The following is a 67739-nucleotide window of genomic DNA, read 5'->3' as shown; positions in this document are numbered from 1 at the left end:
ATTGGTTTGGAAGGGACAGCCACTGATTTCAGGTGTTGTCAGAAACAGGCTCACCACTTCCTTGGAAAACGTATAGCAGGGAATCAGTGCGCACAGAAGGAAATGTCTTTAAATATGTTAGCTATTTGGACAAGACAATTCACTCCTTAGAAAATGAAGTAAGATTAAAAAGTCCCAGCTGGCAAAGTATGCAGCACAGCACCAGTTTCACAGAGGGATTACAAGATCTTGGGTTCAGCAGCTGTTAGCTTATGGCACACAAAATAAGAGCAGTCACTGGAAGTGGAAGGAAAATGACGATGAGCAGGGCATCTCTCACAGTCTCATTCAGCCTTTTAACTTGTTAAATGGATATGCTATGTTCTGTAGCATCTTTGAGAATACATCTGAGACAGTTCAAAAACAACAGCAACAGAAGCCATTCAGTATTATTCCCCAGAAAGTCCATATTTGAAAAGGAGGAGGGACCTATTCAGGGATCCCATGGAGGACTGTGCCTCCCATCCACTTCTGTCTCCAGGAGATACAAGACATCAGCCAGTAGTGTGCTCTACCACAGCGTCCCAGCCCATGTCACTCATACGGGAGTAAGTGAGATCCTTTGGAAGACACTTGCAGCACAGTCCAAAGTTAATGCAAACCATGCAGTTGTTTTCCAGTGAGACGGCTGGAAATCAATCACCCTCAAAATAACTTTTAAGCAACATCTAAACTGACACAATTTTATAAAATATTATTTTATTATGCAGAATCTCTTTAGGCTCTTCTACGCTTTATCCAAAATGTCTTTTTCCTCAAAATGCAAATAATTATTGTACTTTATCAAACCCTTATCTTTGAAAGTATCAGGCAATAATTAAGCTGTCTTTGTGTCTTCAGGAAGATTAATAGAAATCCCATGATATCTCCTTGTCCATAGATAGAAGGGTATATTTGTCTGTGGACTGGTGGAACTTGGTTCCTTCTTGCTCTGCCAAAAAATACCTAAATTTATCATAACCTAAGGGAGATTGATGTTTACCTCAGGGCTGAGACCAACCCAGTCTGGCAGCGGTGTCTGGTGACAACTCATTTATGTTGATTTCAAAGTACCAGGTCCATTTCTATGTCCCATGAGAGGCCTGCATCCTAGAGTAGCCCTTCTTTCCAACCACAGTCAGCCAGCTGGCCATTGAAGATCTTTACCTGGGGAGCTGAATCATGTTAGGCTAATAAAGCTGGGTCATGGAAGCGGTCACTATAGAGGTCTCCAGGAATAAGTTCTCCTGCCTGGAAGTCTTCAACCTTCTGAGGACCAAGGGTGTGTAGATCAGACTCAGTTAGAATATACCAGTAGCCATCTTTGTTAAATGGGTGTTCTAAAAGGTATAAGGGGGAAGGCACTGAGCAGAAAGCCAAAGGGTCCCTCTGGGCCTTCTTGGTGTTCTCTGAGATCTCATCCTGCTGTTAGCACTAAGCTCCTCTTCCTCTTTTCTGCTGCTTCCTGTTGAGTTCCTCCATTCCAGTTCCCAGTCATAGACAGGACACTGCTTTGCTTTTGGTTGCCGTAAACAGGATCAGTGTTACCAAGGTCCTGACCCAAAAGTCCACATCTTGGGCAATCATCTTTCAGGTCTTTACGCCCTGGATCCAGGTGTTTCTTTACCAAGAATAAATCTCCTTCGTTACTCATTGCTTTAACAATGTTAGTCAGCCTAGTCATTTTCCAGGTGTCTGAATGCTCATCATGCACTTCCAGTATTTATCAACAAATGGTATAATATTCATCCTGTGTTGGAGACTGCCATTCCAGGTTGACTAAAGCACTGAGGGACATTTCTTTCATGTTTCCTTGCTTCTGGATGAAATACGCCACTATGATGACATACATTACAATGAAAACTGTAGCATACATTGCAATGAAAACCATGGTTGGTCATGAAAGGTAGAGAGGATGATGTATATTTGTCAGATATATCAACTATGAACCATTTTCATAGGATAGCAGATGCCCCTCTCCAGCTGGAGAGGCTGCTACCACTGCCACCAGCTTCATCTCCCCTTCTTTGGCCATTGTTGCACTAGTGGCTGCTCCTGGACTGGCTCAGGCACCCACCACTACCATTATGGTCACTCCCAGACTTTATTATGTTATTTTGTGTCACCTGTAATGAGGCACCTCCAACTCTATTGATCCGTTAGGGTGCTGTGGGGCTGGCACAAAAGGAAGGGTGCCCTGGATTCTCAGGCACACTCTCCCATTCCTGTATGTTTTTATTGTTCTTGGAAGTAGAGAAACTGCACCGAATATAAATCTTTTCTTTTGACTGTGGCAAATTATTTAAACACAATATACATGATTTTAATCATTTTCAAGTGTATGCCTCAGTGTCATTAAGTAAATTAACATTGTTGTATAAGCACAGTACCACCATTCATCTCCAGGAATTTTTCATCTTCCCAAACCAAAACTTCACACCTGGAAAACAGCATTCTACTTCTTGTCTCTATGGATTTCACTAAATTAGATACCCCATATAAGGGCAAGCAAACAACTTTTGTCCTTTTGAAGCCAGCTTATTTCTGCTGGACTGATGTCTTTAGGGTTTATCTATGCCATTGCATGGGTCAGAACTCTCTTTTTAAGGCTGAATAATAGTCCCCTGTGTGTGTATACTATATCCCGTTTATCCATTAGATGACACTTGGGCTGCCTCCACCTTTTAGCTATTGTGAATGATGCTGCTATGAACAAGGGTGTGCAATTTTACTATTGTATGGTTTGAATTTTAGATCTTTTGATAGTGTCCTCTGATACAAATAACTTTTAAAATTTGATAAAATCCAATCTATCTATATTCTTCTTTTTCTATTTTTTCTGTGCTTCTAAAGTCATATTTAATAAATTATTTACAAACCCTATATTCTGAAGCTTCTCCCTAAGGTTTTCTTTTCAGATTTTGATAGTTTTGGTTCTTCCATTGGGTCTTTGATCCATTTCCAAATTCCAGGTGGATATCCATTTTTCTCAAGCACATTTGTGAAAAGACTGTCCTTTTCCGCTGAATGGTCTTGACAACCTTGCTTAAAATTATTTGACCATGTAACTAAGAGTTTCTTTATAGCCACTCAGTTCTTTTTTATTTGTTGGTGTGTCTGCTTATATGTACCACTCTGTTTTGATTAGTGTAGCTTTGTGCTATGTTTTGACATCAGTAAGTGTGAGACCTCCAACACTGTTCCTTTATAAGATGATTTTGAATATTTAGGTTCTCTTCATATACTATATAAATCTTAGAATTGATTTTTTTCTATTCTTCCAAAAATATTGGAATTTTGATAAAGATTGCAAAGAATCTGCAGAATCCTTCTAGTTTGTATTGCTAGCTTAAGAATATTGAGTTTTCCAATACATAAACAAAAGATTTTTTCCATTTATTTATATATTCTTTAATTTCTTTTAGCAATGTTATGTGCTTTTCAATGTAAAGTCTTTCACCTCTTTGATCAACTTTATTGTTAAGTATTTTACCCTTTTATTTTCATTTATTTGTTTATTTGAGGTAGTGTCTCACTCTGTTGTCCAGGCTGGTGTACAGAGGCAGGATCTTGGCTCATTGTAACATCTGCCTCCCAATCTCAAGTGATTCTTGTGCCTCAGACTCCTGAGTAGGTGGGATTGCAGGCATGTGCCACCACACGTAGCTTTTTATTTTTAATTTAATTTTTTTTAGTAAAGACTGGTTTTCACCATATTGGCTAGGCTGGACTTGAACTTCTAACCTCAAGTGATCCCTCCAAATCGGCCTCCCAAAGTTCTGGTATCACAGGCATGAGCCACTGTGCCCAGCTGTATTTTCCTCTTTCCAATGGTGGTGTAATTTCACTTGTTTCCTTAATTTTGTCGGGTTGTTTCCAGTTTGCTTAAGTATTGAAATATATTTCTTTCTTTCTCTTTCTTTCCTTTTTTTTCTTTCTTTCTTCTTTCTCTCTCTCTCTCTCTTTCTTTCTTTCTTTCTTTCTTTCTTTCTTTCTTTCTTTCTTTCTTTCTTTCTTTCTTTCTTTCTTTCCTCTCTCTCTTTCTTTCTTTTTGTAGAGATAGGGTCTTGCTTTGTTGCCTAGACTGCTCTTGAACTCCTGACCCCAAGCAAACCTCCCACCTCAGCCTCTCAAAGTGCTAAGATTATATGCGTGTGTCACCATTCCCTGTCATGAGATAATTTTACATGGTGATTTTTGTATTCTGAAACATTACCGAATACATTCAATCATTCTGACAAAGTTTTCTTTTGTGGGACTTTTAAGGTTACTCTACATATGACATTAAATTAAATGAAAGCACAGATAATTTTACTTTTTTTTTTTTTTTTTTTTTTTTTGAGACGGAGTCTCACTCTGTCGCCCAGGCTGGAGTGCAGTGGCCAGATCTCAGCTCACTGCAAGCTCTGCCTCCCGGGTTCACGCCATTCTCCTGCCTCAGCCTCCGGGTAGCTGAGACTACAGGTGCCCACCACCGCGCCCGGCTAGGTTTTTGTATTTTTTTAGTAGAGACGGGGTTTCACCGTGTTAGCCAGGATGGTCTCGATCTCCTGACCTTGTGATCCACCTGTCTCGGCCTCCCAAAGTGCTGGGATTACAGGCTTGAGCCACCGCGCCCGGCGATAATTTTACTTTTTATTTCTAATTTTTTATTCTGTTTATTTCTTTCTCTTGCCTAATTACTCTGCCTTTCTTCCAATACTGTTTTTAATAGAAGCTGTGAAAATGTGCATTGTTGCTTTCCTGCTGATATAGATATTACAGAAATATATCTTCGATTTTTCAGATTGCATATGATGTTAGTTGTAGGATTTTCATAGTTGGTCTTTACTATGTTGAGGTAGTTTCCTACTACTCATAGATTGTTGAGTGTTTTTACCATGAAAGGGTGTGGAGTTTTGTGAAATGATTTTCTGTAGCCAGGGTCTTATTGCATTACACCTGGAAAAGCCACTCTGCTTCACACCTACCCCTACCCCCTCCACTATATGCCTGGTGTTAGAGAGGAATAAATACGTTGTGTTTTCCAGGGAAAAAGAGTCAGTCCATCAGAAATACAGCAGTGGTCACCTGTGTAAGGGGATGGGGGAGGAGGAGAGGCCCTCATAGGTAGAACTGTGGACACTGCTCAAAGCCGTAATAGTTGTTACACCTCTATAGATGTTGACGGAGATGGAGCTATCCCTGCCACCCTGGACCCAGACATGGGCGGAGGGTCCAGGGAAAACAGAGGCATGGACCAGAATCAGAAGCAGTAAGGTGAGAGGACTAGGATCAGACTCCTGTGAGTAGCTTGGGGTGACTGTTATAGCAAGCGCCCCATTTGTCCCAGAGTTGGTGGCAGTGTTGATGAGTCTCTCAAAGAAGCCAGTTTCTCCCTCAGTCTGACCCTCTACTGCTGATGGCCCCTCTTCCTACAAATTGATCATGAATGACTCCTCCATAACTCCCAAATTTAGGAGACCAGCTAGACTTCTATGGGTGGCCCCAGAGTATCCATTAATGGGTTTTAGTTGAAAAGAAAAAGTGTGCAATGGTTTCTTCATACAAATCAGCCCCCTCTGCTTGTCTGCCAGCCCCTTCATAGAACCTCAGTCCAGACAGTCACTGGAATACATTTCCCAGGTGTGGTGAAGAAGGCCAGGTTGACTGAATCTGGTTCCCTGTGAGGATACAGCTGCTGAGTCCAGTGAGCAGATGATACAGGGTCACAGGAGGGTGATTTCCCAGTTGCTCTTACCTGTAGATGCCTCAAGGACAAGCCTACAGCACCCAGTGCTGCCCCAGTCCTAGACCTACTGAGCCCTTCAGTTTGTCTCTGCCTTTATCTTTTTCTTCTGCACCAAAGATATGACTGTGAGGGCCCTTGTTAAGCTGCATTTGTACTTGTTGCTCTGCACAGAATTCCTGTACCATTTCATATCTGTCTGGTCCATGCTGCTATTTTTAGTAAAGTCCTGGGCTCTTAGTCTAACTGAAGGAGATTCTCTGATAGATATCAGAGCAGAGAGCCCAGTGTGGTGAAGGGAAGTCACCAGAAATGCAGGCCTGTGGCCAGAGATGCCTCCTTCTTCCCCACTCAAGAGTGTGGCCCCTTTTCAGACTCCCAAGTCCTGTCCTGGAAGATCTGGACTCTCAGGGTGGATCTCTGCCTGCTCTCAGCCCACCCACCTTCGGCATCGAAAGGACCCTGGAGTTTAGTGTGTCACTGGACAGAGGGAGAACTAGGCTGAGCTCTTCTATTTCTTACTTATTTGCACCTGGCTTAACCCACACTGTATGGGAACCTGGCATCTGGTTTTGAAAGGCTTATGAGGTCCCTCCTCCAGAACTCTGGCTGCAGCAACCCCAGCAGAAGTCCTGAGTCTGCACACTTGAAGAATAATAGAAAGAAGAATTAGGGAAGTGAGTAGGCATTATTGATTGGGAATCTTTTTTTTTTGAAATGGAGTCTCGCTCTGTCGCCCAGGCTGGAGTGCAGTGGCCGGATCTCAGCTCACTGCAAGCTCCGCCTCCCGGGTTCACGCCATTCTCCTGCCTCAGCCTCCCGAGTAGCTGGGACTACAGGCGCCGCCACCTCGCCCGGCTAGTTTTTTGTATTTTTTAGTAGAGACGGGGTTTCACCGTGTTAGCCAGGATGGTCTCGATCTCCTGACCTCGTGATCCACCCGTCTCGGCCTCCCAAAGTGCTGGGATTACAGGCTTGAGCCACCGCGCCCGGCCCATTGGGAATCTTATATCGTGTATTTAGTGCTAACTGACGTGCTTTCTAGAGGGTAGCTGTGTTAGAGAATCTCTGTCTTTGAGGGTCATCTCATAGAATCGGCGTCAGTAAGAGGAGGCCAGCCCCAACGCTGCCTCTTACAGACCTTGAACCCTGGGAGGAGTTGGTAGATAAACTACAGGGCACCCAGGTAAGTTTGTATTTCAAATGAAAAATACTGTGTGGGAGATACTAACACATACTAATTCTTTGTCATTGCTTTACTGAATTCAAATTTAACCCACCTCCCGTGTTTTTATTTGATAAATTGCAGAATCCTACCTCCAGGCCACAAGCACGCCCTCTCTAACAAGGGCCTACTGCATGAAAAACAATCATAAAGCTGTTGTCAGGATTCAATGAGGTCACACTCTCAGGAATTAAAAAGCTGTTGGTCAGTAGTAAGGTTGCAGTTGTACTAAATCTCGATAGAACCTATCAAAACCTCTAGGGTACAGCAAAGGAAGTGCTAAGAGAAAACTTTAGCATTAAATACTTACATCAAAAATCCAGAAAGTGCACAAACAATCTAAAGTCACACCTCGTGGAACTGGAGGATCAAGAACAATACAAACCCAAATTCAGAAGAAAAAAAGAAATAACAAAGATTAGCCCAGAACTAAATAAAACTGAAACAAACAACACAAAAGATAATATGCACATAAACTGAAAAACCTAGAGAAGAGGGACAAATATCTGAATATATACAACCCTCTTTGATTAAACCTGGAAAACATAGAAACTCTGAACAAACCAAAAAGAGGCAGTGAGATTGAAATAATAATTTAAAAAAGTCAACCCCCCAAAAAAGTACAGGACCACACAGATTCACATTTGAATTCTATCAGACATTGAAAGAAGATATCATACCAAGTCTATGACAGTAACTGTGATGGTTAATATTCAGTGTCAACTTTATTGGATTGAAGGATACAAAGTATTGATCCTGGGTGTGTCTATGGGGGTTTTGCCAAAGAGATTTACATTTGAGTCAGTGAGATGGGAAAGGCACAGCCGCCATTAATCTGGGTGTGCACAAGTTAATCAGCTGCCAGCACGGCTAGAATATAAGCAGACAGAAAAATGTGAAAGAGACACTGGCTTAGTCTCCCAGCCTACATCATTCTCCTGTGCTGGATGCTTCCTGCCCTTGAATATCAGACTCCAGTTTCTTCAGCTTTGGAACTGGCTCTCCTTGCTCCTCAGCCTGCAGACGGCCTCTTGTGTGACTTTCGATCATGTGAGCTAATACTTAATAAACTCACCTGTGTATGTATGTGTATATATATATATGTATATTCCATTGGTTCTGTCCCCATGGAGAATACTGACTAATACACTAGTCCACAAGATGGAGAAATAGGGAATCCTTCCTAAATTATCCTATGAAGCCAGTGTCACCCTGAAACCGAAATGAGGGAAGGACATAAAGAAACAAGAAAACTACAGACCAATATCCCTGATGAACAAAGATGCAAAAATCCTAAACAAAATACTTGCTAACTGAATCCAAAGGCTATCAAATCACAGTCCACCATGATGAAGTGGGTTTCTCACCAAGGATGCAAGGATGGGTTAACATACAAAGTCAATAAATGTAATATACCACATAAACAGAATTAAAAACAAAAATCACATGATTATTTCAATAGATGCAGAAAAAGTACTTGACAAAATTTAGCATCACTTCATGATTAAAACCCTCTGCAAAACTGGCATAGAAGAGACATACCTTATGCTAATGAAACTTCTGTATTACAAACCCACAGTCAACATTACACTGAGCAGAAAAAAGTTAAAATCATTTCTTCTGAGAACTGGAACAAGACAAGAGTGCCCACTTTCACCACTTCTGTTCAACATAGTACTGGAAGTCTTAGCCAGAGCAATCAGACAAGAGAAAGAAATTAAGGGCATCCAAATTGGCAAAGAGGAAGTCAACCTGTCACTGTTTGCCTATAATATGATCGTATACCTAGAAAACCTTAAAGACTCATCCAAAAACTCTGAGAGCTGGTGAACGAATTCAGCAAAATTTCAGGATACAAAATTAAGGTACACAAATCAGCAGCTCTGCTACACAACAACAGCGACCAGGCTGAGAATCAAATCAAGAACTCAACCCCTTTTCCAAATAGCTGCAAAGAAATAAAAATACTAACCAAGGAGATGAAAGACCTCTACAAAGAAAACTACAAAACACTGCTGAAAGAAATCATAGATGACACAAACAAATAAAAACACATCCCATGCTCATGAATGGGTAGAATCAATATTGTGAAAATCATCATACTACCAAAAGCAATCTACATATTCAATGCAATTCCCATCAAAATACCAACATCATTTATCACAGAACCAGAGAAAACAATCCTAAAATTTGTATGGAGCCAAATAAGAGTCTGCATAGTCAAAGCAAGACTAAGAAAAACAAACAAACAACAACAACAACAAACAACAAATCCAGAGGCATCAGATTACCAACTTCAAACTATACTCTAGGACACCGTGTTCAACAAAGGGTGCTGGGATATTTGGCAAGCCACATGTAGAAGACTAAAACGAGATCCTCATCTCTCCTCTTATACAAAAATCAACTCAAGATGAATCAAAGAATTAAATCTAAGGCCTGAAACCCTAAAAATTCTAGAAGATAACATTGGAAAACCCTTCTCGACATTGGTTTAGGCAACGACTTCATGACCAAGGACCCAAAAGCAAATGCAACAAAAACAAAGATAAATAGATGGGACTTAATTAAACTAAAAAGCTTCTGCACAGCAAAAGAAATAATCAGCACAGCTAACAGACAACCAACAAGGTGGAAGAAAATCTTCACAATCTATACATCCAACAAATGACTAATGTCTAGAATCTACAAAGAACTCAAACAAATTTTCAAGAAAAAACTAAACCATCTCATCACAAAATAGGCTAAGGACATAAATAAACAATTCTCAAAAGAAGATACATGAATGACCAACAGACATAAAGAAAAATGCTCAGCATCACCAGTGATCAGGGAAATGCCAATGAAAACCACAATATAAAACCACCTGAATACCGCAAGAATGGCCAATAACAGATGTTGGCATGGATGTGGTGAAAACGAAACACTTTTACACGGTTGGTGGGAATGTAAACTCGTACAACTACTATGGAAAACAGGGTGGACATTCCTTAAGGTGCTAAAAATAGATGTACCCTTTGCTCCAGCAATCTCACGCTAGACGTGTACCCAGAGAAAAAGAAATCATACAAAAAAGATACTTACACATGCATGTTTATAGCAGCACAATTTGCAATTGCAAGAACATGGAACCAGCCCAAATGCCCATAAATCAACTAGTAGATAATGGAAATGGTGTATATATATATATATATATATATATATATATATATATATCATGGAATACTACACAGCCATGAAAAGGAACAAAATAATGGCATTCACTGCAACCTGGATGGAATTGGAAACTATTCTAAGTGCAATAACTCAGGAATTGAACACAAAACATGGTATGTTCTCACTCATAAGTGGGAGATAAGCTATGAGAACACAAAGGCATAACAATGATACTATGGACTTTGGGGACTGGGAGAAAATGGTAGAAGCGGGGTGAGGGAAAAATTGTTACTCACTGGGTATACTGTTCATTGCTTGGGTGACGAGTGCACCAATATCTTAGAAATCACAACTAAAGAACTTATTCATGTAACCAAACACCACCGGTTCCCTAAAAACCTATTAAAATTTAAAAAAATTATAATTAAAGAGAAGAAAACCACTAAAATCCTTAAAAACCCAAATAAATAAATAAGTAAATAAATCAAATATGAGAACCTCTTCCAGTATAGAGAGAACCAGAGGCAAGAGATGAGGAAGGAAGGATCCCGACAAGCCATCACAGACTCTCCTGTCCCCTGAGATGAACATCCCTCCAAGAGTTTCTTTTTGATGGATAAAAGATTCAAACTTTACAATAAATAAAGAAAATAAGGAATAATCAACCTAACAGCCCTCAAAAGTAGTAATGAGCCCTCTATGGGATGGGTGCAATTCAGCAAGAACAGGAAGAATCTCAAAAGAAGTTTGCAGGTGAAAAAAGCCAGAACAAATGGGAAGATAATGTTTGATAACACTGACACATTCCAAAAAATGGAAACCAAACAATAGTGACAGAGGCAGATCTGTGGCTGCACAGGGGAGCACTGGGGAAGGGAGGGAGGGAGATGACAAAGGGTCATGAGGGGTTGCTGGGGTTGGTCACAGGTTGCATAACTCCCTGTTGGTGGTGATGTATTCAAGGATCAAAAAAATGTCAAAATGTGTATACTTTCCTATTATAAATCTGGGTGTTTTATTAGATGTGCATTATTTGACAAGAGACAAAAGGAGAAAAGAGGAGAAAGCAGGGTCCCAGGACTTCCCAGTTCCCCTCTCTTGGTCCCCTATCCTGTCACCTGTACAATGAGTGAGGAGGATCAGGAGGAGAGGGAAGCAGGCCGTGCTGGAGATTGTCCTGAGTCCTGTCTTCTCTACCCACAGCTGCAGCTGAGCTTCCCCCACATCTCTCCCTGTCTTCATACTCTGAGAGGGAGGGGTCCATCCATGCAAATCAGACCCCCCACTTTTGTGACCCCACCCTGAACCCTGGGTCAGGCTCCTGAGCTGAGGATGCCAGGGGGTGGCAGGGGTGGAGCTTTGTGGTCTCGGGGATGGGGAGGACAGAGGACACAGCTGTCAGCCCTGAGCAGAGGACATCAGCAGGGCAGGTGGCTGGTTCCGTTCTGATTACCCCGTCTCCTCAGAAATGGTACCCAAGCGCCCCCTAGTGTCCAGACTAAGGCAAACTGTTCTATGATAAGGTGACCAGAACCTCTGAGATACACCACTGCCTCCCCCACCTCCCGTTCTGTCCACTGCCCTTACTCCCAAGTCCAGACTTAGTAAGGTGGCTCCCCGGTCTCCCTCCTGTGACCTCAGGGCAGTCTTCACACTCTACCGGACTCCTCAGGAGTGGATCTGTCCATGATTCTTTGGCTGTACATTGTAGAGGGCTCAGGTGATGTCTACACAAAGTCCTTTTATTTCAGGATCAAGCCCAGAGCGGGGACCGGCCCCATGGACTCACTTCCCCACCTGTGTAGGACACCGGGTCCTCTCCTCTCATATGGCTCTGTCCTGGTGGCCAGAGCTCTCCTTCCTCTGTGGATCCTGCAGCGCTGAGGAGAAAGGGAGCTCTTCCCTCTAGGATACCCTGCGGAGACATTCCCAGAGGGTTTGCTGGTAAATCTTTGTTCTCTACTTCCCCAGATTTGCAGTCATAGTCATTTGGATACTGTGACCAGGGATCTTGCTTAGGAGTCTGTACCCAAAGCACTGAGTGCCCATCTGCAGCGGATCCTGGCAAATGACTCTGGAGTGTTTCACTTATGAGCAAAAAGAGCAAAGATGCTCAGTCTTTGAAGATGGGAAGAATTAAAACTTCAACTTGGTTTAACCAGCGTCTGTCCTCAGGTGAGCCTGATACGTGGCAGCTCTTACAATCGAGCCCCCACTAGGGTTTCTATGGGAAAATTATGGTTCAAATTCAGTAGTGAGTGTTGTGGGGGTGGCTTAAAGATGATAGAAATTATTCATCTTTGATCTGTAATGACATCTAGAATCTAATAAACTAAAAACAACCAACTTAACAAAAAACATAATTCTGTTGATGAAAATGAATAATGAAACAGGTTATGTCTGTGACTGCATGAGTTCTGGCATCATGCACCCTGGGATCTTAATAAATATTTGTTTAGGGAATTTTAAGGGAATACAGAAAAACAGCAGGATGATTATGTTAATATAAGTTGCAATACAATAAGATTTTAAATGCTCCATTTAAACATTGCAATAGTGAAACCTAATAGAGACATTTAAATAAAACCAGTCCATATATGGAACTGAAATAAAACGTATGCTGTGTTTTGGGATCACATTTCAAGTGTGTCATTATTTTAAATGCTCCTTTTAGTGTAAGCCATGTTCCGCTACATAATTTTTATAGTTTTAAAAATGTGTTTGTTGTGTTTACTTAGCACATCAGGCATATTAAGTTTTATTTATTTCCAAGTAGAAACGAGCTATTAGATCTGGGCTTCGCTTCCTGTTTCCTTCTCATTACTGTTTCTTTGGTGATGCATAGATGGTCACAGTGAATTTTGTTTTCCTTTCCTCCCGCTCTAATGAACATGGGATCACCGAGGCTGAGCGGTGTCTCACATACAGGACAAGCGGTGTCTGCCCATGGACTCCTCCCTGCCCTCGGATGCGCTTCCTGGTGGATGCCCCACCAGCTCTTAGGCTGAGGGCAGAGAGAAGAACAGGTCCACAGCTAAGGAACCTGGACACCCAGAGGATCCGGGAGGGACAACAGCTGGGACAGTGAACCCAGCACAGAGGACACTGACCATGCATTTTGTATGTGATCCTCCTCAGGGACCCTCAGAGACAGAGCAAAACCCCAGTCCCTGTGTGTCTTGAGGGCCCAGGTCATTCCAGGTCCTCCTTTTGTCGCTGCTCTAGGCCCCGGGCCTCCTCCTCCCATGAGTTGCAATGGACAGTCTCCTCTTCAGGCTGTACCTTCCTTACCACATCTGACCCCACACCCGTCTCCTCCTCCCCCATAAACCATGCCCTGCTCACTTCCATTAGCATTTTTGCATCACTCTGGGATCACAGCCTCCCCAAGGATGTCTCTGCAGGATATCCATGTTGCAGAGAGCTCAGCCCTTTGACAGGACCACTGTGCCTGGGTCACCTAAGGCTGAGCATCTCTCTTGCTTCTCTTCTATACCAGCTCTAGGCCAAGTCAGATCCAGCCCTTTCAGAATGCTGAGCCCACATTTTCTTAAGCATCCCACTTCCTCTCTCACATCTCTGGGTCCCACAGGCTGGACTCTCCTTTGCTGTCATCGCTCCCACAGTTTCAGAGCTCAGGAAATGGCCGGGATACCTGCACCAAAAGGACACCTGTGGGACCAGGCCAAGGGCTCCTGGACTTTTGGGTCACACAGCCTGGATTCTTTCTTTTCTTCTTTTATTTATGCTATCTATCTATCTTATCGTATCTATCTATGCTATCTATCTATCTACTTTGAGAGGAGTCTCTCTCTGTTGGCCCAGGGCTGGAATGCAGTGTTAAAATGATCTCGACTTAACCTGCAACTCCGCGCTTCGCGAGTTTCAGTGATCTCCTGCCTCCGTCTCCTCAGTAGCTGGGATTACAGGGGGCCCAGCCCCACGCCACACTAATTTTTGTATTTTTAGAAGATATGAGCTTCACCATGTTGGCAGGGGTTTATCTCGAACTGCTGACGCTCAGGTGATCCACCTGCCTATGGCCTCCCAAAGTGATGGGATTTACAGACATGAGCCGCTGTGCCCAGCCAGGCTGGATTCTTTCTGTCATTTCCACCTAATCCCACCCACCATGTGTGGGCAGGCTTATTTTTGTTTGCTTGAGACAAAGCTGATTTCTCTGTCCACTGGGAAGACCCAGTAAAGAAAAGGAGTTATTGTCAGGCTGAACTCTTGGCTCCGCTTTCACTAAATATAACGCAACAGGCAGAAGGGCCTTGGCATGACTGGTGTTGGTCACAGGCAGGGATAAAGGAGGGAATGGGCCCCAGAGAGGATGAGGTGGGGGCGGATCTTGCTCTCACTTCTGCCATGGAACAGGAACCGTTGGTAACATAGAGTCAGGGTGGGGCAGCTGTGTCACACTGATAACGCAGACGGGTCCGCCAGACTGGAGCCCGGGTGGTCTAGGAGGCTGTGTGAATAAACCCAGAGCAGGAGCATCAGGCTGGGACCACTAACACCATCACTGCTGCCAGGCGCATAAACTTAGGGTGTCCTCTGGGAGGCTGCCGTAGGCCATTTCCACAGGAATGCCCAGTGTTTCTGCTGCTCCCATGCAGAAAAAGGAGACATGAGATTGGGGACTCCTCCAAGAGTTTCCGCAGTGAGGAGTCACTTCAAGAATATTGGGCAGTTTCTGTACCAGGATTACTTCCACAGACTCACCGGCTAAGACCTGATTCAGTGAGACGCCTGCAATGGTGTAAGAGAGGAGACAGAGGAACACAGTCAGCCGCTGAGGGATCAGGAAACCCACCTCAGCAGTCCCCGCCGTGGTCCTGAGTGGGATGACTGTAGGACATGTCCCAATCCCTGGGACCTACTTCTCACCCGTGGACAAGGAGAGGAGCAGCCTCAGCCTCATCTCAGCCATGGTGGAGCCTCCCCTTGACTCTCATGTCCTACACAGAGCTTTACTGGCCCCAGGTCTGCAGTTACACTCAGACCTAACCCCATCTCCTGACATTTCCACTGAAATGCAGGTACCCAGGACTGAGCCAGGTCAGCACTGTATCTGGAATTCCTCCCTGACCTGTGTCCTGAGGCAGCGTTTCATATTGGAGTGCCTTGTTCCTGGGACAAAGTGAGCCTCAGACAGCCCTGAGAACAGACTACTGGGGAGGGAAGGGGAGGTCTCTGCTTGTACGCTGGAAGAGCAGAGTCCATGCTGCAGGGGACTGTTCACCTGCTACCATGTCCCCAGGCTCTGACCACGATGTGAGCTTGGAAAGCCTCATTTTGCTTCTTTCAAGAAAAAAGTCCAGCTCCACATGTCCTGATGTTAGCACACATGGACAAGCAGCCAACACTTCAAGGTCATCACGTGGTTTTCTTTTGTTCTGTTTTAGTTTTACTGAGACATCAGAAAAATGGATGGGAAATTGACAGAAGAGCTTTAACAACTAGAAAGTACATCCAAATGTAGTTTGTGCCTAGGCCAGTTATTTTAAAATTTAAAAATTGTTACAGAGCAAGACCCAGAGCAGGGTGAGATTTTGTCCCACTTCCCCATCTGTGTGTGTCACTGTGAGAACCGCTGCTGTGCCAGATGGCACAGTAATAGTCAGCCTCATCCTCAGACTGGAGCCCAGAGACGCGTAAAATCCCTGTATTCGCTGAAGCATCTTTGGATCCAGAGAAGCGGCTGGGGACTCCAGAGCCCTGGTGCTTATCTGAGTCTGATTTGTACCTCAGAAGATACCGGGGAGGACTCCCTGGCTTCTGCTGGTACCAGTGTATGTGGTAGCCAGCAACGACGATGCCACCGCTGAAGGTGCATGTGAGACTGGCAGATGCTCCAGGAGATGCTGAGAGGGAGGCCGGCTGAGTCAGCACAGGCTGGGAGAGGGAACCTGCAAACACAGACATTAATGGGTGCTAAGACAGAAACCAGGGTCAAGTTTTTCAGGGATCTTTGTCAGAAGAGTCACAATCGGGCTGAGGTGCTGGCCCTTGTCTCTGAGGTCTTTTCGTACCTGTGCAGTGAGAAAGGAGCAGGAGGAGGAGCGGAGTCCTGGCCATGGTGGACACAGCCTCTTTACCTGCAGTGGGGCTGGGCTGCCTCAGGCCTTCTTTTCTTCCTACCCTGCAGAGGAGGGGCTGCTCATGCAAATGTGTTTCCACCCAGGGACTGCCCAGCCCCTGCCTGAGCCCTGGGGATGCAGCTCAGCTCACTCTGCAGACTGAGCAGGAGGAACCTTTGCTTTTCTTCTTGCAAGGCCCTGGGAGGAAGCACCTGTTGAGACCATACACAGGTCCCTGCTCAGGGAACTCTGCCAGGCCAGAGGGGACACAGTGGCCAAGTGCCCATCAGTGAACATAGGATCCAGCCCCCAGGGTTGGATTCCTTTGATTGAATGGTCCTTACTGAGCAGCTGTGTAGGAACCACAGGGCAGCCCCACAGTGTCTGATGCTGGTCCCAGGACACACACTTTCCCATGGCTCAGAGACTTCAGAACCCAGCTGGTCTCCGCAGCTCACCAGTCAGTGTCTGTATTCACATATCCATGGTCTGATTCCTGGACACTGCTTCTCTCATCCGATTCATTATTACTGTGATTTCTCACTCCCAGAAGTAGTCTTGGTCTGCGGGATGTGCAGACCTGTACATATATAGGTTTTAAAGGTGTCAGCGCCCCAAAAGGGCATTTTAGAAAAATCTATTTGCCCACATGTGCCATCGGAGTGTGCATCATGGGAAATGGGTCAGCTAAGGAGCCAGGTTGAAGGGCAGCCAGGGGCTGTTCAAAAAGACAGTGAATAATGAAAATTTTCCAGGAAAAATAAAGGATCCAAAACATGTTAAAGGCAGCAATTCAGCAAAAGTTACATTTACAACTATTTCATACATTTTATAGAGATTTTGTGATACAGGACAACTAATAGATTTGCTAGACTTACCTTTACCAGTGAGCAGTGTGACATATTTCACTATTTTATGAACTTAGCCATTATCTCCTTAAGTAAAAACATAATTTTCTGCACAGGTGTTTCATATTTTTTGGTCAAGAATTTGTTCTACCTGTTACACAAATTGTATTGTGATATTACCACCTGTAATTTTTCACTAGGTGTTTTCAGTTTATCAGAAAGATCAGTATGTATTTTATACACAAAGTTCTCTTGCAAATGAGTTGAATGTCTGAGGAGACAAAGGCAGAGACCACCACTTCTCAGTGTAGCCACATCAACGCTTGTGCTAACTGTGCAAATGGCCTCTGGATTTCTAGACTCACAAAGTGTTTAGTGAATCATCTAGAATCAGGATCACTCACTTTTCTCAGGCACTCTCTCCTCAAGGCATTTGGAGACACCCCTCTCATTCAGATGGGGCAGGCAGGGCACTCCCAGGCTAAAGACCCTTAAGTAACTCCTCATTGTTATTATAAAACCCGAACTGTGAGGCTTCAGCCACCTGTCCTTCACACTGTGGCCCCTACACACCCCCACAGCCCAACTCACAGCCCTGCCCTTGCTTTTAGGGGTCCAGGCTCACTCACTTGTGTTTCCTGGGAAACCCTGAGCTCCTGTCTTTTCCACGTCCTCCACACCAGCTTCTCCTCGGCCTGTTGGGGAAGATGGGCTCCTACTTGAAGTCAAAGTGTAAGCTTTTATATTTTGTCCACATTGTACACCTGTTAAACGCAGAACATAAACATCTCATCACAAACAAGGATATTTTCAACACTGATTAGCATGGAAACTTTTGAGACATACAAATACACAGAGAATTTTCTAATGAATTGTTTGTGCCTGTGGCCAACTTTGACAATCATCAATATGGTTCATCTTGTTTAATTTTTCAACCCATTTTACCCATCCACTTACTCCTTTGCTGGATGATTTTTACAACAGATCAATGAAGCAGTATCATATCATTGGGACATAAATTAACAAATATATACATTTGAAGTGTACCATAATTCTTGTTCATTAAAGCAACAGATACCAAGGACTCTCACATTAATAGATTTGGTTTTTAATCATCTATGTCTAAAGTTAGTTTATTGTAGCAATTGGGAAACTGAAGGAAGTACAATGAATGCTACGATTTGCAGATGCAGGACTCACAGCATTGCATATGGGATTAGAATAAAGTCCAGATGGGCAGCTATATTTGTAACTGTTTAATGGCTTTACCCTGTTGTCCTAGTGCAGAAATATCTCTTCTGTGGACACAAAGCGCACAAACCCATCTTTCTTCCTTCAAGAATTTCCTCATCAAAGCCTATTATGGGACTTGGGGTTGATGAGTTTAGTGTTTGAGTTGTATTGATCATATGGCTGATTGGAAGCTCTGTAATGAATATTGTGTTGAAGGATATCTAGTGTAAAACTTCTTAGTTATATAAATATTGCCAGAAATTTTCCCAACTCACCCATGTTCTGCAGTTTATTTGCTCTTAAGAGATTTTGTCCCCAGAATTTGCTTCATGATCTACTTGCTTCCTGTGGTTTTTTAAGCAGAACTGGGAAAGCCCATCAGGCCCTCTCCACTTTCTCCACATGAACCCACTGGATCCAGCATATGTGGGTCCATGGGAATCAGACCATAAATTAGTGAATAGAGGCCGTGATTGGCAGCTGCAGAGACCAGCTGAGCTCTCAAGTCTCTGGGCCATGGAGAGGTATGTGTGATATCTATGTATTTGCATATTCATATCCTTCTCCTGATAACCAGATGCAAAGACAAAACTTCATACTTAGTATCTTCTATTGAAAGATCTTGGAATTTCAAATACAAAATATCCAGAACTTTAAAAAATTATCTTGATCTCAGATCTGTTCATCTTTTTGGGATTCCAGTGTAGGAGAACCCACATATTTAACAAACATGTATTAAGTCTATCCTTAGTGTCAGGCAGTGTTTTGGGCAATGACAAGACAGAAAACAAGAACAATAAACCATCTCATGGAGCTTGGATCTCAGCAGGGGAAACACGATGAATGGAGTCACTAACTGTACAGAAACATCTTCCTGTGGCTGGCCCTGCCCTGACAAGTTCGTCACTCTCCGGATCTGAAGCCCATTGCTGACAGCTGAGAGACACGCATTTCCATAATTCTGAAGAACGGATTGACTTGCTCACAAGTTGATGATGTTATTTGAATACACATGTTAAATATCATCCTGCTTCAACAGAATGAGGTCAATCTCCTTGGCCTCACAAATGGCTGGGGTCTTACTGTAGGGCAGAAATAAAACAGAACATTCTCATCAACCAGAAGAATTCCTAAGGGGAACCAGACAACTGAGTATGAGGAGGGAACTTCATTATCAGATAACCTCCCTACTGCTCTGTTTGTGATGGAGACAGAGCAGCAGACACCAGAGGCCCGGAAGCCTGCCCCAGGAAGGAGGCAGGGATGAAAGGAGGTAAACAGAAGGGTTGGTAAAAATGCCTGGGAGGGGACTGGACAAACTGCAAATTAGCGTACCCTCAAGTGAAACACCTCAGCACTGACACCTCCCTTCTCATGGTTTCTGAGGTAGCTCCGGGGAGGTTTGATCACGAGCTTTAACAGCAGCACCGTTAGTGTGTGAGGCATCATCCCATGTGCTGTAGAAGGCTCTGTCCTGATTCTCAGTGCTTTTGTTCCATAGAAAGGAGCCAGGTCTCTCTCTGGGTGTGCAAAGTCATGTTTGAAATAAATGTCACTGAATATGAGAGAAGGGAAGCAATGAGTCCTGAGTCCCAGGAAATACCCAAAGAAAAAAGGTGTGTGAGGCACTCAGTAGCAGCAGGAGGATGTTGTCAGGCTCTTATCACAGGAACAAGGTCAGGTTTCAACCTAGTGACCTCTTTCCTTTAGTCTTACACACACCACGGTGTGGGTCACGCATATTTTTCCAGCTTAGCTGCTGCATCGCTTGCTGGACACCTCATCTCTCATGAGGGCAAAGTTACCATCTCCTAATTAGACTGTCCACTTTCACTCTCTCCCCTCCTTTTTCACCTTCTTTGGAGAAGCTGGACTTTTCTCCTCAGTCTCAAATCAGGGTCTGTGTCTTCCTTGCTTACAACTCCCTAAGGGCTTCCTATTGCTCTCCCCGCTCTGGCCAGTGTCCCCTCTTGGATACACCACAATATACCTTTTTCCTATTGACTTGCTGGCCCTCACATTTCTGCTTGGTGTCAGTCCTGTGAAGACAGGATCCCTGTCTGTCTTGTCACCTCTGTATCCTTAGCACTAGACTTGACCCTGGCACATAGTAGGTGTTCAATAAACAATAAGGAAAAACAGAGATCTTTATTAATGCATGTGCCTGAGACAGACTCAGCTGGATTCTGTCCCTGCTTGCCCTGGCCTATCATGACTCTGTTTCCAGGGCAGCCTGTTCCAGAAATCAAGGACTTTCTGGTTGTTCTGAGGCAGTCTGACAGTGCTGTGGCTAAGGGGTCTCTCTAAAGTCTGGCCCTGAGAAAACAAAGCAGCATTCTCTAGATCACTGTCCCTAATCTGAGCCTTGGACACTGGTTAGCAGCAGCACCAGCAAACACGCACACAAATGGTAAAACAGCCCAGCTGTCCTGGTTGTATGTGGTGCTGCAGTTAGGTTATGTTCCTAGGAGACCTGACATGTTCCTGTCTCCCTCCCCCAGACTGCAGCACAAACAGTGCCTCCAGGGGGCTGTCTGAAGCCAATAGTTGAGATCAGCGTTATCCTCAGCCTGGAGCCCAGAGGTGCTTGGGAAGGCCTCCTTGCCAAACTGGTAGCCTGAGCATCCATCCTGGATCCTTGCAGGCAGATATTTGCTTCTATAAACCAGAGGTTTGGAGGCAGTTTCTTGTCATTGTTGGTACCAGGACACAATTCCAAGAACCTTTTTGCTGCTGCTTCCAGGAGTTGGTGACTGGTTTCATCATAGACAGACTGTGTAGGCTACCAAGTGAGCCCTGACTGCCCAGAGCCCTGAGAGTCAGGAGAGAGACACAGGATGTGGGAGGTGACTCTGTGAGTCAGGGGAGCAAGACAGAGCCCTGGTCCTCCCAGTGCCAGTCCCTGCCTTTCTGTCCCTAGCCACCTGTGCACAGAATGAGGAGGGAGAAGAGGAGGGGTCTTCTCCATGGTAGAGATGTCTCTAGGGCTCTGCTTCCTGAGCCACACAGATTAGGGGGGACAGCCCCTCTTCCATGGCATCTTTTAGGGGAAAGGTCTGAATGTAAATCTATGCTGATCTCTGGCTGTACCCCTCACAAAGGATGCTGAGTCTGGTTGTCCTCCTTGAGGAGAGGTGAGTGGGAGGTAGGAGAGCATGGTCAGTGACTCTCAAGGCACCCTGGGAGGGCACAGCTGCTGTAGGACCCCGGGACCACTAACCATCAACAGACACCAGGTGTCTGGTGTCCCAGCTGAGTCCAGCCATGAACTCACTTCCCAGGCTGCACAGAAACCCAAGGGTCTCTCTTCCTATTTAATTCCTCGCTAGATCAGCACACAAGACAGAGTGGTGGGGGCTGGGGAGAACTGATTAGCATATTTGTGTGGTTCACTGGATTCACTGGACACACCGAGAAGCCCAGGAAGGAGGAGGAGGAGGACCCGGCTGAGGTGAAGAAAGAGAATCAACCAAAACTTCGGGTATCTTCAGAACTAAAGGTATCAGAGACATTCAAGAAAAAGAATAAAAATATGAGTGTCATCTTTCAAGGACAGATCTAGAAAAATGCAATGAGTTTTCTGTTATAAAACGCTTGATAATTAGCTCAGGAAGTCAGAGGGGAGAAGTGGTGGTAGGAAAAGGAGAGAGACCCCGGAAGGGAATTCAGGAATCAGAGATGCGGAAGGGGAGAGCCTAAGGATGGGCTACACTATAGAAAAGAATGGAAGAGAAGCCAGTAAGAATGTTGGACGGGAGCCAGAGGGGAGGTCAGGTTTGTTGTCTGTTTGCTTTTGGTTTTGTTTGTAAAGAAAGGGAAGCCTCTCCCAGCTTTGCCGCTGTCCTCCCTGGTCATCTCCCTCCATGGAGTGTGGGGTGCTTCTATCATCCAAGCTCATTAATTCCCTATGTCAGTGATTTTACTTCAGCTCCTGTCTGCCAAGGGTTCTCTTTATTTTATACTATTCTTATGGACTTATTATTATTATTATTACTAGCAACAAGATCTCACTCTGCCACCCAGGCCGGAGTGCAGTGTCATGATCATGACTCACTGCAGCTTTTAACTCCTGGGCTAAAGCTCTTCTCCTGCCTCAGCCTCCTTAGTATATAGGACTACAAGCCTGTAGCACAATACCCAGCTAATTCCTTTTTCATATTAAAAAAATACAACCTTAGAGAAAAGATCTTGCTCTGTTGACCTTGGCTGGTCTCAAACTCCTGGCCTCAAGTCATCTTCCTGCCTCAGCCTCCCAAAGTGCTAGGATTACACACGTGAGCCTCTGCTCCTGGCTGGACTTATTACTATTGAAACATATATGTGGATTTTCTGTGGCGGGCACACCTTGGAAATGCAGAAACTGCATCAACAATTCAAACTCATTCAATCAGAAACTGCATTTTGTAAGATCCCCGGATAATTTGTATGCACAATAAAATTGGAGATGTACTGTTCCAACACATGCATGAAGACATTGAAATAGTTTTGCATATAAATTGTTCCTCATAACTGAATCTATTATGCTCCAGCAAACATGAGCTGGAAACCCTTGTTTCTCTAGGTTGTGTATTGTGGAGTCAGGCATAAGGTACTCCAGTCTTTCCATTGAAAATTGCAGGCATTTTCCCTTACCGAACTAAACCTATAGAAATAACCAGGCATGTTTTAATAATAACACAATATCCCATCTTTGTCTGAAAATTTAACAATTGGAATTACCTATATAACTATATTTTTTCATTGGTACTCAAATCAAAATAAAATTAACAAACCTGCACACTGTGCACATGTACCCCGGAACTTAAAGTATAATAAAACATTTTTAAAAATTAAAAATCATTCAAATATTTTATCCTTTTGAAGAATGGAATACTAGTCACATTAACCTTAAAAGATGTGTAAAATCAGAAAAAAAAAGCACAAGGTTTGATCACCTCTGAGGAAATATTGAGAACAATAATGAAAGAATGCTTCCAAATGAAGTAATGTACTGATTTTCATTGTTCACGATGAGATAGCTTTGCAGTGAACTTGATGGTTTTTAATATTCTTGTTTTATATAATAGGCATGTATTTCTTTGAAAGTAACTCAATAAAACAAACTTTGGTAATATACAAAAAGAACAGTTTCTTGTCTTTACTCTTAGCTCAGAAAGCCCATACTTTGAAGAAGCTTCTTTCTGGAGGAAATATATTTAGGCTCAACCTTTAGATCTGATCCAGCTGTTAGTGTTCCTTTTGGAATATAAAACAATTAACTCTTTTTTTTTTTTTTTTCCTGGATCCAGTAACTCCCAAATCATTCTCACATTTCCTGCACTTCAGGGCTTAAGCAGAAATAGGAATCAATTCATACCCTTCCCTTCCCCTATGGCTGGTCCACATGTAAGCTGCTTTGAGAGCTGGCGTGTCTGATCATGTGATCTCCATATCACAAGGGCCTAGGGAGGTTTATGTCTTGGTTCCTCTTATGAGTCTGTCACTGTGCTGAGTACCACTATGGTACAGCAAGCAGTAATACTCTGCCTCGTCCTCAGGCTGTGCACCTGACAGTGTCAGGGCAGCTTTGCCCTCAGCGAGGGAGCCTGAGAAGCGGGCGGGGGTCCAGGAGTATTTGCTGTTTGTATTGTAAATCAGTGTTCTAGGGGCTTGTCCAGGCTTCTGCTGGAACCAGTGTGGATAGTTACCACTGGTGACTGCTCCAGTGCTGGAACCACAGGTGAGAGTGACTGTCCCTCCTGGGGACACAGTCAGTGAGGGCTCCTGAGTCACTACAGCCTGAGAATTGGACCCTGAAACAAAAAAACAAACACATGTTAGAAATGAGAAGGGAGAAAAAGGGATCCCTCCAAAGGCTGGTATTTGAAATCTCTCTTAACCTGGGCAGCAAGTGAGGAGGAACTGGAGGAGGAGCAGAGTCCAGGCCATGGTGCTGATATTGGAAGAGACCCCTGGCTCCAGAGCTGGGGCTGGATTCTGATGGCTCTTTATCTCCTATTGAGCTCTGTGCAGGGAGGGGGTGTGTTGTGTGCTGCTGTATGCAAATCTTTACTGCCTTTATCTCCACCTAGGTCCACAGTCCTGAGAGCAGCTACACTGTGAGGGGCCAGCCCAGGGTGGCTGTGTGCTGTGGATTTGCCCTGTGGGAGGAAGCAGCTGCTCTAACATTTACATGAGTCAGTGAGCAACTGTGCAGGGTTCATTCAGTTTGACTCTCTTGAGCCTCTTACAATCCAAGAGACCCCGACCGCCCCCTGGTGGCTCTCCTGGACTGAGAATGCGTGGTCTTTCACTTGTTTAACAAACAACTATTGATTTATCTTTGGACATCACCACAATATTTTCCAGGTCAATTCACACCCATTACTTGTCTATTCTTCGCTCATTCCTATTTGTTCTACTTTCTCTTGCTGTTGCTGAAATCCTGCCCCTGTGACTAGTTCGATTTTAGTACTACGTGGTGTTGCTATCTGAATGTTTGAATGACTAAACAATTGTTTTAATGACATAACTGACTTTTTGAAACTATTTGTGTTGAGCATTATATTAAATGAACAGCTGGTTTAAGTGAGAATTTTTTAAATAATTTACTTTAGAGAATTTTAAAAGAAAATGACCAAAGATGGAAGGTTGAAATTTCATTGTCAATTCAGTGGAAACTCAAGTGAGCCATGAGGATAATCATCAAGCTCTACATAACAACCCCACTCTCACCCACCCCATCACTCAAAAGTCCCCTGGACACCAAGCCTGGGTGAGTTTTGCTGGTTGGCAACGCTTCCTACATAGAATCACACATTGTTGCCAGCAGAATGCAGCATTGTGTATTACTCCACTGGGAGAGGAAAACTGGATGCTTGTGCTTGGAATTCTTCTGAACTCTGCTTATGTGCCTCTTCCCTTGAATTACTGTAATCTGTATTATTTCACTGTAGAAAATCATATTAATGAATGTCACAGTTTTCAGTGAGTTATGTGAGTCCTTCCAGGGATTCATAAGAAGCGAAGGGCTGTTGGGAGCCCTTATCTTACAATGAGCTTCAGAATTGAGAGTGCTCCTGGGAATCTTCAGACCTCCCAGGTTCCAATCTCATATTATTCTTTTTTTTCAACTTCAGAACAAATTTTATTTAGGAAGAGTTTTCATTTTGTTAATGACGCAAGCAAACTTCTTTCACAATTACACTTCTAGAAATCTAGTAGTTTCAGAGATCTAAGCCTTCAAAGGTATGTTTTAAAATTAATAACAAAACCAAACCCGCACCAAAAGGACATCACTTTTGGTTTGGAAGGGACAGTCATTGATTTCAGGTGTTCTCAGAAACTTGCTCACCACTTCCTTGGAAAACAGATAGCATGGAATCAGTGTCTACAGACGGAAATGTCTTAAATATGTTAGTTATTTGGACAAGATTATTCACTCCTTAGAAAATACAGTAAGATAAAAGTTCCAGCTGGCAAGGTATGCAGTCCAGAGGGATTACAAGATCTTGGGATCAGTAGCTGTTGGCTGATGGTAAGAATATAAGAGCAGGAAGTGGAAGTGGAAGAAGAATGATGATGAGCAGGGCATCTCTCACAGTCTTATTCAGCCTTTTAGCTTGCTAAGTGGATAGGCTATGTTCTGCAGAATCTTTGAGAGAACATTTGAGACAGTTCAAAACAACAACAAAAGCCATCTAGTATTATTCCCCAGAAATCCATATTTGAGAAGAAAGAGGGAACTATTCAGGGATCCCATGGAGGACCGTGCCTCCCATCCACTTCTGTCTCCAGGAGATACAAGACATCAGCAGTAGTGTGCTCTACCACAGCGTCCCAGCCCATGTCACTCATAGGGGAGTGAGATCATTTGAATGACACTTGCAGGACAGTCCAAAGTTAATACAAACCATGCAGCTGTTTTCCCAGGAGATGGCTGGAAACCAACCCCTCAAAATATCTTTTAAACAACATCTTAATTGACACCATTTTTATAAATTATTATTTTACCGTGCAGAATCTGTTTTAGGCTCTTCTGTGCTTTAGCCGAAAAGTCTTTTTTCTCAAAGTACAAATAATTCTTGAACTTTTCAAAGTCTTATCTTTGCAAGTATCAGACAATAAGTTGGCTGTCTCTGTGTTTTCAGGAAGATTAATATAAAATCCCAGGACCTGTCCTCGTCCATAGCTAGAAGAGTACTGTTTGTCTGTGGACTGGTGGAACTTGGTTCCTTTTTGCTCTACCAAGAATAGCTAAATTTATCATAACCTAAGGGAGACTGATGGTTACCTTAGGGCTGAAACCAATCCCATTGGCAGTGGTGTCTGGTGACAACTTATCCTTGGTGATTTCAAAGTACCACATCCCTTTCCATACTCCATGAGAGGCCTGCATCCTAGAGTAGCCCTTCTTCCCAACCACAGACAGCCAGCTGGTCATTGGACATCTTTACCTGGGGAGCTCAATCGTGTTAGGCTAATAAAACCTGTTCATAGAAGCAGTCACTGTGGAGGTCTTCAGGAATAAGTTCTCCTGCCTAGCAGTCTTCAACCTTCTGAGGACCAAGGGTGTGTGGATCAGGCTCAGTTAGAATATACCAGTAGCCATCTTTGTTAAGTGAGTGTTTTAAAAGGTGTAACGGGCAAGGCTCTGAGCAGAAAACAAAGGGTCACTCTGGGCCTTTTTGGTGTTCTCTGAGATCTCATCCTGCTGTTAGCACTGAGCTCCTCTTCCTCTTTTCTGTTGCTTCCTGTTCAGTTCCCCCATTCAGATTCCTACTCATAGACAAGGCACTGCTTTGCTTTTGGTTGTCATAAATAGGATCAGTGTTACCAAGGTCCTGATCCAAAAGTCCACATCTTGGGCAATCTTCTTTCAGGTCTTTACGTTCTGGATCCAGGTGTTCCTTTACCAAGAATAAATCTCTTTCTTTCCTCATTGTTTTAACAATGTTATTCAGCCTAGTCATTTTCCCAGGTGTCTGAATGGTCATCATGCACTCCCGGTATTTATCAAGAAATGGTATAATATTCATCTTGTGTTGGGGACTGCCATGCCAGGTTGACCAAAGCACTAAGGGACATTTTCTTCATGTTTGCTTGCTTCTGGATGAAATATGCCACTATCATGACGTACACTGCAATGAAAACTGTAGTTGGTCATGAAAGGTAGACAGGATGACATATCTTTGCCAGATATATCAACTATGAACCATTTTCATAGGATAGCAGATGCCCCTCTCCAGCTTGAGAGGCTGCTACCACTACTGCCAGCTTCATCTCCCCTTCTTTGGTCCTTGTTGCACTAGCAGCTGCTCCTGGACTGGGTCAGGCACCCACTGCTACCATCATGCCCACTCCCAAACTTTCTCATGTTATTTTGTGTCACCTGCAATGAGGCATCTTCAACTCTATTTGTCTGTTAGGGTGCTGTGGGGCTTGCACAGAAGGAAGGGTGTCCTGGAGACTCAGACACACTCTCCTAGTCCTCTATATTTTTATTGATCTTGGAAGTAGGGAAACTGCTTCAAATATTAAATCTTTTTCTTTTTGACTGTGGTAAATTATTCAAACACAAAATACATTATTTTAACCACTTTCGAGCATATGCTTCAGTGTCATTAAGTAAAGTAATATTGTTGTACAACCATAGTACCATCATTCATCTCCAGGAATTTTTCATCTTCCCAAACCAAAACTTCATACCTGGAAAACATCATTCCACTTCTTGTCTCTATGGATTTCACTACACTAGATACCCCATATAAGGGCAAGCAAACAACTTTTGTCCTTCTGAAACCAGCTTATTTCTGCTGGCATCATGTCTTTAGGGTTCATCCATGCCATCGCATGGGTCAGAACTTTCTGTTTAAGGCTGAATAATATTCCCCTGTGTGTGTATACTATATCTTGTTTATCCAATAGATGACGCTTGGGCTGCCTCCACCTTTTAGCTATTGTGAATGATGCTGCTATGAACATGGGTGTGTAATTTTCTCTTTGAGATCCTGCTTTCAATTCTTTGAGGCACATGCCCAGAAGTGAAAACTCTGGTAAAATGGTAATTCTGTGTTTAGTTTTCTGCGGAACTGTCATCCAGGCCGCCATAGTGGATGCATCATTTTATGGTCCCTCCAGCAATGCATAACAGTTACAATTTCTATACATCTTTGCTAGAACTTGTTATTTTCTATTATTTTGGTAAAGCCATCCTAATGGGTGTGGGTCCTAATTTTGTTTTGGGTCGTTTCCTGTTTGCATAAGTATTGAAATGTAAGAGATTTATTATTTTTTCTTTTTTTCTTTCCTTTTCTTTCTCTTTTTCTGTCTTTTCTTTTCTTTCTTTCTCTTTCTCCTCTCTCTCTCTCTTTCTCCTTTCCTTACTTTCTCTTTCTTTCTCTTTCTCTCTCTCTCTCTGTAGAAACAGGGTTTTGCTTTGTTGCCCAAGCTGTTCTTGAAATCTTGACCGCAATCTATCCTCCCATCTCAGACTCTCAAAATTCTGGGACTATAGGCATGAGTCACCATGCCCAGCCATGATATGTTTTTACATGGTAATTTTTTTTATTCTAAAACATTACCAAATACATTTAATCATTCTGACAAAGTTTGTGTGTGTGTGTGTGTGTGTCTGTGTGTGTGTGTAAGGGTATTCTACATAGACATTAAGTCAAATGAAAACAGAAATAATTTTACTTTTATTTCTAATTTTATTCTGTTTATTTCTTTCTCTTGCCTAATTGCTCCGGCTAGGTCATCCAATACTGTTTTGAATAGAAGTGGTGAAAATGTGCATTGTTGCTTTGTTGCTGATAGATATTGCAAAAACATATCTTTGGTCTTTCAGATTGCATATGATGTTAGTTGTGGGATTTTCATAGATGGCCTTTACTATGTTGACGTAGTTTCCTTCTGTTGATAGTTTGTTGAGTGTTTTTACCATGAAAGGGTGTGGAGTTTTGTGAAATGATTTTCTGTAGCCTTAGTCTTACTGCTTTGCATCTGGAAGAGCAACTCTGCTCCACACCCACTCATACCCCCTAAACTATATGCCTGCTGTTAGAGAGGAATAAATACCTTGTGTTCTCCAGGGACCAGGGTGCTAGTCCACCAGACCCACAGTAGTGGTCACCTGTGTGAGGGGATTGGGGAGCAGAAGAGGCCCTCATGGGTATACCTGTGGACTCTGCTGCAAGCCATAGTAGCTGTAGATGTAGACTTCTCTGTAGATGTTGACTGGGATGGAGCTATCCCTGCCACCCTGGACTCAGACATGGGCAAGGAGTCCAGGGAAAACAGAAGCATGGACCAGAATCAGAAGCAATAAGGTGAGGGGACTAGGCTCAAGGGGACTAGGCTCGGGCTCCTGTGAGTAGTTTGGGGTGACTGTTATAGCAAGTGACCCCATTTGCCCCAGAGTTGGTGGCTGTGTTGATACGTCTCTCAAGGAAGCCAGTTTCTCCCTCACTCTGACCACCTGCTGCCTACGGCTCCTCTCCCTGTAGATTGATCAGGAATGAAACCTTCATAACTTCCAAATGTAGGAGACCAGCTAGACTTCTATGGATGCTCCAGAGTTTCCATTAATGGGTTTTAGATGGAAGGAAAGGGTGTGCAATGGTTTCTTCATTCAAAGCAGCCCCCTCTTCTTGTCTGCCAGGCCCTTCATAGAACCTCAGTCCAAACAGTCACTGGAATACATTTCCCAGGTGGGGTGGAGAAGGCCAGGTTGGCTGAATCTGGTTCCCTGTGAGGACACAGCAGCTGAGTCCAGTGAGTGGATGATACAGGGTGACAGCAGGATGGTTTTCCAGTTGTTCTTATCTGTAGACCCCTCAAGGACAAGCCTGCAGCACACAGTGCTGCCCCAGTCCCAGACCAACTGACCCCTTCAGTTTCTCTCTACCTTTGTCTATTTTCTTCTGCTCCAGAGATATGACTGTGAGGGCCCTTGTTAAGCTGCATTTGTACTTATTACTCTACACAGAATTCCTGTGCCATGACATATCTGTCCGGTCCATGCTGCTATTTTTAGTAAAGTCCTTGGATCTTGGTCTCACTGAAGGGGATTCTCTGATAGACATCAGAGCAGGGAGCCCAGTTTGGTGAAGGGGAAGCCACCATAAATGCAGGCCTGTGCCCAGGGATGCCTGCTTCTTCCCCACTCAAGATTGTGGCCTCTTTTCAGATGGCCAAGTCCTGTCCTGGAAGCTCTGGGCTCTCAAGGTGGGTCTCACCTTGCTCTCAGTCCATCCACCTTCAGCATCAAAAGGATCCTGGAGTTTGGTCTTTCACTGGATAGAAGGAGAGCCAGGCTGAGCTCTTCTGTCTCTTACATGTTATTTATTTACCCCTGGCTTAAGCCCCACTGTGTGGGGACCAAGGAGCACCCTTGCATCTGGTTTTGAAAGACTTACGAGGTCCCTCATCCAGAACTCTGGCTGTAGCAACCCCTGGGGAGGTCCAGAGTCTGCACACTTGAAGAATAACAGAAAGAAGAATTAGGGAAGGGAGTAGGCATTATTGATTGGGAATCATACACTGTGTATTTACTACTAACTGGTGCTCACGTGAGGGTAGCTGTGTTAAGAGAAATTCTGTCTTTGAGGTTCAGCTCATAGACCTGGCATCAGGAAGAGAAGGCCAGCCCCAGCTCTGTCTCTTCCAGGATTTGAACCGTGTGAGGAGTTGGCAGATAAACTACAGGGCACCCAGGTAAGTTTGCATTTCAAATGAAAAATATCGTGTGGGAGACACACATACTAATTCTTTGTCATTATTTTACTGAATTCAAATTTGACCTCCAGTGTTTTTATTTGATAAATTGCAGAATCCTACCTCCAGGCCACAAGCACTCCCTCTCTAACCAGGGCCTACTGCATGAAAAGCAATCATTAAGCTGTTGTCAGGATTCAATGAGGTCACACTCTTAAGAATTAAAAAACTTTTGGTCAATAGTAAGGTTGTAGTTGTACTAAATCTTGATACAACCTATCAAAACCTCCAGGATACAGCCAAGGAAGTGCTTACAGGAAAGTTTAGCATGAAATACATACATGAACATGTCTGAAAGAGCACAAATAGACAATTTAAGGTCACACCTCATGGAACTGGAGAATCAAGAACAATGCAAACCTAAACCCAACAGAAAAAAAGAAATAACAATATCAGAGCAGAACAAAATAAAATTGAAACAAAAACAATACAAAAAATAAAACAAAAATAGATTCTTTGAAGAGATAAATAAAATTATTAGACCATTAATGAGATTAACCAAGAAAAGAAGAGCGAAGATCCACAAAAGCTCAAATAGAAAAGAAACAGATTTTACCACTGATAAAACAGAAATACAAAAGATTATATAAGGTTACTATGAACACCTCTATGCAAACAAACTATAAAACCTAGAAGAGATGGACAGATTTCTACATATATACAACCCTCCTAGATCAAACCAGGAGAATATAGAAACTCTGAGCAGACCAATAAAAAGCAGCAAGATTGAAACGATAATTTAAAAAGCCAATCAAAAAAAGTCCAGGACCAGACAGATTCACATTTGAATTCTATCAGACATTGAAAGAATTGGTACCAAGTCTTTGACACTAATTATGATGGTTAATATAGAGTGTCAACTTGACTGAATTGAAGGATACAAAGTATTGATCCTGGGTGTGTCTGTGAGGCTGCTGCCAAAAGAGATTAACATTTGAGTCAATGGACTGGGAAAGGCGGACCCGCCCTTAATCTGGGTACGTGCAATCTAATCAGCTGCCAGCATGGCTAGAATACAAACAGACAGAAAAATGTGAAGAGAGAGATTGGCTTAGTCTCCCAGCCTACATCTTTCTCCTGTGCTGGATGCTTCCTGCTCTTGAACATTGGACTCCAGGTTCTTCGGTTTTGGAACTTGGACTGGCTCTCCTTGCTCCTCAGCCTGCAGACGGCCTAATGCGGGACTTGTGATCATGTCAGTTAATACTTAATTAACTCATACATGTATTCTATTAGTTCTGTCCCTCCGGAGAACCATGACTATTATAGTAATCCACAGAAGGGAGAAAGAGGGAATCCTTCCTAAATTATTCTATGAAGCCAGTGTCACCTAAAACCAAAATGAAGATAGGACCTAACAAAACAGGAAAACTACAGATCGATACCCCTGATGAATATAAATGCAAAAATCCTAAACAAAATACTATCTAACCAAATCCAACAGCTACCAAATCATAGTCCACCGTGGATGAAGTGGGTTTCTTACCAGGGATGCAGGGATGGTTTAACACACACAAGTCAATAAATGTGATATACCACATAAACAGGATTTTTAAAAAAAAAATCACATGATTATTTCAATAGATGCAGAAAAAGCACTTGACAAAATTCAGCATTACTTCATGATTAAAACCCTCTGCAAAATTGGCATATAAGAGATATACCTTATGGTAATAAAAAGTCCTCTATTACAAACCCACAGCCAATATTATACTGAGTAGAAAACAGTTGAAAGCATTTCCCCTGAGAAGTGGAAGAAGACAAGAATGCCCACTTTCACCACTTCTGTTCAACATAGTACAAGAAGTCTTAGCCAGAACAATCAGACAAGAGAAAGAAATTAAGGGCATCCAAATTGGTAAAGAGAAAGTCAAACTCTCATTGTTTGCTGATATTATGATCATAACCTAGGAAACCTTAAAGACTCATCCAAAAAGCTCCTAGAACTGGTAAATGAATTCAGTAATGTTTCAGAATACAAAATGAAGCTACACAAATCAGAAGCTCTGCTGTACAACAACAGCAACCAAGCCGAGAATCAAATCAAGAACTCAACCTCTTTTACAAATAGCAGCAAAAAGAAAAATACTTAGGAATACACTTAACCAAGGAAGTGAAAGACCTCTACAAGGAAAACTACAAAACACTGCTGAAAGAAATCACAGATGACACAAACAAATAAAAACACATCCCATCCTCATGAATGGGTAGAATCAATATTGGGAAAACAATCATACTACCAAACACAAGACTAAGAAAAAAAAAATCTGGAGACATCAGATTACCGAACTTCAAACTATACTCTAGGACACCCTGTTCAACAAAATGGTTCTGAGGTCATGGGCAAGCCAAATGTAGAGGAATGAAACTGGATCCTCATCTCTCACCTTATGCAAAAATCAACTCAAGATGGATCAAGGATTAAATCTAAGGCCTGAAACCATAAAAATTCTAGAAGATAACATCAGAAAACCCTTCTAGACATGGTTTAGGCAATGACTTCATGACCAAGCACCCCCAAAAGCAAATGCAACAAGAACAAAAATAACTAGATGGGACTTAATTAAACTAAAAAACTTCTGCACAGCAAAAGAAATAATCAGCAGAGTTGACAGACAACTCACACAGTGGAAGAAAATATTTGCAATCTACACATCCACAAAATGACTGATGTCTAGAATCCACAAAGAGTTCAAACAAATTATTAAGACAAACATAAACAATCCCATCAAAAAGTGGGCTAAGGAAATGAATAAACAATTCTCAAAAGAAGATACATGAATGGCCAACAGACATAAAGAAAAATGCTCAGCATGATTAATGATCAGCAAAATGCCAATCAAAACCACAATACAATACCATTTAATACTGCAAGAATGGCAACAGATGTGGTGAAAAAAAAACAAAAACACTTTTACACTGTTGGTGGGAATGTAAACTAGTACAACCACTATGGAAAACAGTGTGGAGATTCCTTAAGTAACTAAAAATAGATGTACCCTTTGATCCAGCAATCTCACTAGGTATGTACCCAGAGAAAAAGAAGTCATTACACAAAAAAGATACCCGCACATACGTTTAAAGCAGCACAATTTGCAATTGCAAAAACATGGAACCAGCCCAAATGCCTATAAATCAACAAGTGGATAAAGCAAATATGTGTGTGTGGGTGTATATATATACACCATGGAATACTACCCATTTTTTTATTTCAATAGGTTTTTGGGGAACAAGTGGTGTTTGGTTACATAAATAAGTTTTTTAGTCATGATTTCTGAGATTTCTTCTCTTTTATCTGGACCCCGGAACTCCAAGCCATGAGCTTAGCATGTAAGTGTCCCCAGCTGCAATATCAGGTATAGGCATTGCATGGCCCAAACCAATCAGTCAGTCCCTCCTGGACACCATGAGGGTGTCAGGAAAAATTGCATGAAAGATCTAGTTCAGTTGTTGTGAAGGCTGGGATTTCTGACCAGTGGGTCAGGGAGGGCAGATCTTGTTCATTCTGGAAGGTTTTGTTGTGAGGATGTAATGTCTGGGACTTGGGAGTCATTTTGTTTCCAAATAGGGATTCAGCCCAGGGTCAGACCAGATGGGGAAGGGACATCTCATAAATGTCAGAGGAGACTCCTCCCTTGCCATCTGGGGAGGAAAAGGTCCTGTGACACCTTTCAACAAGGCTGGGGAGCTGTCCTCTAAGCTTCCATTGTGGTGATAAACTCAAGGCCTCCCCAGCCCCTTGCCCTTGAAGCCACCCCACCAGGAGGTTCACTCTGCCCCATTCAGATCTAAGGCCAACCTTGAGCCTCTCCCCTCCCCCAGGCTTCAGTGTCTCTTCCCCAGAAACACACGCTAAATCTGACCATTCTCTCCCAGTGACCTCAGCTGGTCCTACTGCCTTCGTGCTTCCCAACTCCTTGTCCACCTTCTCGGAGGCATCTGGACTTTTCTTCACAGACTTTACTCAGATCCTGTGTCCTTCTTGTCCAACCCTCTAATGACTTCTCTACCCTTCCCCACCCAAACTCTCCTCTCCTCGCTGTAAAGGCATCTTACTGTATTGATATTTTTACTTGATTGTCTTTTCTCATCTCCTACCTGCTATCAGCTCCATGAGGACAGGAACCCTTCCGCTCTTGTCCTCCCTGTGTCCTAAGCCCCTCACCCTGAGCCTGGCAAACAAACAGTAGGTTCTCAGTGAATGCTATGGATGGACAGGCCTCTGGTAGCCGACTGTCCTGGGTCAGACACAGTGGACTCTTTGTCCCTAGTCCTGTCTTGACCCATCACAGACTGGCTCCCAGGCCAGCCTGACCCTGGTATTGACGCATTTTTCTCAATATGAGGCCATATGACAGTGTACTGCTGCTAAGAGTAGAGTGTGTGGGTAGAATTGAGAGAAGAGGGTTGCATTTTCTAGACCATGTTCACTTGTGTGGATCTGAAACTCTAAAATGTGACCATGCAGTGTTAATCACCGGACTTGGCCAAGGCGCGGGGCTGGACAGGGATGCCTTTTCACTGGGCAGGCAGCAGGTTTTTCTCCCACTTTTCCACTGGGCAGCAGGACTGCATGAGCATGGATGCTTGTGTCCCCATTGGAGCATAAGAATCAGCCTTGTCCTCCGCCTGGAGCCCAGAGATGCTCAGGGAGGCCGTGATCCCCAACCTGGTGCCCAAGAACTGGACTGGGACCTGTGCAGACTGACGACTGCTGTCATAGATGAGGAGTTTGTGAGAACTGCCAGGAATTGCTGGTACCAGGACACAGACCCACACCCAGCCTTGCTGCTGCTTCCCGTACAGGAGCTGGTACTCATCTGGCCCACAGCCTTGAACACTGCACACAGTTAAGTCAGAACAGACAGGGCCCAGAACCCTGATATCTGTGTCTACAAGATGAAAAGAGGTGGGTCGGTGGAAAAGGGAACACTTAGGGCCCTCCTTCCTTTCATCCACAGCCCTGATACCTGTGCAGTGAATGAGAAGGGAGAGAGGGGGAGGAGCCCAGGCCTTGGTGGGGACCCTCACACAGCTCTGCATACTGAGGACCCTCAGCTGGGCCTGGGCTGCCCAAGTCCCTCCTACTCCCTATATCAGCCACGGGTGAGGGGGAATGCTTCATGCAAACCAGCCTCCCACCCTGGGCTACCCAAGCCCTGACTCTAACCCCTACCTGAAAAGCTGACCCTGGGAGGGGTTGGACCTGGGTGGGGCTGTTCTGTGGCTTTCCAAGAACCTGTGAGGCAAAGCTGCAGGTCGCAGTGAGCAGGGACAGAGGGCTCCAGCCCAGGGTTATGGGTGGCTCCCAGCTGGAATCCACAGCACAGGCCATGGTGCCCCTGCTGCCTGAGGCCCAGATGCACCTATGTATCCTATCTCCTCTAGTGCCAACTTTGTCCTCCCCAAAAAGGATGGGGCTGGGCAGTATCCATGCCACTAAGCACCTGAGCCACAAGTCTCCACACAGTCCTCCTCCCGCTGGACTCACCTGCCCAGCTCACTGTGTGGTTTACAGGGCATTCCTGGAGCTTGGTCTCCTTGAAGAGCCTCCCCTGGGGGCAGCAGAGCAGGCAATTTAGAAGGACAGGGCAGCGCCTCCTTCCAAGGCACCAGGAACTGCCCCCTCTTTCTTCTCCCTGGCTGACCAGAGGCTGAGCCCAGACTGCCAGGACCTGCCCTCGGGCCCAGCCTCTCCCTCTAGGCCTCCATCTTCCTGTCAGTCCCGCACTCACATAGATTGCAAAGAGAAAAAAATAAACTAATTAAAACTATTCACCAATCTCAGGCATAAACTCTAGGGCAATGTATACACCACGTACAATTTTGAGAGTGAGGAGAAGGGAGCCCTGGGTGGGCTCCTGATTCCTATTTCTCCCTCCTCACTCAGGCACTGAGAGGCAATTAACACCTTTCAAGGGGCGAATTGCCCCTAATCTCTTAATTGTAGAAGAATCTATTTCTATGTGCCCAGGGCAATTTCAAAGACAGCCTTACAGAGTTTGGGGACAATGAATGAGCTGGAGGCCCTGGGTCTATGCAGGCCCTTCAAGCAGCCCTGAGCCCTCACCTTGCCTGAGCCCTAGTGAGGAGAGAGAGGGGAGCAGATTGAAAGGAGGAGTCCAGGCTGTGGGAAACCTCTCCAGGCTTGCTCCCTGAGGCCCCCAGTGGAGCCCAAATGCCCACATTTCATTACCCACCCCCCACACCCTGGGCAGAGGGCTCTTCTTATAAATCTGTTCTTCTCCACTCAGCCACGCAAGCCCCACTCTGGACACACAGTGTGAACCTGCTCCTAGAGCTGGTGCTGGAAAAAAGACCCCAGAAAAGGGTGTGACATGGACACCCAGAGACCCTGCGAGGGACAACAGCTGAAAGAGTGAGCGCCAGAGGACAGAGGACACTGACTATGGTTGTCATGTGATCCTCGGGACAGGCCGAGGCCCTCTGGGGCTCCAGGGCCCACATCTTTCCAGGTCATCTTCTTGTCACTGATGTATGTCCTGGGTCTCCTCCTAAGAGCCACAAAGGACAATGTTCTCTTCAGGCTGTGCTCTCATGATCACATCTGGCCCGACACCTTCTCCACAGACCAGGAGTGCCAGGGCTGGATCCTGGAGCCCCAGCCACTTACTGCCAGGGACTAGGGCCAGTTTCTCAATGGTGCTGCTGCCTTGACTTGCCCCAGTGAGACCTGCACATCCTCATCAACACAGGACCCTTCGCTGCCTGCTCTGGGGTCCCCAAGCCAAAACCAGCAGAGCCAGGCAATGGCACACAAGACACCCCCTTTGTGAAAAGCATTCCACTTGACCATAATGCAGGACACCCTTAAAAATGACACAGCAGTGAACTGGGATCCCCATTACTGAAATCCAGTTTACAAACAACTTTTTGGGGATAAAACACGTTACACCACAAGCTGCTCCCAGCATGCGTGGCAGAGACGAAGGCTCCCTGAACCCACATGCCCCAGAGAAAGGCCCAGGCACTCCCCACACACAGGCCTCACTCAGCAGCCACCTAGTAGCTGGCCTGGGTCTCTGAGGAGGAACCCCGAGGCTCAGTCCAAGTCCTTCTGTGTGACTTTGGGCTTTCTCCTGGAGGACTCGTGCACATCTGAGACCTTCTAGACAAGAGAGGTTGAGCCCTGCAGTGGGAGGCAGGGGCATTCTTTAAGGGAGAGCTGCACCATGGAGCCTGTTTGCTTGGTGCTCCTCTCCTACACACCGTGAAGGCTCATTTGTCTCTGCAGCGGTCCTGAGGCACCCACTGAAGGTCTCCCAAAGAGCCAGAGGTGATTGTACTTCTTGCTTATTCAGAAGACCCAGGAAAGGATCCCGCTTCTACCCTTCCTGTGGTAGGGAGATTCTGGAGTGGATGAACAGCTGCGGCCAGGCGAGGAAGCAGCAGGCACCCCCACCAATGGCCTGAAGTGGCTGCCACAGACACACAGCTGACCAGCTTCAGGGTTTAGGCGAGGCTGGGCGCAGGGATTCTTCAGGATGTCTTCAACAGGTGCCAAGGGCTCTGAGTTCCTCAGAGCTCACCATGTCTGCATGCAGTCATGGGGTTCCAAGCAGCTGGAAAGCAGAAAAGAGGCTTTCTGGTTCCAAAGTGGAAACTGTGGCAGGACTCCAGACAACCCCCACATTGTCAAGATGGGAATTATACAAGTCCAGGGCTTGAAGGCCATGTGTGACTCAGAGTCCAGTCTCTGAAGCACCTGGAGGGAGGGATGGCCGCCAAGACCTGCCTGTACTCTTCCCAGGACGGAGCACTGCCCACTTTGTCCACCTCATGGGCTGTTGGCGCTAAGGTTTCTACAGACCCTGTTCTTCCCACTCACTGTCAATCACCTCAAGGGGTTTTTGTGTTTGCGTGAGCCTGTATTTCATTCCCTCATTTCACTGTAGATGCAGAGTGTGAGGTTAAGTCACCAATACACCCGTTTATTTCTGATGGTCAGAGCTGCAGCCCACGGGTGACAAGCCAAACCACAGACATGCCATGAGGGGTCAGCCACGTGCCAGGGAGGTGGCACAACCCTCAACACCCCCAGGCTGCAGGGAGAGGGGTGATGGGGCAGAGTTTGGGGACACACCTGGGGCATGCTGTTTGCACATTGCAAGGAGGGGCAGGGACTGGCTCCTGTAGCAGGGAGCACAGCACAGCCTAAGCAGGTGGGCTCCAAGACTGCTGTATGCCTGGCAGTGGCCCTATCCCATCTGCCACATTTCTAGTTTGCACTGGGTCACATCACCACCCAGCTGCATAATGACCATCAGGATGAGGGATTTATGAGCTCACCCAGGCTTTATGTCTGCACCAGGCCAAGGTGTTTCCAGAATGCCTCTCCCCCACCTCTTTCCATCACAAGAATGGAATTTCTGTTTTAGCTATTCATAGATGTTGTAAATTATAACGTGTGTGTGTGTGTGCACGCGTGTGCATGTGCCCATGGACAGGGCTTCACAGCTGGGGCTCCTTGCTCTGAATCACCTCTTGACTCCTTAAAGAAAGGGGGTTAGGGTGACTCTCCCTATGGCTCACACTAACTCCTGGCTGTAAGAGGTGGGCACCACACCGTGAGCTTCTTGGGAGTCGCATGGCAGCAGCAGGACGCAGAACCAAGTAGGAAGCCTCCCAGGGCTCTGCTCCTTTCTGCATGCGCAGAATCCATCAGGCGAACTGACACAGATGACTCGGTGTTCATGTCTGCAAACACACCCCGGACAGGGCTGGTGGCCAGCCATGCCCACTAAAAGTAAAGGACAAGCCCAGCAGAGCACTCACAAATTAGAAGTTCAGAAAACCTCAAATGATGTGCAAAACATTTGTCAAACTCAAGAGAATTTTTCTATCACTTTGCTTCACAACTCTGCATTTCTGATGAGGGAGATTTATGGGCTGAGAGAGCTGGCAGGGGACTGAGGGGGAAAAAGTGAGCAGGAGAGCAGTATGTTTTGGAGGTTCTAGAATTCCTGAGGCTCAGCACCAAACAGTCTCAGAACCAGGCTTTCAAGCAGCAATCAGGCAGGGAGTGGAATTCCAAATCTGGAGAGAGATGCAGCCCTGAGGACACAGTGACCTCCACGCAGAGACACCGTGGGCAGGACCATCTCCTTCTCTCTCTCGCTGTCTCCTGCATTCACTGATTGCGTGTGAATAGAAGTGAACAATGCAGCCTGGGTCAGGTGCTCTGCATTCATCCATGCATTTGTCTACCCACTTCTGATCTGTCTTGGCCTCCTGTGCCACGGAGCCCACACCTGGCCTCAGGCCCTGCCTCAAGAGGCTCCCAGAATTCCTTGGAGGTGTCAGGGCTAAAATACTGGAGGGGCCGAGATAGCAGGAGGCCAGCGTGTCAATGTTGCCCTGAGCCTAGGGCTGCAACAGGGCCTGGGCTTGGCCCCAACTCCTCTCTGAGATCTAAGCCAGCCCAGGAGTAGGGAGAGGCCAGGCAGTGNGTCAGGTGCTCTGCATTCATCCATGCATTTGTCTACCCACTTCTGATCTGTCTTGGCCTCCTGTGCCACGGAGCCCACACCTGGCCTCAGGCCCTGCCTCAAGAGGCTCCCAGAATTCCTTGGAGGTGTCAGGGCTAAAATACTGGAGGGGCCGAGATAGCAGGAGGCCAGCGTGTCAATGTTGCCCTGAGCCTAGGGCTGCAACAGGGCCTGGGCTTGGCCCCAACTCCTCTCTGAGATCTAAGCCAGCCCAGGAGTAGGGAGAGGCCAGGCAGTGGGAACAGACATCCCTGAGCCTGCAGTGATGGGGTGTGACCCTCTCCCCGAGAAAGCAGCAGGAGGTCTGGGCTCACAACTGAGACCTGGGTGGCTGCAGCTGTGCCTGGGTAACTCCAGCCCTGCCAACTGGCAGGGGCGGAGTTCCCACCTGTCCCCGGCTCTGCAGAGTGCACAGCCTCTGCCGGGCGGCCGTACACCTTCTCTGTGTCTCCCCGCAGTGGCGGCGAGCAAGGTGCAAGTGGCACGATGGGGCTGGCCACTCCAACACGAACCTGCCGCTCCCAGGGCCGGTCCCGTGAATGCCGACTGCGCCTTGGCCGGGTGGTCCAGAGCTCCAGGGGCACGGCAGGGAGTGAGGCCGAGGCTGCCGCGGAGGCTCAGGACCTGGGAGAGGATCTTGCCCGGCGGTGCGAGAGCAGAGGTCGTACAATCGGCTGCCTTGGGGACGCGGGGAACAGAGAACTCACTGCCGCCATTGCTCCCCCAGCTACCCGCGCTGCCCTCTGTGCCGCCTTGCAGCCTGGGGCAGGGCTCGAAGCCCTTGCTGGGCCCGGGCCGGAGTCCGGAGCGGGGACGACATCGCCACAAGTTCCCGGCTGCAGCCGGGCGTTCCCCCTCGCTTGGCTGGCGACCCTGCCAGGGAGCGCCACCGGGAACGGATTGCGGCCCCGGACCTGGTTGCTGCGGGGAGCACCAGGCTCGGCGGCCACTCCAGTGCGGAGTGGATCCTGGGGACGCAGCCTCAGGTGGCCCCGCGCTGAAGTCTCCCACCTGGGCACAGGAACCTGGCTTCCACGGCAGGGAGGGCGCAGCTGCCGCGTAGGTGGCCGGGTCCAGGAAGCAGACCACTCCGGCTCCCCACCCCGGGCCACTGAAGCTAGGCCACAGCTCCGCTTTCGTGTTGGGAGCCCGGCCCCTGCGCTCGGAGCACAAGCGCGACAGCTCCGCCCCGGGTACCCTCCGCAGCGGACCGTGCAGTTTCCCCGCCGGTGGGTGGCTGGGCCCGGCCAGGCCCGCAGCGGCGGACCCACAGTCTGGGCCCGCGCCCTACTGCAGCCGGGGCCATGGCAGCTGCCGCTTTGGACAACCCGCCACTGCCATCATGGGTGCTGGCAAGTCTCACTCCAAAGGAAGCAGGGACCGGGACCTGAGACTACCCAGGCCTGCTTTGTGGAGTCCAGAGCATGGGAAATCCTGTGACTCTCAGAATAGCGCGCTGGCACACTCCCTCCATTACTTGAGTCAGCTCCAGAAAACACGCATGGCAGCAGCTGATGGCACAGCTCTGGAGTCCGGCGGCCTGGGCTGGTAGCTGACCCTGCTCCTGGGGCAGCTGTGTATCGAGGGGCTTCCATCTCCTCTTCTGCAAAATGAGGCAACACAATACCCAGCTCATAGATCCGTGGCGATGAATGAGGGCCTTTCATCGCACCCAGCGTGTCCCTAAGTGCAGAGACACCCCGGGAAGGAAGGCGAGAGAGGAGAGGAAAGGTGGCAGGAAGAAGCAGCGGTCTGTGCAGCCATCTGCCTTTTCTGGAATCAGAGACAGCACGGGCACAAGAAGCCAGGCCTGCAGCCACCTGCCGGACCAGAACAATGGGCCCAGGGCCACTACAGGAGCATTTCTCTGGTCTGAGACAGAAAAGCAGCAGCTTCTGAAGCTCTCCAAGCTCTCTGCTAGCAGCCTGTGATAACAGACACAGGCCCTGGCCTCTCCCAGCCCCCTCTCAGCACACTCCTCCCAACGCACCCTTCCCAGTGCACCACCTCCCAGATGCCTCCTAATGAACCCCTCCCAGCACACTGCCTCCCAACTCACCCCTTCAAGCACACCCCTCCCAGCCCCCTCCCAACTCACCCTTCCCAACACACCCCACCCAGCCCCCTCCCATTGTGCCCCTCCTAACTCACTCCTTCCAGTACACCCCTCCCAGCACACACCCCCTCAGTTCATCTCTCCCAGTGCACCCCGCACAGTCCCCTCCCAGCCCCATCCCAGCACACCTTTCCCAGCCCCTTCCCGGTGTACCCTCCCAGCTCACTCCTCCCAGCACACCCCTCTCAACACCCCTGCCAGCATGCTCCCTCCCAGTGCACCCTTGCTGATTGGACCCTGAGACCAGGGCTTCTCTTGGCTTTCCTGGGCTCCCCTCACAGGCTCCCCTCTGTGGAAGGAAGGAGTTAACCAACACCTTCTCAGTCACCCCAAGGACCCCACCAGGGAGAAGTGAAACTTCTCCCTTTAGGAGCTACCAGGTGTAACTCCCACCCTATGACCATCCAATTTGTCAGGGTTTGGGGACCAGCCTCTTCCAGGGATGAGGAGAAATGGCCTGGGAAACAGGAGTGACAAAGAAGGAGAGGTTGTCAAGCCAGAGAGGGGACCCACCTGCAGAGCAGAGAAGCATGGGCGGGTACTCGGGACCAGGACCCCCGGGGGATTTGCTGTCTCTGGTCTCCAGGCCTCTGCACCCCTAGAGGGACAGGGACACACCAGGGCTCCAGAACGCTGTCCTATGAGGATGAGAAACCAGCCATGTCCTTCTTCAGACACACTTGAGAGAGCTACAGGTGTTTACCTGGGCACATAGAGGGCTAGGACTCAGGCTACATGCAAATACTTTCAGGGCCGTCGTGTGCAAAAGAGAGGCTTATTCTGCAAGGTGAGGGGGGCCTTAAGGGAATGGAGCATCTGTCCACCCAAAAGCAATTCCCAAGGATGTGATGCTTTCAACAATACACTGGTTGTTTGGGAGCACGGTAGTGGGTGCTCCACAGAGCACGATGGTGCGTACTCTGGAGGTTGGCTGTCTGAGTGCAGTGTGGGTTCCAAGGCCTGCTGCTGTGCCTGCACCCACTGATGGCTGGATCAGAGACACTGAGGCGGTTTCAGACGTGGGGCTGGATGGAAGGGGCCTTGGTTCTCTTCCAGCAGTCCTGACATGACACAGAATCCACATTATGAGTTTTGAGAGGGAACCGGCCTTTGTTTCAATTTCCTCCTCCTGTTGGATTTTGCTTCCCGTGCGGCTCACCCCCTTTCCCCCAGGACAGGCAAACATACATGAACACACATATACATACATACACGGGCAGGTGCATGCCCACGCACATGCACACACTCACACCCACATACCTGCATACCTGGATGGTGAAGAGCTTTGAAGCACTTAAAATAGTGGTTGGACAGCCAGCCAGTAATGCAGATTGTTATTCCAGGAGAGACAGGTCCCAAGCCCTGGAAGTCAAGGTGAAGTTAACACCCTTGTCAGCCACATGCCAGGAGAAGCCCATGCAACAACTGCGATAGCTCACAGCATCATTTACCTTCTCCTCAGACCCTGCACCAAAAGTACTCCTGCATTAGCCCTGAGATGGCTAAGAACCCAGGAAAGTACACGCTGAGTATTGAGGGTCAGGCACTGGGGTCATGGAGGCTTGTGCACAAGGGGGTGGACACCCTTGGCCTCGGCCTCCTGAGGTTCTGGATGTTGGCAACTGAGGAGAGAGGCTGGGCAGGAGTGGGCTCCTGTGCCCTGGCAGGCTCTTTCAGCCATCTCTACCTGTATCCCCATCCATGCCTTTCTCCATCCCTGTCTTGCCCAGGCTCTACCTGGCTCTCTCTGGTCTATCTCCTCTCTTTCACAATTAGGCCCATTTCATTTTCCTCTTGGCATGAATAACAAAGTCCCCAAACAGCAAAGGAATCTCAGAATTGAGGCTCCTGGGTTCACAGATTATTTCCAGATTAGTCCTTTGAGGTGTCTGACAGAACTGGGCCACATCTGCTCAGACTTGTCACTTGTAGGATGAGGCTGCCACAGCAGCTCCCCATGGGCTTCAGGAGGGGCGTGGTTTTGGGGGTGATGGGGCACAGATGCACAGTGAACTCCATAGCAGCTTCTGTGCATCCCTGCACTCAGCAGCCGCCTCCTGAAACCCCTGACTCTAAGGCCAGCTGGGCACTTGGCCTTTTAGGAAACATCTGTGGATGTCCAGGGAACACCTGAACTGTTTACAAAGCATCTGACTCTCTAGCCAGAAGTGGGCAGTTCCCAACCTCAGGTGGAAGGCTCCTTCCCCTCTACCAGGTCTTAGTGTTCACAATAGAGCAGTCAAAACTCCAGAGAATAAGAAGCCCATGGTACCCAAAGTCAACTTCCGCTATTTTCGTTTGCACAGGTCATCGTCCCTGTCCTGACATCGCTGAGTCCTTCTGACTCCCTGCTCCATCACCTTTGCCCAACCCAACACACCTGCCCAAGGACACACTTGCTCACCTGACTATAGCTCAAGGACACACCTGCCCACCAGAACACACCTGCTCACCAGAATACACCTATCAACCAGTACACACCTATCCACCAGTACACACCTATCCACCAGTACACGCCTATCCACCAGGACACACCTATCCACCAGTACACGCCTATCCACCAGGACACACCTATCCACCAGGACACACCTATCCACCAGGACACACCCATCCACCACACACCTATCCACCAGGACACACCTATCCAGCACAACACACCTACCCACCAGGACACACCTGCCCAAGGACACATCTACCCAAGGTAACACCTGCTCACCCAGACACAACTACCCAAAAACACCCACCCACCCTGACAAATTTGCTTGCCAGGACACACATGCCCACCAGGACACACTTGCCCAAGGATACACTTCTCCATGGACTCACCTGTCTACTCAGGACACACCTGTTCATCAGAACACACCAACTCCCGACACATCTGCCCACCGGTGCACACTTACCCAAGGACAAACCTGTCCAAGGACATACCTGTCAGCAGGACACATCTGCTCACCAGGACACACCTGCCCACCAAGAGATGCCTGCCCACCAGGACACACCTGCCCACCAAGAGATGCCTGCCCACCAGGACACAGCTGCCCACCCAGACAGACCTGTCCACCAGGACACACCTGCCCAAATGGACACATCTGCCCGCCAAGACAGCCTTTCTAGTTTCAAGACCTGAGTGTGGTGTGACCTCAGCCCCTGCCCCCTGCCCTCCCTTCTGCCCAGTCTGAGCCGGGTTGAGCTGCCCAGAAAACTCACCCAAGACACTGCTGGTTTGGATTCAGAACCCAGAGTAGGCACTGGGCAGAGTGAGGGAGGCTGGGAGCTGGCCTCCACCTACAGCCAAAACTCATGGTCAGGCTGGTCTAGGGGATGCCCTTTCTCCACAGTGGACAGTATATTCTCATAAATGATCCTCTCAGAGAAGTGGGGTGATGGCAAATATGAAAAACAAGACCTGGAAGCTGCCACTCTGCCCATTCAGAGGCAACAGCTACAACAACATAAAGCCAAGTCAGCGTGAGTGTAACTACTGGGAAGGAAGAAAAACAGGAGTCAGAGGTGTCCTGTGTGCCCTTTGGCACACTGCTGGGTGTCAAACTCTTCAGCTTTAAAAAAAAGAAATGCTTTTCTTACTCTCAGGGTGATGTGCGGTTGCCATGAGCATGCACGCGCACACACACACACTCATACACACCCACACACACTCACCCAGCAAAACCTTTACCTTCAGACATGCTTTCCTCTGGCCCAGTGCTCCAGCTCCATAGCAGAGGGCTCTACTGTCAGACACAGTGGCCCCTGCCTTCTCACATGGGAGACAGCTTTGCTGTGGGACATGGGGGTTACAACCCTGTAGGCTCATTTTATCGCTGGGCCAGGACAGTGATCTACTTGATGAGAAAAGAAAAGGCCATCCCCTGCTTTTCTGTTGGGCTCCTGGAAGCTCCTGGGCATGGGCGAGTAGGGTGGGCCAGGAGCCCTGCTGATGCCCAGAGGGTGGGCTGAGATGGATGCCAACTAGCCTTTCCACTTGAGCCCAAGCAGCCAGGTTTCTGGGTGGACAGATGCAGTGTGCAGACTCTAGCAGACAGGGCGCCTCTGACTCCTGCTTTTCTTTTTTCCCAGCAGTCTCAGAAGACATACGCAGTGAGAAGTTCTGTGCAGAGGCAAATTAGGCAGGGGCCAGCATTTGGCTCAAGTACATCTGCGTGGCATGCTCCTGTGATCAGAACCTCGCCATATGACAGTGAGCAGGCATGGCCCGGTATGTAATAGGGGCTTCTGCCCCTCGGAACTGTCCCCAAGGACATGGCACCAAGATTAGTAAGGGTGCTGAGGCGAGGGCTGGCTGAGCCTCTTTGAGGACATCTGCAAAGTGTCACCCACAAGGACACCCATGACCCCTCCATCCCTGGGAGTCCTTCCCCCCTTATGCGTCTAGACCAGTCCTGTTTTCTTGGAAGAGGCTCAGCCCTAGGTCTCGGAGAGGCAGGTGGATCTCCCTGGGGCCTCTCTTCAGCCTAGCAGCCAGTTCCCTGGCCAGGCCTGCAAGGCCCCTGGAAACTGCCCACAGTTAATTTCATCAGAAGAGTCTCAAAACACCCATGCACTCAAAGGTACTGAAAGTGATTCCCCTGAGAGAAATGCATCTTCAGACATTCCCAGACTGAAGATGCAGAATTCCTGGTGCCGGCTGCACTGCCCGTGCCCTGGGCCCCACCTCAGATGACCTGGACGCCCCTTTCCGAACTGCTAGTTTTCTTCGTCTTGACCACCACTCCCACACCCCAAAGACAACTTCTTATTTTTCAGGAGCCCCTTGACAAGCTACAGTTGAAAGGGTTCCAAGCAGTGCTGCTGAGAGCTAGCATTCCAAATGAAGGTCCTCTCAACCCAGGGGTTTGATCCAGGCTGCAGAACCTACCTAAGGCCATTTCATTCTTAAGGGTGGCCTCCATCACACAGACGTCTCCCTGCAGGAGCAGCCACAGGGCACCAAGCTTACACCGGGAACACAACCCTGCCCCACCACCAGCCAGCCATCCCAGCTCATGGATCCATGCTCCTGGGAGAACCACAGCCCCATGTCCTGACCCACTAGCCAGGACTCAGCTCATGGCCACTTGCAGAAACAACCAAAATCACTCTACACCCCTCCCCTACGCCCACCAACAAAAGGTTTCTCACTTACATACATGAAATTGAACAACAGAAACTGTTGACTAAGTTTCTAAGAATTGACTAAGTGGGCTCTTGATGGAAGAGTAGCTCTGCCATTTCCCCAGGACACCGCTGCATGGGAACTTTGATGGGGATCCCAACCTATTTAGTTCAGCACCCCCGGTATCAACATCCTAAAACTAGATACAGCAAATTAAAAAGGAACTCAATTCCTTCAGGGCATATTCTGCAAAAGTTCCAGGGGGGACCTTCTTGGTGATAACTGGAGGAAAATCAAGTGCAGGCTGAGCTGTGTCCATGCTGTGAGGGCTGAGGGCGCACTGAGGGGTTTTCCAGATACCAACAAATAACGCTCGTCCTTTCTCTCTGGTCTCTCCATCCTACATTTACTATAAAGTCATTAAAGACACTGAGCCAGGTGAGGAACTGCTGGTGCATGTGAAAGAAGGTGTCTATCCCCTGGGCACACTGCCACACAGCCTGGACAGTAAGACCCCTCCGTACACCAGGCTGTGTGGCTGCTGGGAGCCCCCAGCCTGCCCGGAAGAAAAGCAGACACCTGGGAGGACCCATGATGGCCTCTTATCACCTCATGCCACCTAATGAGGGCCAGACAACTCCAACTGGTGGCTTCCTAAGGTTTTTGCAGACTCCAGACCAGCAGAAATTACCCCCATACACACAAAAGCTCAACCTAAAGGCTTCCTTGCTCCTTCCCTGGAGCAGAGGAGCTGCACCCAGAATTTAAGAAGGCCTTTGAACAAGGGATGAATTGATACCACGTGGATTATACCTTTGCAGTGTTAGAGTTCCAGGTAATTTTTAAACTGTTACTATTATTGCTATTATTCTTACGTAGCAGCAGTAATAGCAGCCTTTACTTTCTTCAGTACCTAAACAAACAAAAACACCAAGCCAGTTCTGTGATTTGAAAGCACTTCTGGCCGCCCCAGAGCTCTCTGTGGTGTGAGAAGTTTTTGTTTCATTTAAGGGAGCAGATGATGGCATATGTATCTTTGAAAGCAACGTGCATCTGTAGCTAAAAATCCAAGAGAAAGGTTAGGGGAAGCTTCATTTGGCAAGAGGGAAAGTTTGGGGTCTGGGGTAGTCTCACAGTGGTGCAGAGTCACCCAGCTCTTCCGGACAGGGCTGCGGGAAGCCTTCCGAATTTCCCTTTCTCTAGATTTGTCAAGTCCGTATCTGTCGAGTCCCTTTCACCTTCCACCATACCCAAGTTCAGCTGAGAGGATTCTTGAGAAATCTCCAGTCCCACACGGAGGAAGTTTTCTGAAATATGGGCTTATTTTCCTGTCTCCTTATTTTCCTTTCCTCATGAAGCAATGTGTCCATTCCCCTGTGGGTTCCTGGAATGACTCTGTGGATACCAGGTCACTGGTCCATTAACTCCATGCCTCCCTTCTGCACAAAGGGCTCCAGGGTTCACATCTAACGCCTTTTGTTTGAGTGAGAACCCCAAGTGAACAGGAAAGCAAGCTCCCCTCCTCACCGTTTCTGGAGCTGATGATTCCAGCTTGTGCTGGAGCCTGGAGGGAGGTTGAGCTTTTCCTTCTTGCTTCTCCGACCTCCCCTCCAAACACACCAAGGCTTAATGATGAATGCCATTCAATGCAAGTTTCTCTAAGGAACCACTCTGATTTCACAGTGAAGGAATGGCACCGGAATTAGCAGAAAGGCTCCGAGACCAGACATGGTGAACTCTGCCTTAATTTACCCTTACAGTCACCGAGCATGGTCCAGCTATCAGTCTTTCCTTGACGCGGTATCAGTTTATGTCCCTGAGTTGTCCGAAAGGAAATGACCACAGAAGGGCAATTTTATGAGCCAGATTTCATCTGCACACTCCTCTAAAGTGTGGTTTTAATTATGCCATTCAGAAAAGAAAAATAAATTACAGAGATCTGGGTGGCAGTGGAGAAGTTCTCATTTTCCTTAAAATAATTGTCAAAAAGACTTATGTATCTTAGACAGCACACAATAATGCCAAAAGACAAATCTACTTAAGGAGAGTGCTTGACTATGGAATTTCATTTGTACAATGAAATTTCTGTCTTCCAAAAGTTTAAAAAAAAAAAAAACCCAAAACCTTGTTTCTTGCTTCCCACCCCCTTTAACCCTGATATTAAATAATCTGCTCCTACATTTTCCTAATAATTTGTCAATCATTTGTGAGCAAATTGCTTTCCATACATAAGAGTATAGCATCAAATATTTGACTTTTTCTACTCTTTCCTGTTAAGAACACGCCTCCCCAATAGCTGCCTCCTCCTCTCAAGTTAGACTGTGAATCGCACAGAAAGAAAATGCAAAATGTTCCTAAGATAATTATTGTAAAAAATCTTTTGTTCCAACCCCAGGTAAATGCAACTGGCCCCTTACCACCACAGGAAATTGGAGAAGGCTCTTGAGCGCTCTTGAGTCTGGTACATTAGTATGTAGATGCCACATAATTGTGAACCTCTCAGCTCTCCAAGGCCACTGGACACTGAATTGTTTTTCTCTTACATTCCTGCTCTGCCATGAAAGTTGCTGATGGAACTTCAGCTAAACAAGGGAAGTGCAGATTTGACAAAACAAGAGGTAGACACCACAGTGTTGGCTTACTTGCTGTATGTAGAAGGTTGACCCTGTACCTCAGTCCATGCCCCCCACCAGATTTAGACGAAAAGTGTTCCATTTCCAATCACTATTTTTTGTGTGTGTGCTTTTGTTGGGGAAAGAGGGCTTTGCTGGAGACTACATTCAGATAGCGAGGAAGACACGGGAGACCCTTGGGGCCAGTCCACTGTGGGGGAGCAGAGCCTCTGCCCTGCAGTCTTGGGGCTGGACATGCTCCCTCGGAGTTGCGGCTTTCTTGGGAATGCAAGACCAATTTTCACACAAGTGATTCAAACCATAGTGAAGTCACTTTCAGGTGCATTCAACTTTTTTTTTTTTTTTTTACACTTACAATAGAGAGGGGAAAATTCTTTTTTCATGAGAACTTTTTGCTTTTGGAAGAAAATTTTAAAAGTCACTTCCATTACACCATGCTTTTCTTTTTAGAAACCCTCATGATAATTTGCTTTTCCTCACTCTAAATCAAGAGGAGGCAGTGCATGGCGCACAGAGCATATAAGACAGCCAGATCGTGAGACAGGAGATAATATGATAAAAGTATCAGAATAGAGCATGTTCTTTTAGCAATTCTTTAAAACAGAAGTTCCTTGTGCCATGAACTACGCCCCCGCTTCCAGTCCCCCCTCTTCCAGTTCCTCTCCTGCAAGCCCCAGGGGTATATCCAGGGCAGCCTTACCTGCCTGGAAGACAAGTGGGAGACTCATCCACACCACTCACCACGGGTGGGCCAGGCTCAGGCATGTCCTGTCTCTGGCTCTATTGTCTGACAGGGACAAAGCTCAGTCCATGGAGGGCTGGGGGCAGAGGAGGAGAAGGGCAGTCTTGGTCACCAAAGGCGGCTCCGTCACGTCCAGGGCACCCTCCAAGGCCATCAGAATGAGAATCAGATTGAATTCTCATTTGTAATACAAAAATGTTTATTTTCAATCCAAATTCTAAATGAGAATTGGTAAAAAAAATAAAAATAAAAATAAGCTGGTCAGTAATATAGATGAGTGGGGTTGACACTTCTTCTCGTCTTTGTTTTTGAATTTCAGCCTCCATGATTGTTCTTTGTTGGGTCCAGAAAGAGTAAAATAAAAGTTGGCATTTCTAACTGAATCACGATGCTGGCGGGAGGCCTCATCTCAGCCTCCTTCCAGCCCAGGGAGTTGGAATTAACCCACAGGCAGCTTCCTAGGGTCTGCAAGTTGGCTGTGTTCTGTGATGTTCTCTGCGCTCAGACCTGCAGGACTTGTTCCCCAGTGAAAATCCGAGCTCCTGAAGACAAGGGAAGGCCTGAGAGGGGGTGCTGGTGAGCGCCCCTTCTATCACAGGCTCACCTTGCTTTCCTAGGAACACTCTGTGGGAAATTGGGGCACTGCCAACCCTTCCAGCCCTGCTTCCTCAACCCCAAAACCATGGGCAGACTCCAGTCCCATTGCTCCACCTCTTCCTTGGGTAAGTGACTCTGTGTCTCCCAGCCTCAGTTTACCAGTTCCAAAGCAGGCATACAAATACCATAGCACTTACCTGGGTGCTCACAGATTGATGCAAGTCTTCGCTGCATGCATTCTCTTAAGTTCTTTGAACAGGACCTGCCACACAGAGCTCCCACTAAACCCCAGGTGTTAGCCTTGTCAGTCAGACCTTTTGCACAGTGAACTCTTTCCCTGAAGAGTTCGCAGGCTTGAATCACTTTTCAAAGGCAGCATTGGCCGGGCGCGGTGGCTCAAGCCTGTAATCCCAGCACTTTGGGAGGCCGAGACGGGCGGATCACGAGGTCAGGAGATCGAGACCATCCTGGCTAACACCGTGAAACCCCGTCTCTACTAAAAAATACAAAAAACTAGCCGGGCGAGGTGGCGGGCGCCTGTAGTCCCAGCTACTCGGGAGGCTGAGGCAGGAGAATGGCGTAAACCCGGGAGGCGGAGCTTGCAGTGAGCTGAGATCCGGCCACTGAACTCCAGCCTGGGTGACAGAGCAAGACTCCGTCTCAAAAAAACAAAAAACAAAGGCAGCATTTTACAGACTTGTAGGGTGAGTATTTTTCACCCACCTCCTCCGTGCATCCTGTCTGAGGTTCCCACCTGGCAGTGCCAAGGTAAGTTGGTTTGTTCAACACTTTTCTGGGAAGCTGAGTGGCAGGCTTCCCAGAGATGTTTGGGATGGAGCCTTCCGAGCCCTGGAGCCTGGAGCTGAGGTGTGGAGCGCAGCCCCTGTTGGAACTGGATTCCACAGGCTCTGGGCACCCTGTGGCTTTTTTTCCCCTTCGTGATCTTGTTTTCTCCCAAACCAGTACTTTCTTAAGGTTCAGGTCAGTGCGCAGGGCCGGGACGCCTGGACACAAGCTGAGCATAAGATGGGCATCTGGGCATCAGTGGTATGCCGGCCCCGTCGGCCCCAATGCACACATTTCCAGGGCTCCTCTCTGCTGAGCAGCCCTTCTCTGTCAGCCAGATACTTAACTCTGTCCAAAGATGGCACCAAAAATCACATCTGGCAATCCAGCATTTGTGCCTCAGGGTGGATGCCATCCAGTCTGCCTGTTGTGGCCTCTCAGGGCCAGCATCCCACTAGAATCTCCATCTTGGGCACCAGTGACCCAGAGGGGCAGCCTCTAAGTAGCTGCCATTCAGGCTGCTGGGGTGGCCCAGGCCAAATACCAGCACATCCTCCTTTAGACGCAGGAAAGCTTCTAGTCAGCAAGGAGGTACCACTTCCTGGTAACCCCTGTACTGTCCAGACTGCAAAGCAGCCCATCCTTTTCTTAGGACTCTGAAAGGGCTCACGATTGTGGTGGTCTCTCTGACACAGGGAGGGAACAGGAAGTGACACCCCTCTTCCATCTGCTTCCTCTCTCCTGTTTCCTTGTTTCCTCAATCCTTAGGTTCAGGCCTTTGAGCCAACGTTCAGACTAAGTTCATTAAGACTCTGCTCAGTGCTGGGCAGCAGACCAGTACTTGGGCATGTGCTTACACACCCAAACACACTTTCTCATGAGCACACAAATGCACACACACATCACATGTGCATGCACATTCACACACAAGCATGAAGGTTAACACACACACAAGTGCAATTCCATAACACATGCACATTCACACATAAGTGTGTGCACACATATTCACAGGAGCACAAGTCCACACCCATTGACACATACAAACACGTCAACACACAATGTGCATGTTCACACATGTTCATGTGTGCACACAAAACATGCACACACAACACACATAACAGTCACCCATGGACACAAACATATATGTATAATATGTACACATGCATACATAACACACCATGTAACACACATGCATGTTAGGACAGTGTGCATTCATGCAAAGCAAAATACGCACTCACATGACCACACAAATATGCACAAATGGGCACAGGCCCAAACATACAGGCTTGCACAAACCACACATTTGCAGGTATGAAACCATGGCAATGCACACAAATATTCACACACATAGGCACATACAGAAACGTGCACATTCACACACATGCACATGAGTACATATGCACACTGACACAAACATGGGTGTAAATGCACAGACAGGCACACAAAGATGCACAAACGTGGATGCAGATATGCTGAAATATTCACACTCGTGCACACATGTTGCATGTGCACACACAGCTGCATGCTCACACACAAGATGCACATGTGCATTCACACACATAGTGTTGTTCAATTAATTTGGGAAAGAAAGAATGCAATAATCTCAGAGAAAAAGCTCTCAGCTAGAATTCCATGAGATCAGGCAGCCAAGGATTTCTGGTGAGCAAGAAGCTTGCTTAAATCATTGTTTCCATCGGGCTGTGTTTATGAAGCAATTTATCTTACAGAGAGAGACACATGCCGGGGGGTGTATGCACGTTTGTGTTTATGTGTGGGGGGTGTGTGTGTATGTGTGTTCCCTCCTTTCTTCTTAGAAAAGAAAAAAAAAAAAAAAAAAGTTGGCAATTCAGTGACACCCATTCACAGGCCATCAGGAAAAGAGCTAAGCCAGAGCCCCTGGGCCTCTCCTGGAGTCTGGCAGGGCCGGCACTGCCCTCTCCTGTTGAGAGAAGATATAGGCACTTGCCAGCTAGAGCCAGGCACTGTCGTTTTCATCCCAGTCCAAGATTTCTGGTAATAGCATTTTCACTTTTCTCAAACATTGCACCAGTCCCTCTCCATAGGGCCCCTGCCTGGTGTGACCTCCTATCCATGCCCACCTCCAGCCACTTCTAAAGGGTGGCTAAGTACTGCCAGGAGCCCCAAAGTCCTGGTTCCCCAAGCTGGGGCTTCCTGAGGGCCCCAGGAACTGTCTGTGTCACCCCAAAGGCTGCCTTCTCCTGGGTCCAGGTGGTAGGGCCTCAGGCAAAGAGGGGAGGTAGGAGAAAGCCAGGAACACTGTGAACTTCTACAGAGCAGGAAACCCAGTGTGTGTGGTCAATGTCCTCCTCTTACCCTTGCTAGAACAGCCGCAGAAGTGAAGAGGAAGGTAGGGCGGGCCCTAAGCCATGTCAACACATATCAGCTGATAGAGTTGCTGACACTATCACATGCCTTCATTTTGCCCATGCCTGGCCCTGGGGACCAGACTCTACTTGTCCAGGGACTTCTGAAAATTTTGGCTTCCCAGTTAGCAACACCATGGGGGAGGAAGGTGGAAACATCAGTGGCAAGCCCGTTCTCCAAGAGAGGGTTGAGGCACTGTGGGATCTGTCCAACTGGCCCAGGGAAAGGCACCAGTTGCTTTGCCAATCTGTGCTGGTCACTGGAGGCCAGCCCTGTGATGGGCACATGCACACTCATGTATGTTTCCATGTGCTCATGTGTGCATATGTGTGTATACTCACACATGCACACTGGCAGAATAAACACAAACCAGCACCCTATCACATGGACACTTACGCACACAGACACACATGAACACACATGCATATATGTGTGCATGCACACAAGCACACATACACAATACATACTTATGAACCCATGCCTCTGCACATGCACCCACACAGACTGCTTTGGGCCCCAGCCCCAGCACTGCTCCTCCATGTGCAGGGTTTCCTGGTAATTTTATACCGCATTTGTCTCTGCTTTCTACTGATGTTTTAGGTGAGGTCTGCCACAAGTCCTACACGTAGCTCTCCAATCTGAGCCTGTACAGGCAGATACACTCTGACTGCTGCATGCAGATTAAGTACAAGGACTGTGGCCAGATGTTCAGCACTACCTCCTATCTCAACAAGCACCCAGTGCTTCTGCGAGGGCAAGAACCATTACACATGGGGCATCATCTTTGTTTCTGACCTGCTCTTGACCCCCAGCCTCATGATGGACAAGACAAAACCTTCGCTCAACCACACCACCCTGGGCTTCACGGAGTACTTCCCCTCCAGGCTACACCTGGGAGCCTGCCCTTCTCCATGGCTCCTCCTGCATTCCCTGTGATTGCCCCCGGCTTCCCAGGCATCCTGCCTTCATCCTTGTACCCCTGGCCACCTCTGCTACCTTCCACACCACTGCTCAAGAACCTTCTGAACCACACCCAGGGCGCCAAACTCCCCAGTCCCCTGGCAAACCCGGCCCTGCCCCTGGTCTCCACCATCAGCAACAGTAGCCAGGGCTTCACAACAGCCACGGGACCAGAGGAGAATTTTTAGAGCCACCTGGAGACTCCTACACGGAGAAGCTGAAGACAAAGAACAGTGATGTGTTGAATGGCAGCGACTTTGAGGACGTTAACAGGACCATGAGGACCCACCTGAACATGACCATGGGGACAGGCTTGGACCTGGACAGTGACCCCAACATGGACAAGGGCAGTGGTAAGTCATCCGAGGGCAAGCTCGAGTTTGGGAGTGACTCAGCACCTCTGGGGGTACCAGTTTGGTGAGGTGCCTGTCTTCTATTCCCAGCACTCGTTCTTCCTGCCACCTGACCAGCAACTGCTGACTGCAATGGGCACTGCCTGGGACTCCATCAAGGCCATTGCATCCGTTGTTGAGAAGTACTTTGGCCCGGGCTTCATGGAGATGCAGGAGAAGAAGCTGGACTTGATGCCCTAACACTCAGCATTCCCTTTCCACCCCTCTCTCCAGCTGCCTTCTCTGGTCCAGCTCTCCCCAACCCACAGAAGTCAGAGGGTCCTGGTCCTGCCCAACTTTCCCCACTCCCTTTACCCCATCACAGAACAAGCCCTTACCGACAACTTGTTGGTCAAGGCTGAACCAAAGTTGCCCCAGGATGACCCCAAGGTTGGTGGCTTCAGTGTCAAGTGCCCCTTCCATCTCACCAGGAAGCCAAAGATACAACGCCCATCTTTTTCATGCCCAAGGGCCCCCCAGCCCCAACGTTCAGTGGGGAGCAGCCTCTGGACCTCTGCATTGGCAGCTAGGCCTGCACCAGACAGTACAGTGGGAGGTAGGCACCTCAGAAGAACCACAACTATGTTGAGCACAAGCTGGGAGAAGGAGAGGCTCTGCCACTGGTGTGCCCAGTGCAGATGTCCCAGCAGCCCCTGGTGCACTATGAGGAGCCCTTGCCATTATTTATGAACCCCATCTACAGCTATTCAGTGCCAAGGCCTCACCTGGTCTCCCTGGTGTGGGGGCTGTAGCAGGCGCTGGGTGGGCTCAGTGAGAGATAGTGTCTCTTTCAAAGTTCCTCAAGGTTGTCCCCTGGGTTTTGCTCACTTCAGGAAGATGCCTCAGTTCTTGGCAGGAAGGGGGGACAGGGTCTCACTCTGTCACACAGGTTGGAGTGCAGTGGCACGATCTTGGCTCACTGCAGCCTTGACCTCCCAGGCTCAAGCAATTCTCCTGCCTCAATCCCACAAGTATCTGGGACAACAGGCGCACGCCACCATGCGTGCCTAAATTTTGTAATTTTTGTAAAGATGGTTTTCGCCATGTTGCCTAGACTGGTCTTGAACTCTTGAGGTCATGTGATCTGCCCACCTTGGCCTCCCAAAGTGCTGGCATTACAGGTGTAAGCCACGACTGCCAACCTTTAGTCTGTCCTGTTGTGTAACCTTTTACTGTTTTCCAGAGAGGTGAAATATTTTGTAGATATGCATTATGTCTCTGAAATGTTATTATGCTAGCACAAAAAAATTGAGATGAACTCATAATAGTATCACTTCAACCCAAAGAACTATAGAATTTTGAAAATGTTCACTATAGTGGCTACTAAAACAAACTTGAATGAGAAATAGTAAACTACCAGTATGTAATATTATCTTTGAAACACTTCAAAAAGTATAAGCAATACAGAGGGAATGGGATACAGTTCGGTGTCTCTCCCCAATTCCAAATATATACCAGAATCTGGGGAAATAATGGCTGTCTCTGGAGAGTGATATTATTTAAATTATCATATAATTGAAAGATCTCCTATATTTCCCCTGACCTGTGGATTTATCTACTTTATTGTAGTTTAATCAATGCTAATGTTGCCACAGGTGAAGAAGAATGCATCATGGGAAGCTCATCAAGAGTTATCCAATCCCTGATGACCCAGGTCCCTATGTCACCTCCTCTATTGCACATGCTACATTGGTATAGGAATTAAGAAGAAATTATTTAGGCAGATAGTGAGGATATATGAAGGGAAACCTCAGTAAGGTTGTCCTTTTAATGAAAAGCAGCCCCTAAACCATTTCTTTTCTAACAAAGAGCATCCTCTAAAATTGAGCTGCAGACATAGGTAAGCTTGCACGGCTGAATGCCGGCAGCTGTGCCAATAGGAAAAGGCTACCTGGGGGCCAGGCATGTCCAACATGGTGGCTCCATCTTCCCTTTTCTTTGTCAACCACATGTACAGTGAGGAACAGATAATATGGTGCTGGTCAGGTAGAGAACCCGTCTGCATAATAAAAGATTAGGGTGGGATGCCCAGCTTCTTTGCAAGCTATGCAAACATCACACCTGGTCCAACCAATCTCCCAGGCCCTGTGTTAAATCAGACACTACCTCCTCAAGCTCTTCTATAAAACCCTGTGTATTTTACCATGAAATAAAAGGCATCAGAGCTTCTACTTTTCTGATAAAAGATTTAACAGCTTTCATTTTCTTTTAATCTAATTAACTAGAGCTCCTTCATATAAACATCACACACACAACACTTCTAGACAGGAGAAGATCTAGCAGTTGTAAGTTTTTCTTTCCCGTCTTATGACTTTCTGACTCATCTTATATTTCCCCCTTTCCTAAATAATTAGTCATTCTACTTTAGGACAGGAATTTCCCATATAAGATCCTTTCTCATATAAAATACCTTTCCTTCATAACCTTTCTAATCATAAATATATCTTCATATCCACAACTTTCTCCAGATCTCTCTCCCCTACTAATTTCTGATGCCCACCCAAATATAAAAGGTCAGGCAGGTAAAGCAAGGAAAAACAGAGCAGAGCCTTAGATTTTGAGAGGGACTTTTCTGCTTACAGTTCTTGGGGTTCCACGAGGAAAACAGAGGTCTCTCCTAAACTGGGCTCTGTGGCAACTTCTGTTTTTCCAAATGAGTCCCAACGCTATCAGAAATTACCTTAGATCCTCCCATATGGGCATCAAGAGTGGCAACAAGACAGACTAGGGAGATAATTCAGTCAACTGAGAAGAAAAAGAAAAACTTAGTGGTGTCCCCATTGTAAAGATGGATAAACTGAGGCACTATGCAGTTTAAAAACTCATGTTCACATGGAGTGAGGCTCCATAGCTCAGTCTCTTAACCATCCTGTAATTCTGCCAACTGTATGCCTAGTCACTGATATACTTGTATGGTAGCTCATGGCCTCCTTAGAGCTTAGAACCTGGGCTTCATTTCCTGCCCTATAGCTACATAATTTAGCAATTTTCCTCCGAATTTGTTGGATTCAATCCCATACATCTCAAAATTTATTAACATTACTGAATCTTAAAGGGGGCTGTGATGTCTTTATAGAAATATTAAACAACTTATAAACAAAGGACTGTATGAGATTCAACAGTATTCAAATTTCTATATGCATATATTCTATATGCTTTAAAATACTGAGGCAATGCATTGACAAACACACCTATGAAACTGCAACCAATCTACTCTGGGCAAAAATTTAGACATTATCTCTTCAAAATAAGCGATCTACTGGTACTTATGCATATTCTTACATGTAGCAACAATATTTTACATTCTCATAACCTTAAAAATAATTAAAATGTCAAAATTATAGGCCTTATACACTTCTGTGGGCTTGAAAAAATGATACAATATAGATTGTTTCTTTAAAATAGTCAATAAAATGCATAAACTTCTAAAGTAATCACTTAGAAAAGAGTTCCTATCAAAGGTAGAAATACTAGGAATAAAAGAGGGCTCAACACTGCAGGTTTTTAGAGGCAAAAGTTAATAAAGCTTTGTTTCTGGTTGTGAATCTTGGCCTTAAAACATTATACACACGATCCTCTCTCCACTTCCTTTTCCTGTTGCAAAGATGTGGTGGAACCAGGATCACTCATGCAGATGACAATACTCTTGAAAATGGTGAAAGAGAAATAAAGTGAAGGGAATATGGTTCACTTAATCTCATAAAGTGGAACTTACTACCTCCTTGATTCTTGTACATCTACAGACTAACATGTGAGAGGCGAAATGGCTGCTTGCTACTTTCATTTGATGCTTCATTTTTTTATTCCTTAACAACTGCTTACAACACGTTAACAAGATCGTGAAAGCATAGCTGTTCAAGTAACTGAATCATTATACAACTATTTTCTTTTCCTCATCCCTAAAACACAGTGATGGACTGATGATTTTAAAAATACAGCACACTGACAACTAGTTTATTTTTAACTCAGTTTTGCTTGTTGTTTCCTAAGGCCATTGCTTGGGATACATAAAATGAGGAGGAGGAGAAACAAGAATAGAAACAAAAAATAGGAGCATCAGCATAAGAAAATAAAGAGGAACAAGAAGATAATGATGAGAAGAAGAAAAAACAGACTGGAAGAAAAAAAAAACAGGTGAAGGAATTAGAAGGCCTATTATGTTACCTTTTTCCCCTCCCTGATTCATGAAATTTGAGTAAGTCCCAGACTATCACAACAAAAAAAAAACAAGCAAAAAGATATACAAATAGTCACTCCCTAAATTTTAATAAGAATAAGACTATGCTGCCACTCACACCTGGCCCAGTCAGGTGCCAGCAGGAGGAGGGTGCCCTCCAAAGACTGTAGGAGAAGGGAAGGACTCCTCCTTGCCATGGCTGTGCCTCCACTGCTGCCAAAGCCTTCCCTGTAGCACCCGCAGCTTCCTACCCACCCCAGGCCAGACCGTTCCCATAGCGCTCCTACTCCCCTCTTCCCTGGCCACAGATTTGCTGTTGCTGCCACCACTAATGCTTACACCAATACAATCACCTCTGCTGTCGCCCTCAATGCACTGACTCACTCTATAAGGCTCCTACCATCTGGCCACCGCTGGGCACCCTTTTACCGCTCTGGCCTCCTACTGCTCTGGTTGAGTTGCAATCTCCATCGTCGAGCTGCGAGCTGCAACCTCCATCACTGCCACCAACCACAGTGAGGCGAGCCACAGTGCCATGCCAATTGCAGGCTCCAGCCTCCAGCGTGTGGCAGATGGCTCCTCATTCTTCTCCTCAAGCCAGGCATGGAGCAGCTGGGCAGGTAAAACCAGAAAACCCTAGAACAGGATGCAGGGAGTGGTAGCATTAGAGCCTCACCTTGCCGTGCTGGCCATTGGGTGGCAGGGCCAGTTTCGGCACAAGCACTCACATTGACCCTCCAAAGTCCAGCCTCTCCTTTTGGCCCACGCTGGCCACGAACTAGAGCCTGGGATGGGGACTGGAGACACCACAGTGCCTGGCTCCCCACAGCACAGGAACAGCTCGGCGCCCTGGAGTGCTGGGAGTAGGAGCAGCATAAACTCAGACCTAGCCCTCCCCATTTGAGTGCGGACTACTGTTCCTGACGCCTTCACCCACAGGACCCTGTCCCCCCTGTGGTGCCTGCTACTCCATGCCTGGAGATCCCAGGCAATCTGCACAACACAGAGAAAGATGACACAGGCCTAGGAGCCACAGTGGGTGTGGGGGCCCTGCCATTCCCAGGATTCCCATGGAAATGCCGTTTGCCCTGCAAGCTTGAGCACCAGCAGGAAGAGATCGCCCTCTAGAGTTTGGAGTCTGGGGAGAGGAAGACAACCCCTTCCTTGGAGGCCACTGCTGTCACTGCCACTTCCACCGTCCACCAATGGCAGTGCAACTGCCGATAGTGCCCACAACCCATCCATGCCACTGGCATTGGAGCCCCATGCCATGCACAGTGCAGCCCCAGAGTGTTCCCAACTAGCCTCCCACTGTAGGCAGTGATGCCCTGGATAGTGCACACAACCCACCTGCCGCTGCAGGCAGTGTAACTCCTGATAATGCCCCTAACTAGCCCCCACTGCCAGCACTATAGTCCCCATAGTCCCACCAACCCCCTCTAACCATGGGCAGTTTAGCCCCAACAGCGCACCCAACTCGCCCCTAACTGCAGACAGTGCAACCCCCTGATCTGGCAACCAACCCAACCCCGCTGGGGGTAGTGTGGCCCTAGATAGTGCAGCTAACTGGCTCCTCACTTGCTTGTTGGGCAGTGCAGTCCCTGATAATGCAACCAACCCAGCCCCTGAAAGGGTCCCCAACCTGCCCTCCCACCACGCCATGGGCAGTGTAGCTCCCATACTGCACAGAACTCGCTCCCCCAGAGCCCCCCACAGCGGGCAACGCAACCCCAGATAGTGCCCCCAACCTGGCCCCTGCCACAGGCAGTGAAGCCCCAGATAGCGCCCCTAACCAGCCAGCACTCTGCCATAGACAGCAAGGCCCCAAATAGCACACCTAACCAGCCCCCAACTGCCGGAAGTGCAGCCCTGGATAGCGCACCAAAACCGCCCCTTGACAGCGCTGCAGGTAATGTGGCTTCCTCTGATAGCATACCCAACCCACCCCTTTCTATGGGCAGTGTGACAGCTGATAGGACCCCCAACCCAACTCCCACCAGCACTGCAGCCCTGAATAGGACCACAAACCCCACAGCCTCAGGCAGTGTATCCCCCTCTATCAAACCGAACTTGTCTCCCCAGCTGCTGGCAGTGCAGCCCCTGAGAGTGCACCTACCCCACAGCCTTTCTACCACTCTGGCAATGCTGCAGTCTCTGTCATCACCACCACCAACCACAGCAAGGTGAGCTGCAGTGCCACAGGCTCCTCACCTCTGCTGTCGCCTCCAGCAGGTAGCTCCCTGTTGTCCTACTCCTCTAAGCCGGGCAGAGCAACAGCTCGGCAAAGCACAGAAGTGCCTGGAATGGCCAGAATACCCCCTTCACCATGCTTTATATACTGACTGGATGAGCGCAAGTCTTAGGACAACCAATCAGAACATGCCAATAAAGTCCAATCACAAAAGGCCCAGAGGTTTTTCTCTCATCCAATCAGAACATGCAGTCCAGGAACCTCATTTGCATAACCTCTCTATATAAAGCATCCTGAGGGGGAGCCAGGTCATTCCAGGTTGTTCCCTATCTAACCACCCAGTTGCTCCGTGCCCGGCAAAGAGGAGGTGGAGGAGAAGGGAGAGCCCTTTGTGATATGCTGTAGGCTTGAGCCTATGGAACGACGGGCTCACCTCATCTGCGGCTGGTGGTGGTCATGGAGGTGACGGAGACTGCAGCACGCCAGAGGGGTAGGAGGGGGGAAATAGTTGTGAGGTAGATGTAGGGGGAAAAGAGGGTGGTGAGAGTGAAAGGGAAAAGAGGATGGTGAGTGAGCAGAAGAAGGCATTGCTGACTCTCAAAAGACAGTTGGGAAAAGATGGTGGGAAAAACAGTTTTGGGTAGATTGTGGGGAAAAGAGGGATGGTGAGCAGGAGGGGAAGTGGGATGGTCAGCAGGAGGGGGGATGGGATGGTGAGCAGGAGGGAGAGAAGGTTTTGCAAAAAGACAGTGGGGAAAAGATGGTGGAAGAAAGTTTTTGGGTAGATGGCGGGGGGGAAGAGGGTGGCAATGGTGGGGAACAGTGGCCCAGCAGGAGGGAGGTAAGGTTTGCAAAAAGACAGGGTTAAAACGCAGTGGGGGGGAAAAGATGGTGGGTAAAGAAAATATGGTGGGTAAAAAGATTTTGGTGGAGGGGAAAAGAGGGTGGCAAGTGGGAGGAGAGAAGAGGGGGTGCAGAGAGGGAGTGGGGAAGAGAGGGTGATGAGCATGAGGGACAGAGATTTTGTGAAAAGACGGTGGGGAAACATTTTGGGGAGTAGAGGGAGGGGGAATAGAGGGTGGCGAGCAGGAGTAGGGAGAAGGCTTTGTGCAAAGACTATGGGGAAGTGTTTTTGGATAGATGGAGGGGAAACGAGGGTGGTGAGCAGCAGGAGTGGGGAGAAGGCTTTGGGAAAAGACAGGGGAAAATGTTTTGGGGTAGATGCGGGAGCAAAAGAGGGTGATGAGAGCAGGAGAGGGAAAAAGACTGTGGCCAGGAAGAGGGGGAAAAAGAGAGTGGGGGGGAAACGGGAAAAGTTTTTGGGTAGATGGATTGGGGAAAAGGGTGGTGAGTGGGAGAGTAGAGAAGACTGCGAAAAGATGGTGAGGAAGAAGTTTTGGATTGGGGCAGACGGAGGAAGAAAAAGGGTGGGGAGAGGGAGAGTGCTGAACGTGGTCAGGAAAAGAAGGTGGGGAAGTAATGGTGAAGGACAAAGGTTTTAGGTAGATCTTTTTCTGATTTTTAAATCATTATTTGTATTTTCGCTTTTGAGTAGTTTGAATTCTTTATGTATTTTGTGTATTAACGCCTCGCCTGATGCATAGTTTGTAGATACTTTCTTCCATTTTCTGGATTCTTTCCTCTTCTATTGATTGCTTCCTCTATTTTGCAGAAGCTTTGAAGTTTAATGTAATTCCATTTGTCTATTTTTGCTTTTGTTGCTTGTGGTTTTGATGTCTATTTGAAAATTCCTGCTCCTAATCAATTTCATAAAGCATTTTTCCTGTGTTTTCTCCTCCGGTAGTTTCATAGTTTCAAGTCGTACATTTAAATGTTTATTTTGAGTTGATTTTGTCAATCAACTCAAAATAAAATATTTTGGTAAGATAATGGTCTAGACTTATTTTTCTATGTTTGGGTGTTGGGTTTTCATAGCACAGTATATTGAAGTGCTTATCCTTCCCGAATGTGTGTTCTTGGTACCTTTGTTAAAAACGAGTTGACTGTAAGTGCGCAAGTTTATTTCTGAGTTCTCTATTTTGTTTCATTTGTCTGTCTGTCATTCGTCTATGTCTATCTGTCTCTCCCCTCCTCCTCTCCAAATTTTTGGCCAATATCAGATGTTTTAGTTACTATAAATTTGTAGCTTATTTTGAAATCAGGTAGTGTGATGCTTCCATCTTTTCTTCTTTTTATTGAAGATTCTTTTGTCTATCTGAGGTATCTTGCATTTCCATGCAAATTTTAGGATTATTTTTCTATTTCTATTTCCGTTTGTAATTTAACATGGATTGCATTGATTTTGTAGATCACATTGGGTGATATAAATATTTTAATAATCTTTCTAGTGCATGGACATGGGGGTATCTTTCCATTTACTTGTGTCTGCTTTAATATCTTTCATCAACTTTTCATAGTTTTCATTGTGGAATCTTTCACCTTTTTGGTTAAGTTTATCCCTAGGTATCTTTTTTTTTTTTTTTTTGTAGCTACTGTTTTGAAATAGCTTTCTTAATTTTTCTTAGTTGTTTTACTATTGGTGCATGGGTGTGTTACTCATTTTCGTATGTTGATATTGTGTCTTGCAACTTTACTAAATTTATTATTTCTAGTAAGTTTTTTGTGGAATCTTCAGGGTTCTCTCTGCATATATACATGATCATGTCACCTGCAAACAGAGACAATTTGACTTCCTTTTTTTCCAATTTGATGCCTTTTATTGCATTCTCCTGACTAATTGCTCTAGCTAGGACTCCCAGTACTACGATGAATGAAAGTGGGAAAAGTAGCCACACTCATTCTAGATCTTAGAGGAAGAACTTTTAACTTTTCCCCATTGATTATGATGTTAGCTGTGGGTTTGTCATATATGGCCTTCATTGAGCTATGTTCCTTCTGTGCTCATTTTGTTGAGTTTTCATCATGAAGGGATGTTGAATTATATTTTTTCAGCACCTACTGAAATGATTATATGGCTTTTGTTCTTGATTCGCTGAATGTGATGTATCATGTTTATTTACTCGTGTTTATTGATTCATCCCCATATTCCTTGGATGAATCCTACTGGATCATGGCAGATGATCTTTCTATTGTGTTGTCTTGTCAAATACAATTTTCAAGTATTTTCTTGAGAATTTTTGCATCTATGTTCATCAGGGATATTTGCCTGTGGTTTTCTTTTTGTGTTGTGTCCTGGTCTGGGTAATGCTGGCCTCATAGAACAAGTTTGGAAGTATTCATTGCTCTTCATTTTGGGAGGAATATTTTGAGTAAAATTGATATTAGCTCTTTTAAAAATGTTTGGTAGAATTCAGCAGTAAAACCATGATTCTTGTGTTTTCTTTAATGGGAGACTTTTGTTACTGCTTTAGTTGCACTGTTATTGGTCGATTCAGGTTTTTTTATTTCTTTATCATTCTATCTTGGGAATTTGTTGTGTCCAGAAATTTGTTCATTTCTCCTAGATTTTTCAATGTGTTTGTGTATAGGTGTTTTTCATAATGTTTTATGATCCTTGGTATTTATGTGTTATCAACTGTAATGTCTCCTTTTTCATCTATAATTTTATCTCCGTTTCCTTTCTGTTTTTGTTAGTCTAGTTGAAGCTTGTCAATTTTGATTTTCGTTTCAAAAAAAATCCGAGCTCTTTGTTCCATTGACTTTTGTATATTTTAGTTTCTATTTTAAAATTTATTCTCTAATCAATATTATTTCTTTCTTTCTACTAATTTTAGCATTTAATTTTTCTTGTTTTTCTCATTACTTGAAGTGTATTGTCAGGTTGGGTATTTGAGATCTTTCTAGTTTTCTTATGTGAGCATTTATGCTGTACACTTTTCCTCTCACAGCTGCTTTTGCTGCATCCCACAGGTTTTGTTATGTTGTGTTTCTATTGTTATTTGTTTCAATGAATTTTTAATTTTCTTATGTGTTGTTTGTTCATGAGCATGTATTTTAATTTCCATTTATTTGTACAGTTTTTGAAGTTCCTCCTGTTACTGATTTATAGTACTGTTCCACTGTGTTATGATTTCAGTTTTTAAAAATATATTGTGACTTGTTTTTTGGCCAAACACATAGTCTATCCTGGAGAATAATCCATGTGCTACCGAGTAGAATGTGCATTGTGAGGTTGTTGAGTGGAAAGCTGTGTAAATGTCTGTTAGGTCCATTCAGTGTAGAGCACAGTTTAACTGATGATTTGTTGTTGTTGTTGTTGTCTGGATGATATGTCCATTGACGATAGTGGAGTGTTGATTATAGTGGAGTGTTGAAGTACTCTATTATTGTATTGGAGTCAGACTCTCCTTTAAGGTCTATTAATATTTGCTGCCATATTTAGGTGCTTGAATGTTGCTTACATATGCACTTATAATTGTTATACTGCTGTGTTGTCTTATTTCTCATTATACAATTATCTTTTTAAACTTAAAACCTATTTTGTCTGATGTAAGTATAGCTATCCTTGCTTTTTTCTTTCCATTTGTATGGATTATATTATCATCCCTTCAGTTTCAGTCTATGTATGTTTTTATAGGTAAACTGAGTTTCTTAGGCAGTGTATAGTTGAGTCTTGTCTTTTAATCCATTCAGCCACTTGGCCTTAATTGGAAAATTTAATTCCTTTACATTCATGGTGATTACTAGCAGGTAAAAACATACTACTGCCATTTTTTACTTGTTTTCTGGTTGTTTTGCTACTCTTTTTTTCTTTTGTTCTTTCTCTCTTCCTTCCTCTCTTTCTCTTCTCTCTCTTTCTTTCTCCCTTTCTTTCCCTTCTTCCTTCCCTTCCTTCCTGTCTTTATTTGTAGTAAAATAATTTTCTCTGGTAGTGTGTTTTAATTCCTTGCCTTTTATTTTAGGGTGTCTATTATTGATTTTTGTTTTCTGGTTACGATGAGGCTAAGCAACATAATTATAACAAGCTATTTTAAACTGAAGAAAACTTAACTTTGATTGCAAAGAACAAATAAGAGAGAAACAAAAAAGCTAAAACCATTTAGCCTGTAACTCTATACTGCCAACACACACACACACACATGCATACACACACACACACACGCATACACACACACACACACACACNCA

The 67739-nt window shown here is 46.3% G+C and overlaps 2 protein-coding genes, 1 pseudogene and 1 gene segment (V, D, J or C); 1 reads left to right on the top strand and 3 right to left on the bottom strand.

The window, feature by feature from the left end:
- Positions 1 to 15653: 15653 nt before the first annotated feature.
- LOC108539914 (immunoglobulin omega chain-like) lies at positions 15654 to 16272 on the bottom strand. Its single transcript, XM_017888858.1, has 2 exons — positions 16166 to 16272; positions 15654 to 16042 (listed from the first exon to the last, which is right to left on the bottom strand). The coding sequence occupies exons 1-2, from the start codon at positions 16209 to 16211 to the stop codon at positions 15654 to 15656; spliced, it is 435 nt and encodes a 144-aa protein (XP_017744347.1). The 5' UTR covers positions 16212 to 16272.
- A 7473-nt stretch (positions 16273 to 23745) lies between these two features.
- Positions 23746 to 24296, bottom strand: LOC108539913 (Ig lambda chain V region 4A-like). The segment is given in 2 exon segments: positions 23746 to 24086; positions 24174 to 24296. Coding segments are annotated over 2 exon segments (390 nt in total).
- Positions 24297 to 38080: 13784 nt separating this feature from the next.
- On the bottom strand, positions 38081 to 42033 carry LOC108539911 (cuticle collagen 7-like). Its single transcript, XM_017888857.1, has 3 exons — positions 42001 to 42033; positions 41072 to 41846; positions 38081 to 38633 (listed from the first exon to the last, which is right to left on the bottom strand). Exons 1-3 carry the CDS (start codon positions 42031 to 42033, stop codon positions 38590 to 38592), a joined length of 852 nt encoding a protein of 283 aa, XP_017744346.1. The 3' UTR covers positions 38081 to 38589.
- A 13033-nt stretch (positions 42034 to 55066) lies between these two features.
- LOC108539910 (PR domain zinc finger protein 16-like) lies at positions 55067 to 57035 on the top strand (annotated as a pseudogene).
- Positions 57036 to 67739: the final 10704 nt, after the last annotated feature.

The sequence above is a fragment of the Rhinopithecus bieti genome, unplaced genomic scaffold (genome assembly GCF_001698545.2).
Source record: "Rhinopithecus bieti isolate Rb0 unplaced genomic scaffold, ASM169854v2 scaffold_18923, whole genome shotgun sequence".
NCBI classification, from domain to species: Eukaryota; Metazoa; Chordata; class Mammalia; order Primates; family Cercopithecidae; genus Rhinopithecus; species Rhinopithecus bieti.
Note: the sequence above shows the minus strand (reverse complement) of the source record. Positions and strands in the feature narration are given on the sequence as shown.

Bases quoted from the DNA above. Each gene is read 5' to 3' on its own strand.
- LOC108539911 (XM_017888857.1), bottom strand. From the start codon at position 42,033: ATGGAGGGAGTGTGCCAGCGCGCTATTCTGAGA. The intron at 41,847-42,000 runs GTCACAGGATTT...CGGCTGCAGTAG, and splicing joins GCCAGCGCGCTATTCTGAGA to GGCGCGGGCCCAGACTGTGG. The intron at 38,634-41,071 runs GTTCGTGTTGGA...TCTGCTTTCCAG, and splicing joins ACCGGCCCTGGGAGCGGCAG to CTGCTTGGAACCCCATGACT.
- LOC108539914 (XM_017888858.1), bottom strand. From the start codon at position 16,211: ATGGCCAGGACTCCGCTCCTCCTCCTGCTCCTTTCTCACTGCACAG. The intron at 16,043-16,165 runs GTACGAAAAGAC...CTGTGTTTGCAG, and splicing joins GCTCCTTTCTCACTGCACAG to GTTCCCTCTCCCAGCCTGTG.